The sequence below is a fragment of the Peromyscus leucopus genome, chromosome 6, assembly GCF_004664715.2.
Source record: "Peromyscus leucopus breed LL Stock chromosome 6, UCI_PerLeu_2.1, whole genome shotgun sequence".
Taxonomy (NCBI): Eukaryota; Metazoa; Chordata; class Mammalia; order Rodentia; family Cricetidae; genus Peromyscus; species Peromyscus leucopus.
In genome coordinates, this window is record NC_051068.1 from 83,289,470 (window position 1) to 83,360,426 (window position 70,957).

General features: G+C 45.6%; 2 protein-coding genes across 11 annotated transcripts; both read right to left on the minus strand.

Moving 5' to 3' along the window:
- Window positions 1-4,214: 4,214 nt before the first annotated feature.
- Fndc7 (fibronectin type III domain containing 7) lies at window positions 4,215-38,849 on the minus strand. Its single transcript, XM_028879309.2, has 13 exons — window positions 38,700-38,849; window positions 38,199-38,217; window positions 29,734-29,988; window positions 28,425-28,685; window positions 23,660-23,917; window positions 19,070-19,324; window positions 17,376-17,633; window positions 15,742-15,996; window positions 14,731-14,985; window positions 11,160-11,420; window positions 7,638-7,667; window positions 4,679-4,740; window positions 4,215-4,595 (listed from the first exon to the last, which is right to left on the minus strand). Exons 1-12 carry the CDS (start codon window positions 38,760-38,762, stop codon window positions 4,697-4,699), a joined length of 2,214 nt encoding a protein of 737 aa, XP_028735142.1. The 5' UTR covers window positions 38,763-38,849; the 3' UTR covers window positions 4,215-4,595; window positions 4,679-4,696.
- A 16,759-nt stretch (window positions 38,850-55,608) lies between these two features.
- On the minus strand, window positions 55,609-65,014 carry Prpf38b (pre-mRNA processing factor 38B). Of its 10 annotated transcripts, none has more exons than XM_028879338.2 (8): window positions 64,439-65,011; window positions 61,141-61,209; window positions 60,786-60,937; window positions 60,645-60,705; window positions 58,979-59,032; window positions 58,825-58,895; window positions 58,019-58,242; window positions 55,609-57,585 (listed from the first exon to the last, which is right to left on the minus strand). In XM_028879338.2, exons 7-8 carry the CDS (start codon window positions 58,207-58,209, stop codon window positions 56,733-56,735), a joined length of 1,044 nt encoding a protein of 347 aa, XP_028735171.1. In that variant the 5' UTR covers window positions 58,210-58,242; window positions 58,825-58,895; window positions 58,979-59,032; window positions 60,645-60,705; window positions 60,786-60,937; window positions 61,141-61,209; window positions 64,439-65,011; the 3' UTR covers window positions 55,609-56,732. The 10 variants fall into 10 exon arrangements, with proteins under 10 accessions (XP_028735171.1, XP_028735173.1, XP_028735174.1 ...); XM_028879340.2 differs by lacking the exon at window positions 58,979-59,032 and adding an exon at window positions 63,584-63,636; XM_028879341.2 differs by lacking the exon at window positions 58,979-59,032 and adding an exon at window positions 63,584-63,636 and having other exon boundaries at window positions 61,131-61,209.
- Between the last annotated feature and the right edge of the window lie 5,943 nt (window positions 65,015-70,957).

The window sequence follows — 70,957 nt, forward strand, 5'->3', positions numbered from 1 at the left end:
GAAAAGTATCGGCTCAGGTCCCCCAAGAGCAAATTCTCAGCACAAAGGAGATTGATTTGGCCCGGAGGGACAGAGGGCAGGGACAAGAGACAAAGACAGGAGACAGAGGACGAGGGAGAAGGGGAAGGGAACCAGGGAAAGGGGGAGGGGTGAAGGATTTCCTCTGGACAGAGAGGAGACAGACCTGGCACATAGGGAAATGACAGTTTATAAAGGTACAAAGGCAAACACCCCCCCCCCCCCCCCGTGCTAGGATGAGGTGTTCAATTTTGATTGGGCATGTTAATTAGGTGAGCCAATGGGGGGCTTTTGATGGGTGGATTTCAGTACTTTGATAGCTGAACCTTGGTAGTCAGCCTCAAGAGGGGGCAGGGATTGGCTAAATAAGGGAATAGACCTTGGGGGCCACCTTCGGGAATGTAATCTGTTTTTAGCAAGGCAGAGGGAAGTGAGGAGAGGGGCAAGGCCTGCCAGAGCCACATCCCTTCAAACCTGGAGCTCGCCTATTTGGAATAGCCAGGCTGGTCAGCAAGCCTCAGTGGTCCTTCCCAGGACTGGGATTACAGGCACACAACACCATGGCCAACTTTTGCCCAGCTTTTCATCCAAACTCAGGTCCTGTGCTGACTCAGCCAATACTTAACCAACCGAGTTATCTCCTCAGCTCCTGAATATATACATCCAAACCCTTGCAAAACCCAGCAAGCTGAAAATCTTTGTTGCTGGTTTACAAATGAGAAAAGTGAGGTTGAGGAAGGTTAAGTCCAACATGTAAGATCGCAGGATGAGCTGGGATCTGAAGCTAGGTGCCTTCAAGATCACGGGCGCCCTTGTCTGCCCCCCCCCCCCCCCCCCCCCCCCCCCCCCCCGCTTCCTAGTTCTGCACAGCCTCCCCGAGCTGTTTCTCCAGGTCTCCTCTAGTTGGCTCTCCTACACAGATTAGAAGGCATGTTTGGATTCCTCGACTATGACACAGCAGAGTGAAGGCAGAGCGCACCAATGCTGGCCAGAGATGAAAAGCTGCGCAGGTCATAACGCAGTCAAACAGATAAAATAGCTTGAATTTCCGACACTAGAATTAGAGCAGGTCGCCCACCTTTTATCCCATTTCCCTTTATCAAGCGCTGGTCTTTCCCCCCAGCAACTGATGAATTTATCATAATAATCTAGCGAAAAACTTTCCATAAATAAAACACTGACCTGCCGGTGTCAGCAATTGCACTCCTGATTGTGACCCCCCACCCCACCCCCCGGAAGTGTTTGCACCGGGGAGATGTGTGAACGTGGGTGAGTGTCTTGACTTTGCTGGGTCTCTTTTCTCCATCTGTGGGAAGAGGATGAGGCTCTTACCAAGCTTGTGAGATTCTTATGGAAGTGAAATGAACACGCAGAAAGCTCTTAGCAGTGTGTGGTCTGTGCATTACACATACAAGCAAATGAAGCAAACACTAACTTTGCCCCCACATTGCCTTTTGTGGAATTCTGGCCAGCACATCTTAGCCTTAGACACAGCCAAGCGGATACGGCCGTTTTCTTGTGCTGATCTTTGAGAACAGAGATCCTGCCCTTCCATTCGGCGTAAGCTGTTTGTCTCTTCCAGTCATCCACAGGCCCCATTCTGAGGTACCATTCTGAGGGTACCTGTTGTCAACTAAGTGTATCGTATAGTCTCACATGGGTGCTAGCCTACACGGTCCAGAACATGCTTCCACTTCTCTTCCACCGAGGCTTCCCCACCAGGACATGGACCTCCTCTGAACGCCGTGGGTCTCACCAGTGTTCTCCCTCACAGGCCACAGTTCTCTGTTGTCTCAGCGTCCCTGGAATCTTACTTCAAAAAAGAACTCACCAAGGCAAGCACAGGAAGTTCCCCAAACTTCTGCATGTCAGAAGCGCTGGGTGAGCATAAGACAAACAAACCCAACAGCTATTTCCGGGCCTGGTCTCATACCTAATTAGTTCAGGTCTCCAGAATGACAGCTGAGCATCTACATCGGAGACTGCTGTTCTTTCACTGGGGTTCAGAAACGAAAGGAGGAAGGAGACTCACGGAATGGAACAAGGGAGGATAACGGGGGCTGACCATGAGCTAGGAATAATAATACACATGTAAAATTTTCATAATGGCCGGGCGTTGGTGGCGCACGCCTTTAATCCCAGCACTCGGGAGGCAGAGCCAGGCGGATCTCTGTGAGTTCGAGGCCAGCCTGGGCTACCAAGTGAGCTCCAGGGAAGGCGCAAAGCTACACAGAGAAACCCTGTCTCGAAAAACCAAAAAAAAAAAAAAAAAAAAAAAATTTTCATAACGACACTTACGTTGTTCATTAACAAAAATTAATTCATTAAAATACTGAATAAATTGCTTACTTGTTTTTGTTTTGAGATATTGTGGAGAGTGGACAGGGATGGTAGGAAAATGGGAAGTGAGTGTTGAGTTTGCAAAGTGTACAGATATGAAACTGTAAAATAAATAAATAAATAAATAAATAAATAAATAAATAAATAAATAATGGCCAGAGAGACAGCTCATTGGTTAAGAGCACTTGTTACTCCTGCGGAGGACCTAGGTTCAGTTCCCAGCACCCACATGGCAGCTCACAACCACCTGTAACTCCAGTTCCAAGGGATCTGATGCCCTCTTCTGGCCTCCACAAGCACACATGTGATACACAGACATACATTCAGGTAAAACATTCACACACAGAAAATAAAAATAAATATTTTAGAAATACATACTCTAAAGCTCTCTATCAGTGACACGTTTTGCATCTCTGATTTATTGAGATATTTCTGTATGTTTGCCAGGCTGGCCTTGAATTCATGATCCTCCTGCCTCAGACTCCTAAATTTTGAGATTACCAGCATGTGCCCTTATACATGGCCTTCTGGTTGATCTTATAGATTTAAAAAAAAACAAAAAACAAAAAACAAAACTCATCCTCTCTGTTTTTTTTTTTTTTTTTTTTTTTTTTTTTTTTTTTGGTTTTTCGAAACAGGGTTTCTCTGTGTAGCTTTGCGCCTTTCCTGGAGCTCACTTGGTAGCCCAGGCTGGCCTCGAACTCACAGAGATCCGCCTGGCTCTGCCTCCCGAGTGCTGGGATTAAAGGCGTGTGGCACCACCGCCCGGCTTCTGTTGGGTTTTGATTGGTTTCCTTGGAAGGGAGCTGCAGGAAGGGAAGCTTGCTCTCTCTTCCTGGCTGGCCTCATGTCTAACTTCACGCTCCAGTTCCTCTGGGCAGTGTTTTCGAGCTGCTTCCAAGCACACACATTCTTGACTCCATAGCTACGCTTTTTAAAACACGATTTCTTTTACAAGTGTGGGTATCTTTCCTGCACGGGTGTCTGTGCACCACTGGTGTGCCCGATGCTCTCAGAGGCCAGAAGAGGATATGGATCACCACCACCACCACCATCACCACCGCGGAACAAGAGAAGAAGAGTCACGCGTGGTTGTGAGCTACCATGTCGGGGCTGGGAATGGAACCCAGGTCCTCTGCAAGAGCAGCCTGTCCTCTTAACAACTGAGTCGTTGCTTCAGACCCTAGAGCCACTCCTCTGAGGACTGAGCCCCACGGCCGCGTGCGCACATGCGAGACAAATCTTATTCCCACCATTCTAAAATCGGGCTTCTGGCATTAGACAGACATTGTTCTAGGTACAACAGATTTATATTTATATAGCACTGCTTTTTCTCTCCAAAACATGGAAAGAAGCCATTACAATGTGAGGGGAGCGTACAGAACAGGCTACAAGACTGAGGAACCCCTGAAAAGCTGCGTGTGTGTCAGTCGGCCACGGTCTCAGACTCTGCCCTTGGCTGCCGCTCCACCCGACGACATCTTCGCTCACCCTGAGAGCGTGATGGCAACCTCTCCAAACACAGGCCTGCGGTTCTGCTTTTCCCAGAGGCTCTGGCAGATGTCTTCTCAATTGCTGCTCTGACTCAGCGAAGTCTGCAGGCCCGCAGCTCAGCTTCCCCGGGAACTTGTGCTGAGGGCGTTTGTTACCCCACGTTGCCCTGGCAACTGCTTCTAACCGACTCCAGCTAAAAAGTCCCAACTGAGGCGTGTCTTGGGGTGGATGCTGTCCTCCTGAGGGTGACCTGACTGCTGTGGGGGTACACGCCCATCCTTCCTGCGGGGAGGATGCTGTATGGCAAGCTGTTGAGACATTCATGAACGGGTCATGTTAAAGTCTATAATGGAGTGCTGGGCAAAAAGGTGCGTGCCTGTAATCCTAGCACTCTGGGAGGCTGCGGCAGTCTGAGCTACATGGGGTTGGGGTGGGCAACGTTCTGTGGTGCATCTCGATGTGAAGCCTCGGAACAAATTTCTGCTAAGCAGAGCTTTTATGCTTGCAGGCTCTGATGATGAGCTGACTCACTCTGGCAGCCTTCCAGGGGCCTTCCTGGATCATTCCTCCGTACCACAGCTCTCCACACTTCTCTGCGGCTGATGACACACTTGACCTTGCCCTGTCAATGCAGAGTACGAGTTACCCCTGTAAAGGCCAGCGGGGCCTTTCCTAGCCTACGGGCATTCTGTGTTCTAATAGCTTGTTTCCGTCGCTGCTCGGGAACAACCCAGGGAGGGACTCTGCAGAAGAAATGAGAAGAATTTTTAAAACGGAGGACAAATGTTAGCCGTGGAATCATACAGAATGAGTTCTCACTACTCACCTGGCGGAGAGTCTGCTTTTACCTGGGGCCCACCGTGTCGTTCCTCTTCCCTCTGTAAATCACTGAAGGGGCCGGGGAGAGGACACGTGTGAGACCGGTTAACCGTGCAGACTTCTGCTTAAGCACTCAGTTGATTAGTGTTGACGGTCAGATGGCTATTTCTGCAGCATTACACAGCAAGCATGGAGGAAAGCGAGCTACCAAACTGTTCAAAGTGACCAGGGGTTTCTGACTAACCAGCGCGTTTCACAAAACCAACCCTCCAAGTGCCTCTGAGCTCACATTGCTGACTGGATGAGGCACATTCCTTTCACTCCCAGCCCAGCTTGCTGGGTCCCTGGCAAGCGCCACCATTTCATCCATCCAGGCATTTGCAGAAGGGGAACATAAAACCTCAACTGCTAAGGAGGTTGTGGGGAGGAAAGTCCCCAAAGCTCCCCAGGTTGGGCAGGCGACACAGTGCACAGACTGTCCACCTGTCGCTTTCTCCTCCGACCAGGCATCAAGCTTCCTGCAACAAAGGAGCGCTCCTGAATGGCAGCCCTGGTCCTCAGACCTGAGGCCGCTTCACTCTGGTGGGCTTCTTAAAGCAAAGTTGCTGGGCTCAGCCTCAGAACTTCCTAGTTACTAGGCCATTGGCCAAATCTCAGAGACAGCATTTTTCTGTCCTTCCTTCTGTCCTTCCTCCCTCTCTCCCTCCCCCCTCCTTTCTTTCTTCCCTTCTTTCTCTCTTTCTCTCTTTCTTTCTTTCTTTCTTTTTCTTTCCTTCCTTCCTTCCTTCCTTCCTTCCTTCCTTCCTTCCTTCCTTTCTTTCTTTCTTTCTTTCTTTCTTTCTTTCTTTCTTTCTTTTTCTGTTTTTGTTTTCCAAGACACCGTTTCTCTGTGTAGCCTTGGCTATCCTGGAACCTGCTCCGTAAACCAGGCTAGCCTGGAACTCACAGAGATTTGCTTGCCTCTGCTTCCCGAGTGCTGGGATTAAAGGTGTGTGCATTTCTAAAAGCTTACCAGGAAACACTGGTGATGTTAGACTTGAAAGGGAAAAATCAGTAGCCATCTTGAGCGAGGACCCCCTGCCCCCCCCCCCCCCGCCACTTCTCTAAAGGTATTTGCTGACCAGCAGTTTTAGAACTGACCAGAAGCTGAACTCATGGGAAGATAAGGCTGGAACAATAAATCTATATATCCTGGACTTGGTAAAACAGGGTATGGGGAGTAATGGACTCAACTGACCAGAAATTGATCTTAAAAGAAAATAGGACTGGAACAATAAATCTGAATGTATATATCCTGGGCTCAGCAAAAGCAGGATATAGGGAGTAAAAAAACTATGTCTCTGTAGATACCCTGCATCCTGTTAGCCATCAGTAACCTCATGCTTATAGTTCAGCCAGTAACTTCAAAGAATCGCCTCACCCCAGCCCCCTCGTCCAATGCCAAGATATGTAACCCTCTGCATGTAAACCTTTCCTATACAAACTCCTTAAAGTGAGTGCTCAGGCTGCCCTCCTCCACCCGCTGTGTCTAGTGTTTGGAATAAGGACCAAGCCCTGGGCTTGCTTTGTTATTAAAAAAAACCTCTGTGTGCTTACATCAGGATATCGGCTCTGTGGTGGTCTTGCTTGGGGGTCTCGCCAGAGGGCACAACAGACTCACATTTTGAAGAACAATGTGTTAAAGTATTATAAGGTTAAAATGTAATTATGTTAGAAGTGGCACATTAAAATGTTAATATCTAGAACATAATAGAAATTTATGAGATGAACTTGATCCTGAATTAATAACTACCACTTACTAATTACTACAGGCCTCTCACTAATTGGTTACATTTCATTTGACCTTTATTATGTTTTATGAATCGACTATTACTTCAGTTTTCAGATGAGGAAAACTAGGCTTAGGGAATTTAACTAGTTTGGCTAAGGGTAAATGAGAGCAGCAGGTTTTGAATCCAAAACTGTCTTGTAGAAAGTCAATTCAGCCAGACATTGTGGTGTACACCTTTAATCCCAGGCCTTGGGAGGCAGAGGTAGGCAGAGTTCTGTGAATTCAAGCCCAGCCTGGTCTACATAGTGAGTTTCAGGCTAGAGGAGGCTACATAGTGACATCCTGTTCCACCCCCCACCTCTCCCAAATGTTAATTAGTGGGGTTGACAAGATTTACGCTAATCCAAGAATCAAGAAGGACCAAAAATCTTAAGCAAACAGAATCCCAGGGCTCATTTTAGCAGGTCAGAGGGCCCTTCCCAGCCAGGTTCTGTTCTGGCCAGTCCTGTATTCTTCCTAGATTTGCTTTCCATAGCCCTGCAGAGGCTGTCCAAGGACTTACTCCGAGAGGGGGAGGGGCCGATTCTCTCAACGCTGCGCTATTCAAAGCATGCTCAGCCCTCACCTCATAAGCGGCACGGAGCCTCTGCCCCTGCCGAGTCACCATGTGCCTTTGATGCGGCCCTGGGGAGCTGTGCACACAGTATGAAGGAGCCCTGCTTACAGCAGCAGCTCTCAGGCCTCGAAGAGCTTTTTAAAACCCTGCTGCCCGGCCTTCACCTTAGAACAATGCTGCCAGATGTTCCGGGCCCAGAGCCCCAGCACCAGGAAATTGGAAGCTCTCCAAGGAATTTTAATGTGCAGCATGGCTGGAATCATCTTCTAAAGTATGGATGAGAGGAGGAGGAAGAATCAAATGCCCTCTAAAAAATATTTGCATTTTTCTCTGGGACTCTAGCAGACTAAAAAGACTTCAGCATCTAAAGGAATTCATCTTGGTTTGTGCGGTGAGAAGGGAAGCACCCTAATAAGGGAAAGGCTATGGGGGAGCAGGGCACTCTTGCATCAAAGAAACACTTGGCATTCTTTGTAATTATTGAATAAGCTTTGATCATGATTTCATTAAGTAACTACAAAACACAGCATCACAAATTCTCTCCTATCTCTATCCATGGAGGAAAAAAAAATCACTTACCCATCCCAAGTGTACTTCCAGAGCAGGTGACTGTAAAAACAAAAACAAAACAAAACATAAGCACTGAAAGTACACTCATTGATGTATTTATTTATGGCACGCGTATGGGAGTTTGCATGGGTGTGGGGGCCTGAGGCTGATGCCAGGGGTCTTTCTCTGATGCTCTCCACTGTTGGCCTTTGAGACAGTGTCTGTTTCTCCCTGAACCTGAGGATCATTGATTTGGATAGGTTGGCTAATAAGCTTCAGGGATCTGCTCATCACCTCGCCTCCCCCAGCAAGCACTAGGACTACAAGCGTGTGCTACCTACCACACCTGGCTTTTTACTTAAGTTCTGGGGGTCCAAACTCGGGTCCTTAACATTGTGTGGCAGGCACTTTACCCACTGGGCCATCTTCCCCGCCCTATTGATGGAAACGCTACACATTTAAAAAAGAAGAAAAGGGTTGGGCGTGGTGGTGCACACTTGTACTTCGGCAGCTGTGGCCACTATGGGCAATTTAGCAAGCCATGGTTTCAAAACTAAAGTTTTAAGAAAAGGCCAGGGAAAAGCCCGGGGGTGGTGGTGAGGATGTTAGCTCTGCAGTATGGTGCTTGCCTAGCATGCACAATGCCCTGAGTCTAATCTCCAGAACGGCAAAAAAAACAAAAACCAAAAACAACCAACCCCCCCAAAAGGCAAAACAAAAACAAAAACAAACAACAAACAACAAACAAACAAACAAAAACCAAATAAATGGAAAGTAGGCCAAAGATAAAGAAGAAAAAAAACTCAAATAAGAGAAGGCAATGTTGAAGTAGGCGAGCATAGTGAATGGTTTGGTGGCTTGGGACGCTGCTAGGTTCGGGCTGTACACAGAGTCCCCTCTTCTGAGGATGCACTTGGCAGCCCAGCGCCTCTGCATTGCACAGGCCATGCACACATGTCCCTCTCCAAACAACGCATCTAGCAACCTCAGACCCACATTTGCACCGAGCTCCATGTCCACCCCTCTCTGACGGTGGGATAGGTTTCTCCTCTCCTAAGAACAACCACACATGGACAATTTCCACCAAAAAATATTCCAAGTGTATCCGGGTGGGAAGAATGGAAAGGATGACCTGGCCTGAACTGATTTGAGGCTCATGAGTAGTAAGGCAAACTATGTCCTCCAAGCGTGCTTTTAGGAGGGACTCTCCAGTTACCATTCCAAGTCTGTGCATAACTGCGCCTGTATACAGTTGAGTGACTTGCAGAGAATTGTGGTAGATACAGACTTGGGAGCTATTGAGTCTCAGTTTCCTTATTTATAAATCGGACACAGTAAAGTCTCCTGAATCTAGTTCTTAGGGTTATTTTGAGCATTCAACCAGATATAAATGTGAGGACACTTGTTAAGTTGTAAAATATCCAGCGAACATGACATGTTGTAATTGAGTGGTGAGCTCATCTTCCAAAGAGCTCATCTGTACCCCAAGAATCCACTCAGAAGGCTGTGCTATGGGCCAGATTATTTGCGGTGGGACAAGATTAAAAAAAAAAAAAAAACATTCAAAGCATGACATCTAAGGCTCTTGGGAGCACCCCTTCAGGAAGAGCTGGCCATGTGCTGTCCCCAGGAGCCATACTGGACTTCCTGTTACCTACGTTTAATTAGAAAATTAGACTGCTTATCAGTAAGGGTTCATGACTCATCTTTTCTTCTTCCTGTGTTCACCTGCCAAGTTCCAAGGCCTTGTTATTGCGTTTCTCTTCTTTTTCTTAGAAGTATATGAAAAATATATGATTGTGCCCTGGGTAGGGTAGCAGAGGGTACTGGGACACAGAACAAGGGAATTGCTAATGTCCCCTGCCAGCTCTGCTGAGATGGCCTGCCTGGCAGCCCTGGTTTGTGATCACAGCCTGTCTACCCACTCATATTTCCAGCCCTGATTTATGATTTATAAATTCCCTTTTCTTTGATCCTCAAACTTTTCCCTCATCCTCATTCTCAATCCGTGCAAATGAAACTTCAAGACTGTTTTTTTTTTTTTTTTTAAGTTGGTTTTTTGAGACAGGGTTTCTCTGTGTAACAGAGCCCTGCATGTCCTGGAACTTCCTTTTTAACCAGGCTGGCCTCAAACTCACAGAGAGCTGCCTGCCTCTGTATCTCAAGTGCTGGGATAAAAGGTGTGCATCATCGTTGTCCAGCAAAGTTCAAGTCTTTGAAGGTCCAACATGACAAGGTGTCAAGTGGCATCTCTAGACTGTGTTTAAAAATCTGTCCCCAGGTCTCCAATCACTGCAATTCACTTTCTATGAAGATACTAAGTATCTAGTCCACATTAAATAACAAAACACCACAATTGTAAAGAAGTCTGAATGCCTGCAGCTTGTAGACAATCCATACCCAACAGTTAAGTGGGATTGCCCTGCATCTTAATCCACAGGGCTGAGTGAAAGGTTGGCTTTAATATTTTTCGGGTTTATTAATTTTGTGTACGTGACAGTGTGTGCACACGGATGTACACAAACCGTTGTGTGTGGAGGTCCAAGGACAACTTGCAGGAGTCAGTTCTCTCCCTCTACCATGTGCTGGCTAGTTTTCTGTCAACTTGACACCAGCTGGAGTCATCTGAGGAGGGGGAACCTCAATTGAGAAAATGCCTCCATAACGGGCTGTAGGCAAGCCTGTGGGGCATTTTCTTGATTAGCGACGGATGTGGGAAGGTTCCAGGTCATTGTGAGTGGTACCACACCTTAGCTGGGTTCTGTAAGAAAGCTGGCTGAGCAAACCATGGGAGCAAGCCAGTGAGCAGTGTTCCTTTAAGGTCTCTGCATCAGCCCCTGCCCCAATTTCCCTCAGTAATGGAAATGCAAGCAAATAAAAAAGGTCTCCACAAGTTGCTTTTGGGCATGGTGTTAAATCACAGCAATAGAAACCCTAACGAAGACACACAATGCGGGCTCTAGGGATTGAACTCAGGTCATCGGGCTTGCCTGGCCAGGCAAGTGCTTTTACCCACTGTCATGGTTAGTTTTTATTATCAATGTGACATAGTTTAAGTCACCTGGGAAGCAGAAGCCTCAGTTGAGGAATTTTCTCCATCAGATTGGCCTGTGGACATGGCTGTGGGAAATTGTCTTTTTGGATGACTGACGTAGGAGGGCCCAGTACACTGTGGACAGTACAATCCGTAGGCAGGGGGACCTGGGCTGTTTGAGAAAGGGAGCTGAACCTGAGCCTGAGAGCAAGCCGGTAAGCAGCATTCCTCCATGTTTCCTGCCTCTGACTTCCCTTGATGATGGACTGTGACCCGTAAGCCAAACAAATCCTTTTCTCCCCCTTAGTTGCTTTTGATCGTGGTGTTTATCACAGTAACCGAAAGCAAACTAGAGTACCCACTGAGCCACCCTACCAGCCCCAGGGTTAGTCTGAATCTTCCTTGTGTGTTTTTCTTTTGGGCGCTGGGGCCTTGCCCATGCTGTGCCAAGTGCTGTACCACGGAGCTGCATTCAGCTCAAAGGTGGGTTTTAAACTAAGGCTCATAACTTGATTTACCTGAATATATCTTTTTTGGACAGAACGTAAGCTTCAGTCCTGTTTCAGCAACCGGTGAGACCATCACAGTGTATACGTCCCCACAGGGGATGTCGGTGACATCGCAGAAACTTAGGCCAGCACTTGGGGCACACGTGAAGATGCCTTTGGAACCATAGAGGTCAGTACTGTAATTGGCAGAGCCCCTGGAGGCTTGCCAGTAGATCCGGATGCCGTTAGGGCCCAGCCTATATAATTTGACCCCCAGCGGGCAGCAGGCACCTACAGGAGAAAAACAAGCCCAGAATTATTCATTTCATCATCACATGGGCACAGCCGTGTTTACAGTTACTGCAGAGGGGAAAGCGCAGCCAGAGTCCCGTGCACAGAATGATTAATCTCTGGTTAGAACACAGCAAGGTTTGAAGGGCCACATGTGTTCCTCCCATGCCGAGCTACACGATCAGAAGTCTCTCTGTGTGTGTGTATGTGTGTGTGTGTGTGTGTGTGTGTGTGTGTATGTGTGGGGGGGGGGGCGGCGCTAATATAGACCACTGGCAAATCAAAGGTCTACAGTTGGCAGAGAGATGCTGCCCTGCTCAAGACTCAAGCAATGAGTCCAATGCCCACGATCCTATCAAGACATGGCGAGCCGGGCGGTGGTGGCGCACGCCTTTAATCCCAGCACTTGGGAGGCAGAGCCAGGTGGATCTCTGTGAGTTCGAGGCCAGCCTGGTCTCCAAAGCGAGTTCCAGGAAAGGTGCAAAGCTACACAGAGAAACCCTGTCTCGAAAAACCAAAAAAAAAAAAAAAAGACATGGCACGATGCCCCGATTTCACTTGACTTTAGTGGGACTAAACTGAAATATGTCACTGTGTTCACCTAGCAGCCGGGAGCAGTAGCACCCCTTGGAAGAAGCCACTTCTGTGACGGGCTAGTGAGCAAGCTGCCTGGTCCCTGCTTCATCTCTGCTAACTGATTAGACGCTCTGTGTATCTCTGTGTAGCCCTGGCTGTCTTGGAGCTCCCGGTGTAGATCAGGCTGGGCTCTGCGTTAGAGATCTGCCTGCCTCTGCCTCCTGAGAGCATCACCACCACCTGGCTTTTTGTCAGAGCAACAAGAAAAGTAGCTAATATACCTGGCTTAATTGATCCTTTTTACTTATTGAAAACAATCGTATTGTTTTGTTCTGTTTGAGATAGGGTCTCATTTAGCACAGGCTGCCCTGTGACACCGGATGACCTTAATTCCCTGACCCTGTCACCCACCGGTCCTTCCCAAGTACAGAGATTACAGTCATGAGCCACCTTGCCTGGACTGATTCAACTTATTCTTTTTTTTTTTTAATGTTTTAGGGCTGGCAAAGTGACTCAGCTGGTAAATGTGCTTGCCGCCAAGGCTGACCAAGTGAATTCAGTCTCTGGCCCCCACGTGATGGAAGGAGAGAACCGGTTCACGTATGGCGTCCTGTGACTTCCATGAGCGTACCCTGACATGCTCGTGGGAGCACACACAAAACTAATTAATTAAAATTTAAAGTGTTAGGTGGACAAATAAGCAGACGACCATCTTCTCAGGACTGGAAATGAAGAGGAAAACGAGGCAACAATAACCGAAAGCAGTGCACTGGCACTCAGACAGGACATTATAAATGCTTCCACAGGGAGGCCGGGCAGGCATTACCTTTATTTCTTTCTTACCGAAAAGGAACTAGAATCATGGAAAATAAAGGCAACCAAGGTTGTAAGAAGCCATTTCTAATTTAGGCTCCCAGTTAAGACATTTTCTACTGACTCCAAGAAGCCAAAATGATATTTTAACCCCACTGCCCCGGGCTCAGCGAAGAGATAACTAATAACCACCACGCGATGCCTCCTCTAGCTTGGAGGCAGTCTCTGGAGTTTTTGTCGAAACGGCCCTCCCAGCAGCTGCCTCAGCAGGTTAGAATTACGGAAGGGGAAGTCTTTGCTGGCCAGGCTCTGCTTGCTGTCTCTTCCTGTTATTCCCCAACGACTTGGCATTTGTGGAAAGAAGGCTTTGCTCCCATTCAGCCTGTTGAAATGAGAAACTACAGAAGGCTGCAATAGTTCAGGAGAGGAAGAGAGAGAGAAAGAGAGAGAGAGAGAGAGAGAGAGAGAGAGAGAGAGAGAGAGAGAGCACAGGGTGACGACAATTCAAACCAGGTAGAATGTATACACCCTAACGCTTTCCGGAAATTCTGCCAGGTTGAGTTACCCTTCACTACAGATCTCTCCGTCATATGAAAAAAAACATCATCGCTTCAGGAGACACAGCCCAGCCTTTTTACCAGGGAAAGCAATGCCCCAACCACTGACAGAAACCTCTGAGCTTTGAAGTTCCAAGCCAAAGAGAACTGTAAACTCATAGAAAGTACTCGGCATGAATAGGGCTGAGGAGATGGCGGGGTGGGTGGGGTGTCTGCTGCACATGCATGAGGAGATGGCTGGGTGGGTGGGGTGTCTGCCACACATGCATGAGGAGATGGTGGGGGTGGGGTGTCTGCCGCACATGCATGAGGAGATGGCCAGGGTGGGTGGGGTGTCTGCCACACATGCATGGGGAGATGGCCAGGGTGGGGTGTCTGCCACACATGCATGGGTTTGATCTCCAGCACTCATGTGGAAAATGAGCGTAACAGCTCTGGGATGGCATGTACCTATAATCCTAGCCCTGGGGAGGCCGAGACAGGACCATCCCTGGTGCTTGGTATCCAGCCAATCCAGCCAAATTGGTGAGTTCCAGATTTGGTGAGAGAATTTATCTCAAAAAATAAGGTGATGAGTGACTGAGGATGGTTAGCAATATCAGCTGTGACTGAGGATGGTTAGCAACATCAGCTGTTCCCTACCACACACACGCTAAGAAAGTAATCTGAATTTGAGGAAATCTGGGTAGAGATGCAGCAGCTTTTTTTTTTTAATGATTTAATAATTTTTTATTTTGTGCATTGGTGTTTTGCCTGCATTTATGTCTGTATAGGGGTATCAAATCACTTTGAGCTGGATCACAGACAGTTGTAAGCTGCCCTGTGGGTGTTGGGAATTGAACCTGGGTCCTCTGGAAGAGCAGCTACGGCTCTTAACCGCTGAACCATCTCTCCAGCCCCACACCATCTTTTTAAAAGGGAAGGACAGACTGGGCCTAGACCAGAGATCATGGACTCCTTAGCGACTGTGGCGGTTTCAATGAGAATGGCCCCCGCAGCCTCATGTATTTGAATGCTTGGTCCCCAGTTGATGGAACTGTTTGGGAAGGATTAGGAGGTGTGGCCTGGTTGGAGGAGGTGTGTCACTGGGGTGGGCTTTCAGCTTTCAAAAGCCCATGCCAGGCCCAGTCTCTCTCTCTCTCTCTCTCTCTCTCTCTCTCTCTCTCTCTCTCTCTCCTCTCTCTCTCTCTCTCCTCTCTCTCTCCTCTCTCCTTGCTCCAGGTCAGCCAAGGCTACACAGAGAAACTATATCTTGAAAAACAAAACAAAACAAAATGAAAAACAAATGGAAAAATGTTGCCTTGGTCATACTGAACAGTAGTTCAGACATCATATCCAAGAGCTAGAGTTCAGAGTTCACTTACTGGAGGAATAACTTCGGTGGGCACAGTCCGAGGTCAGCCCAGTGGGGCTAACGGCCTTTAGTGCCACCGTGTAGTTGATGCCGCACGCAATGCATCCCAGAAGGCAGTGGTTCTGACGGGTGTGACACTTAGACTGTCCCATGTGTGACTCCAGCACCGCCACGTAGGTTTGAGCCGCTGTCCCAATAGTCCAGCTCACGTTGATTAGAGACTGAGAGACCTGAGCTGCGGTCAGACCAGCTGGACAGCACGGCTCTGAAATGGAAAAAAGGGAAGAGAACTTAGTTTCACTCCACGGAGTGCTTGTAGATGGCACCCAGTCACCGGGCTTTGAGGCTGCACTCGGGCTAGAGACCTTAAAAGAGGAGCAAGCTGAATCCAAGCCCTGGGAGCTCACGGTGGAAGCGGAGAATGTACGCCACAGTCCCCCGACCTCCACACACATCTGATACGTACACACACACACACACACACACACACACACACACACACACACCATCATACATGTGCACTCACACACAATAATAAATAGCTAATAAAAAGAACGGGACTTTGCTCACGTTTTACTCAAAATCCTAAGTTTCCCATGTTTTCTCTTTTGAGTGCCCAGCCAGTCAATGCTCTTAAACCACTGATACATCTCTCCAGCCCCAGAAACTAAACCCAGAAAGTGTTTTTAGAGAAAAAATTGAAAGGGCTCAACTAGAGACATGAATAATCAGATCATTTGGTTTCCTGTTATCTGTTTTGACAGTGGCTTGGGATAATATAAATTCTAGAGAAGGTTTCTGCGGGGTCAGCGTATTGCTCCTTAGATGGGAATGTTGGGCAAGACAAGAGAATTCTGAAGATATATTTACAAAATGTGTAAAATGACAAAGGTTTTTTTTTTGTTTTTTTCCCCCTCTAAGACTGGGACTCTTTGAAAGCCACCGAGTATTGTAGTACCGTATTTCCATCATCCTTGAGGCAGATTAAATAAAATCTCACCGAGTCCGGGTTGCTCCATACCTGTTTCCAGGGGCACGCTGTAGCTGGGCAGGCTCTTTCCTGCCTGAGTTTCGGCCACGGCCGTGACGGAGAACACGGAGCCGCAGGGCAGGCCCCCAATCATGCAAGTCTCCCCGGTACTGCTACACCGGAACAGCCCCTTCTGCCCCTGGGCAGTCACCGTGTAAGTAGCGCCTTCGTTGGTAGATCGCCAGTGCACATTAATCGTGGAGAATGCATCCTTTGAAATATTTTTTATCTCAGGACTGCAAGGAGCTAAGAAGTGTTAGATTATTAATTTGAACACCAGAGTCAAAAGTGCCACACGTGCCATTTGGTCTAAAATGGATTCCTCTCCCTCTCATCCCCCTAGCAAACAAACAAACAAACAAACAAACAAAAAACAAACAAACAAACAAACAAACAACCCCTCGGGGCTGGGAATATGGTTCAGTTGGTAGAGCACACTAAGCCTTGCCTAGAACACATTAAGCCCTGGGTTTTATTCCCAGCGCTGTAGCAACTAGGCTGGGAAGCACACCTTGAATCCCAGCATTTGGGAGGCAGAGGCAGGAGCATCAGAAGTTCAAGGTCATCCTTGGCTGCACGGGTGAGTCTGGCCAACTTGGGCTACATGAGACCCACTTCAAAAAAGAAAAGTACATTGAAATGGAGCCAGGTATGGTGGCTTGTGCCTGTAATCCTAGTACTTGCAAGCTGAAGCAGGAGGATTGCTGTGAGTTTAAGGTCATCCTAAGTTAAAGAGACACTGTCTAAATAAAATAAGTTATCTATTAAGAAAGATCACCTGGTGGGGGAAGGAATAAAAGGAGAAAATGACAGAATGGTAAAATATATTATGTATGTATGAAATTGTGGAAAAATATTCTTCTTCCTTCCTTCCTTCCTTCCTTCCTTCCTTCCTTCCTTCCTTTCTTTTTTCCGGAGCTGAGGCCCGAACCCAGGGCCTTGCGCTTAAGTGTCTACCACTGAGCTAAATCCCCAACCCCAAAAATATTCTTTCAAAAAACTAAAACTACAGTTTTCAATCATGCATGCACATGGGTCAGATTCACAGAACATTTTTGCAGAAAAATGTTGACATTGGCATAGGGTATTAGGTTCCTGCAGTTTTGTGCCAACTGGAAAATAAAACATTTTGAACTTCAAAATCCAAAATACCCAGGACAAACATCTGCACACCTCATGGAGAGAGCAGGCAGGCAGTCTCCAGTGGCAGCAGGAACAGCATGGCCGAGGTCAGAAATCTCTGCCCCCAACCCCCATCTCTCGGTGACCTCTTCTCTTACTGTCTTTCTTTCCACTTTCCCTTTTTAACTTTCTTCTCTGCCTCTCCTGAATTCAGTAATCCATGCGTGTCCCCGAGTGGGTTTGGACGCACGCATGCAGTGCCCACAGAGGCCAGAAGAGGGCATCAGATCACTGGATCTGGAGCTACACGAGGCTGTGAGCCTCCTGATATAGGTGCTGGCAACTGACCTTCTATCCTCTGTAGGAGGAGTAAGCAGCACTCTTAACAACGGAGCCACCTCTCCAGCCCCCTTTTGTGTGGGTCTTGCTGAACAGCCCTCGTGAGGCACATAGGGAGGGTGACGATCTAGACATCAGTGAATGACAGCGTAGTCGTACTGTACCCGTGGTGATGTAGTGGGAAGAGCAGGACAGGTTGCTGCCCCGGACCTCGCTGAAGGAATACACCGTGATGTTGTACTTGGTGTCACAATCCAAAGCAGAGAGGGTGCAAGCAGGAGCAGGGTCGTTGCACTCCACCACACTGTACCCAGCTATGGCCTTGGTTTCATAGAGCTCGGCACCACGCACAGGAGACCAGGCGATTTCCACTCTGTCACTGGACACCAACACCCAGCTGATGTCGTTAGGACAACAGGGAGCTGAAAGCGGGATCCCAGAGGGAACCAAGGTCAGTACAGGAGCAATGCCACCAGAGGGGGATACTGAGTCTGGCCACTGCCTTCCTAAATGATTTGATTGCAAGAGGACTGGTCAGCTCCAACCTCGACCTTATTCCCACCGCACCCGGGACCAAGTCCTCGGTATGACACCCCAGGGTACATCAGACCACGTCCCAGGTCTACGCCTGACCTTTGCTCTCACTTCTCTGTGTCTTGAAGAATTTTGGTCTCTGCTAGAAAACCCGATCTCTTCTGTCTGATCAAGCCATACTGAGCCTGAGTCCTCAGATGCTGTCAGTCTGCCTAGACTCTACACAGATAAAGATGGGGGATGCGTGTATAGAGATGAGGACTGTACTAGTAACTCTTAAAAGAGGCTCAAAGAACCCTGCTGACAAATATCGAGTTCGGCTTGAGATTTCTCTGGTGTTCTTCCCACCTACATTCCAGCCATTCTTGAACTCTGGTTGGAGGCCACTCCTGTGCTCTTGAGACCTTGTGGACAACCTCTTCTGAATTCCCAAAGCACTGATTATTCAGATCCCTCACCCTGGTAGAGTTTATCATAATCCACCCTTGGAACACTTTATAATTATAATATTCTATAAATAATTCATTTCAAGGCGCCCACTCCACCATTCTCTAAAGATCTAGTATCTCCGTGTGCTCGTAGCACTGGGATTAGAAACGATGACAGAAATAAATCTCGCACCATCCCTGCCCCATGTAAGCCCCAAGCCTAGAGGAGGAGGAGGAGGAGGAGGAGGAGGAGGAGGAGGAGGAGGAGGAAGACAGTGATGGTAACCAAGACAACAGATGCCGATAATGACGTAATAATAGTGCTGCCAGTAAAAATATTTGCCTTCTGCTTTATCACACACAAAGACCCTTTTCCCACCTGTGTTGTTATTATTGGCCCATTTTGCCGTGGAGGGAGGATGTTGATGGGGTGGGAACACACCCATCATTAGCCTACTGTGTGAGTGAGTTAGGGTCAAGGTCGGACGTAATCCCAGGTGTCCGACTCGAAAGCCCTCCACACCATGTAGCATCTGGGCCACTGCATCTGTCGTGTCCAGGGAAGGACTGTGATCCTGAAATGGAGGGAGACTGCATCCCCTTCAGAACCTCAAGCAGGCCTGAGGTTGGGGTGGGAACCTCGTTTTTCAGGGTAGGGTTGAGCGAATGCCTCCCCCCCCCCCACTCTCATTCCTAATCTTGCATTCTTGTTAGACTGGGTCTCCGAAACCGGCTCATCCCTACTCTGGAGAGAATGTAAAACAAGGGATTTAGGAGCTAGTCTTGGTCCTAGAATGACTCCCAGACGGTGAATCAGTAAGTACAAGAGGTTGTTCATCCTGCTGCTGAGTTTCCTGAACTCGGAACTCTCTTTCCCGGCATCACCCGTGACTTACCGGTGGTGTAATTGAACACGTCACCCAGGGGGCTCTGTCCTGCTTTGTTATAGGCGAATACGCTGATGAAGTATGTGAAGCCGCATTCGGACAGGAAGGTGCACTGAGGGAGGGAGGTATTGCAGTGTACTTCCAGGCCATCGTCACTCTTCACGAAAGCCACATAGTAATCGCCCAGCTCTACATTAGACCAAGCCACGGACAAGTGACCAGGGGGGTCTTCTTGGATTGTCACTCTCCCGGGTGCACAAGCCACTAGGAAGCAATAAAAAGAGAAGCAGTCATATGACTCTCGTAGGAGACTTTCTTTGCATCTTGGCAGTTATCTGAGATGTCAAGACAACCCAAATCAGCAACTCGGAGTTTTGTAACAGATTGAATTTGATGCAAAACATGTAGAGCCGTGTACCAGAAACATTAGAGGATATTTTTATAGAAACAAAGACTACATTAGACACCAATGAGCTCTCCAAATTCTTTCATTATAACAAATGTTATCTGAAATAATAGGCCATTGGAAGTGTTTATTTGTTTGAAACGGAGTCATATGTACCCTAGGCTTCACTAAAACTTACTAGACATCCAAGGATAACCTTGAACTTCTGATCCTCCGACCTGCATCTCCTAGGTGCTTGGATTACAGCCACACTAGCTTTTTATGTGCTTCTGGAGCTCAAACCCGGGGCTTTGTGCATGCTAGGCAAACACGTTAGCAACCAGCCTGTATCCCCAGCATAGACCACGGGAGTTTGAGAGTCAACTTAAGATGTGTGGATTTTGTCAGATGTGGTGGTGTATGCTTTTAATCCCAACATTTGGGAGGCAGAGTCAGGAGGATCTCTGGGAGTTTGAGGACAGCTTGGTCTACAGAGTGAGTTCCAGGACAGCTAGGACTACATAGAGAGACCCCATCTAAGGAAAAAAAAAAAAGTGTGGGTTTTCATTTTGGGGATATTTATGGAGAGATTTTTGACTTTATTCAGAGATGAAGTCTGTTTGATGTGAGCCAAACAGTAAATGCCTGTAAGTTATCTTTTTCAAAGCGAAAATACACCCATTATGTTTTTTTGCTAACACTTTCTTTTATTCTCACAATAATTACCATCATTTTATAACTGATAAAATGAAGCTCACACAGGATAAATAAGTTGCCCCAGATAATACAGCTAGAAAGGTAAGGTGTGGCAGTTTGAATAAGAACAGGCCCTAGATGTTCGTGTATTTGAATGCTTAGTCGTCAGCGAGTGGCACATTTGAGAAGGATCGGGAGGTGTGGCCTTGTTGGAAGAAGTGTGTCACTGTGGGTGGGCTTTGAGGTTTCGAAAGTCCATGTCAGGCCCAGTCTCTCTCTTCCTGTGGCCTGTGAATCAGGATGTAGTCTCAGGGACTGCCATAGTGCCATAAGTGCCACCAAGTTCCCTGCCATGATGATAAAGGACTAAGCCTCTGAAAGTGGAAGGAAGCCCCCAATTAAATGCCTCCCTGTTCAAGAGTTGCCATGGTGATGGCGTCTCTTCACAGGAGTAGAGCAGTGACTAGGACACAGGGGTGACTGACTCTTTCTGGGGGCTGCGTGAAAACCTTCATAGGGTGGGGAGTTCTAACTGCGGCCTTCTATGCACTCAGTGACCCAACCACATTCTTGAGCCCATTCCATCTCCAGAGAGCATCCTGAGCAGATAGGTAAAATGCTAGGTGCTCAGACAAGTACCAAATCAAACCAAGGAGATAGGTTCAGACGCCCTCCATTTGTATTTCATGCAATAGATGTTACACTATCTTTTCCACAGACATGGATCTCCTTGGCTAATGTTGCTTGGGTTTTTGTGTCAAGGCGATAGTTGTTTTTTTTTGTTGTTGTTGTTGTTTGTTTTTGTTTTTTCAAGACAGGGTTTCTCTGTGTAGCTTTGGCACCTGTCCTGGATCTCACTCTGTAGACCAGGCTGGCCTCAAACCCACAGAGATCCACCTGCCTCTGCCTCCCGAGTGCTGGGATTGAAGGTGTGCACCACCACTGCCTGGTCATAGTTCTTTTAGCTAAGATCAGCATGGACTGAAGTCTTCTGAAGGAATGATTTCAAATGAAGGTCATCCATTCAAACCATAAGCTTTCAAAAGTTTTGTCATCTCTACTTATAAGTCCTCCTGAAACAGAGTTCCCATTTCTGGGCCCTTGGGAACTATAGTCCTTTCTAAACATAGTCCTTTAATTAACAAGTCAAGGTTTTCTCATGGTCAGTACTGACTGTCATACCCACACTACAGTGGTAATTCCTGGACCAATAAGGGCAGGAATTGAAAGTTGGAAGGACTCTTTCAGTAGCACTTAACACTGACAACATGTTAAAAATCAATCGGGGAGCTTTTAAAAACCATTCTATTTAGACTCTATTCCCAGAAATCCCACTTTAATTGATCTTTGGTGGGACTTGAGTATTTAGATTTTAGGAGCATTCCCTACATACTTTTTGATGTGCATCTGAATTTAAGAACACAGGATGGTTCTCTCCTGCATTACATAACTGACTCAGAATGTCTATGTCTCTGAAGTGTTTATCCCTCCCTTCACCCTCAGCCACTCTGTCTTCAGAATCACTTTTATTGTACCTGCTACACGAACCTGTAATTGTCAAAAGCGAGGTCTAATCACCAAGCTTGTGTGGATGACCTCATTAACCATTCTAAGAAGCTGTGGGTCTGAGAGCTTGACTATGTTTTTCCCCTTGAAGAAGAGAGGACACCAGCTTGATGAGAGCTCCAATCCTCTGTTCAGAGTCCTTTTCACCTTACAAAGACATAGTTCTGACCATTGAACAGAGTGGACATGGTTACATTGTCTTCAGCCCAGAGGATCGCAATCAGGTGCGGGTGAGCGCAGATCTCGGCGGCACCTCTTATTATCGGTGTGCCCTGGGGTAAACAGCCTACATGGTCTCTGAGCTTCAGTTTTTGTATCTAAAAGGAAGAGAAAAGCCAGACCTGGTGGTGCCTGCCTGTGACCGCAGCACTTGTGAGATGGAAGCTGGAGGATCAGGAGTGCAAGGCCAGATCCAGCTACAGAAGTGAACTTGAAGCCTACCTGAGCTTTATTAGAGCCTGATTCAAACAAGCAAGCAAACAAACAAGCAAAAACAATAAAGGAGACAACTCACAAAACTATCCTGAGTTAAGTAGTGTAATTATGGTGCCTGAGACGTTGTAGATCTCACTAGATGTTTGTTCCAACTCCCCAGACAAATAGACACTTCTAAATGGAGCAGCAAACCTCCACGTATGTGTCTTTACATGTCTAACAAGGGTATAATTGGGGAAATACTGAAACACACTTAGAAGTAGAAATCTCCCATCTTTAGTTTTTAAAACAGCTTCTACCAAGCCTCAGTCATAAAACATGTCAAGACGTTAGGGGCTGTGGAGACAGCTCAATGGGTCAGAGTACTCTCTTCAGTCGTGAGGACCCAAGTTTCGATTCCTAGAATCTCACAAAAAGCCGACGGCTACGCATGCGTGTGATCCCTGCACCTGACGGGAGGATCTTCCAGACTCACTGGCCAAACCGGTACCTTCTGGTTCAGTGAGAGGTGGTTGAGTGCTTGCCAAGGCAAGAAAGCAGGAGTGACGGGAGTGACGGGAGTGACAGGGAGGATGCCTGCTGTCCTGCTCTGGCCTCCGTGGAGGCACACGTGGCTGCAAGCATCCTCATACTTACATGTGTGCACCACACACACCACACATGGATGAGCAGTTAGTTACCTGTACTGTGAAGAACTGTAAATAACAAAGTGTGTCTTAGAATTTTCAAAACTTTAAAAATGAAAACAGCAAGAAGTTCATGCAGGAGGCTCTCTTGAGCCCTGGAATTCAAGACCGGCTCGGATAACATGAGACCGTGTCTCAAAATGTGAAATAAAATAGCATATAATGAAATAAGAGAAAGATGAAAAAGAAAAAGAGCGAAAGACCAGGAATAGAGGCCACACTTGTGAATGAATGGTCAAAGGAGTGCTTTTTGCAATATATAATACATGCTTCTCCATTGATATTATTTACTCATCAAAACCCTCAGCTCAATACTTTCATTTAGACCAGGGTTAGCTTTCTTTTTTCTTTTCTTTACAAAATAGTCTATTATTATTATTGTCATTATTATTATTATTATTATTATTATTATTATTATATTGTGTGTATGTGTAATGTGGGGGGGAGGATGCAGCAGCAGGAATGTGGAGGGCAGACACAACTTGGTGGAGTTGGTCTCCTTCTACCTTTGTGTGGGTTCCTGGACTGAGCTCAGCTTCGTGCAGCGAGCACCTTTACCCACTAAGCCCTCCTGACCAGCCTCTCTTTTCTTTTTTGCAGGCAAGCTCTTGCTACATAGCCCCGGCTGGTTTAGTACTCAGTATGTAGCCCAGGCAATCCTCCTGCTTCAGCTTCCCAAATGTTGGGATTACAAATATATGTCTGTCTTAGACCAGGCTTTGTTCTTCACTGCCTCTGGAATAGTCTAGAAGCTTGCTGGGGATTTCTGTTCCCCTTATGGCAGCCACGCCGATCACCAGCCCTGCAGGGCTTTCACTCTTTCTCACATACCAGTCTTCAGGGTCACTGCAGAGGACGGCCTGCTGGACCCAGCGTCGTTACTGGCCGAGACAGAAATCAGGTACTCCGTTCCACACTGCAGGGAACCGAGGCTGCAGGAACTCAGAGCTGTGCTGCAGCTCCGCTGGGAAGAATCGCTGGACGCCATCACGGTGTAGTTGAACGCTCCTTCCGTTGGTGTCCATGAAACAGAAGCCTTCAGGGCCCCGCTGTCAAAGACGACTTGGATATCGGCAGGGGCACGAGGGCCTACGTTTTTGAGAAACAAGAACCCATGTAAGATTTAGCTTAGTAATGCCGAGGCCATCAGGAGATACGAGCCTAGTAGCTGGTTAACGTTAAGTTGTTAATTGGGACTTAGTGTACCTGGGATTGGTAACGTAATGGCCATTTCTGTGCAGACTCATTCTTAACTATGCAACCTGGGTCGTATTATTTAATCTTTCTCTTTGTAAAAATTGATATAAGAGCACTATTTAACACATAACTGACATTTAAAAGCATACTTTGAATGCATAAATATACTGACAAGTGGTGAAAAATCACATTGGGGAAGCCTGGGATGGTAGTATAATTCAGCCCTTGGGATGCTGAAGAAGGGACATTGGAAGTTCACGCCAACCTGTGCTACATAGTGAGACCCTGGGTCAAAAAGACCAAGCAACCAACCAAACAAGAAGAAAACGGGCATACACATGTGAAAGACCGAAAGGGTCATCTGAGTATGTTGTCACATGGTAGGTCAAATGTTTTCTCTATTATTGACCCACGAAGCTAAATGCATCCCTTCTTAGGCTGGGAAAGCAGCTCCGTAGTAAAGTGTTTGCCAAGCACGGGGGTAGAGAGTGGGGGCAAGGTTCAGTCTCAGCCCCCACCCCCCTTTTGTTTTTGACCTCTGATGACTTCTACTCTCAACAGCTTGTAGTTCACAGTCGCCTCTAGATAGGCAAGTGGCCCATTCTAAATCAAAGGATAAAAGTCTCAAATATAAGTTCACACGTGACGGTCGTCTTTCCCCCATTCTTATAAACATGCCTCGATGTCTTCACGGTTAGACTGTTTACAGACCTGGAGGACTGAGCCAGCCAGGCAGCTTAACTGCCAAGCCTGACCTGAGTTCAGAATCCCCGCAGTGGAAGGAGAGAACTGACCCCTTCAAGTTGTCCTCTGACCTCCACATGTGTGTCATGGCATGAATCACACACACACACACACACACACACACACACACACACACACACACACACATCGAAGTAAGAAAACTACTTGTTAAAAAGCTGGAGAGCAGGCGCTCATGAGGAAAGGTTGTTGGCCTCAGGTCTCCTGGGGAATCTGCACGGACTGGTTCCACGGAGCACATCCTCCTCACACATCTGAGGTACAGGGAAGGCTCTGCCTGAGGAGACAGTTAGACACTGACTCATTCTGTTGGAGGAAGGCGCCCTCCCTGTTTCCCTTACAGGCCATCTTGACAGGACCTTTCCCCCATACGTGGTCTGCTTGTCCCCAAAGAACCCTCAGCTTCTCCCTTGAGGTAGCGCGGGATCAAGGCTGAGAGGGGTTGCCTGGAGTGTCTGAAGACAACTAACTTTCCAACCCAAACATAGGTGACTTAGGGAAACAGGTGGGACATGGGGAGACTGTCAAGGGCTGACCTGGGTGCTCCAGAATGCACATGCTGACTCGCTGCCCCTAGCACTTCAGAAAGTGACCTTCTTTGGAAATAGGGTCGTGGGTGATATAAGTTAGTTAAATGAGGTCATTAGGATGGGACCTAATCCAACAAGATGATGTCCCTAGAAAGAGAAGAAATCGGGACACTGACGTATGCATATAGAGGAAACGCAAGGTGAACAAAAAGATGGCCACACACAGGCCAAGGGGAATATACCTTTCGGATATATCCTTCCTTAGTTCTCAGGAGGGACCAACCCTGCCAATGCCTAGATTTTGGGTAAGCTTAGCCTCCACAGCTGTGGAACAACTGATTTCTATTACTTAAGCCACCCAGCCTGTGGTATTTTCTGACAGCAGCCCTAGAAAGCTGACACAGAGACAAAATCCAGGCTCTAAAACAGGAGGAAACAGTGAGGTGCCCTGGTGCATGACAGCTGGGGGCAGACAGGGCAGGAGTCAAGGGCAGCCTTGCTACAGAGTGAGCCCCAAGGAAGCTGGGGAACTCGGTCTCAAATAAAAACCAACAACACCAAAGAAAAAACCCCGGGGAAACAAGCAAAAGGGAGAGAAGAAAGCAGGTGGTGGCATCTGATTCTCTTTTGACCCGGTCTCAGGGACCATCACATAAGAGTAGAAAGAGATCGAGAGAGAGAGGTTGGGGAGAAACCCACGTGGAACAGTGTCTCTGGACATGTCAAAACCACTGCATGAGCGAACTCCAATCGGCTATGGCTGCTCTCCGAGGCTGTCACAGATTGAGCTAGTCAGCATCCCAGCATTGAGGGGGAAGGCATTCAGGAGCCCTTGCCATTAAGTGAGGAGCCATTGACAGTTGATGGCTTCTGGAGGAGGGAGGGGCAATTTATTTAAGGGCGTGGCTCCTGGTAGGCTGACTAAGCTCCAATGACCTTACACCCAAGAGTATATGGGCAGCACAAATTAGTCTTGCTGGATTATATTTTTTAACTTTTGTTTTAAATTTATTTGTTTTTATTTCATATGCATTGGCGTTTTGCCTGAGTGTATGTCTGTATGAGGGCATTGGATGCCCTGGAACTGGAGTTACAGACAGTTGCGAGCTGCCATGTGGGTGCTGGGAATTGAACCTGGGTCCTTCGGAAGAGCAGCCAGTGCTCTTAACCACTGAGCCATTTCTACAGCCTCTGCTGGATTATTTCTTAAGGCGGGCGACTAGAGAGAGGGCTCAGTGATTAAGAGCACTGGCTGTTCTTCCAGAAGGTGGGGGTGCAGATTCCCAGCGTCTACATGGTGACTCACAGATGTCTGTAACTTCAGTTCCAGGGGATCTGACACTCTCTTCTAGCTTCCTCAGGCCACAGGAATGCACATGGTATACAGACATACAGGTAGGCAAAATGCCTATATACACTTTTTTAAAAAAAGACATGAAGCTGGGGATGAAGGATGAGGTGGGTGTGGGAGGAGTTATGGGGAGCTGTAGGGGTGAATATCAACGTATATGTTTAAAATTCTCAAAAACTAACCCAGCAGAGGTGGCGCACGCCTTTAATCCCAGCACTTGGGAGGCAGGTCTCGAGGCCAGCCTGGTCTACAAAGTGAGTTCCAGGACAGCCAAGACTGTTACACAGAGAAACCTTGTCTTAAAAACAACAACAAAACAAAACAAAAAATTCTCAAAAACTAATAAAAATATTATTAAAAAAGAAACCAGGTGGCTCTTTTGTTCCCTGCCCTGGTGTAGACGATCCTATCTGGGCACAGGGTACTGTGTACATTCTAGCAAAATCCTTTGTTACACGTGACCGTAACGTCCATTTCTGCATCTTTGGACAGGCTCAGTTCTTTGGGTACAGGAATTGCTTCTTTTCATCTTGTACTCCCAGCAGCTAAATGTTTCCAGGAAGATGAGGGGGAGGAAAGAGAAGGGAAGGGTGGGAAGGGGAGAGGAGAGGAAAGAGGAGAGGAGGGGCCAGGGCAGGCAAGCCACTAAAAGGCCCAGGAAGGCTGGTTTGGCACAAACATCCGAGGCATCAAGCCAACCCTGAAATCACCTTGGGGCTGCTCGCCATCCTTTCCCCATATGAGTACTATGTAAGGCAAACCCTCTCTTCTCCCTGAATTTCTGCTTAGCTCATAAGCTATGAGATTCCCATTCCAAACTTAGAGAAAGCTGAAGAGACTGATTGCAGTTTCTTCCCACCTTTCCTGGGTCCTCCCCTAAGATATCTACTCTGGTCAGGTTGGTGAAGGTCTGGCATTTATTACACACACACACACACACACACACACACACACACACACACACACCCTTGCTCCCTCTGATTCTTCAGATTCTAGCAGCTGAATTTGGACTTCCGGTTTTCATGCTTAGAGCACCATCCCTCCCCCACCCCCCACCCCCCTCCTCCCACCCCTCCCCCCCACCCCCCACCCCCCCCCCGGTGTTCCTGGGGTGGAAGGCTGAGAGAACACATTACACTCCCACTGGGCAGTTCACAGCTAGAGAAGGGGCGGTGGGCAGCCCCACGTCAGCTTCAGCCTTGTGCCAAAGTGTCGGGGAGCTATAACATCTGAAACAGAGTCTCACGTCACGCCCAGGGGCAGCAGGGACTCTCTCTGTGCCTGCGTCCCTGGGACAATGCTGGCTGCAGGTCGGCACACACTCACTAAATGTCTGTTGAATGAATGAATTCCTATTTGCCTCAGTTGCTTTTTGTTTAGGCTGTTGGCTTGAACACAGGAGGGAAAAAAGCAGGGAATGCTTGAGTTGGTCCAACAAGACCAGGAAGGCACAAGGAAGGACTGACTGACGACTGGTCAACCTCACCAGAGCCCTTTCCTTCTGGGATCTGGAATGTGCCCGCTGCAGTGGACTTGGCTACCAGAGCGGGAAGCGCTGGGCTCCACCTCTCTCAGAGAGCTTTTGAACTGCTGCCGAGGAATAGTCAAGGCACTATAAATAACTTCGTAGAAATTTAAACAGCTGTTGCCAGCTGCTCCGTACTCATCACTTATCGTTGCTCTCCACGGCTGCGATACACGGCCCCCTCATTAATCAAAAGGGAGATTGTTCAAGGTTGAGCTGAGGAGTCCTTACTGGTTCTCTGGTTGCAGGTGGAGTCATCCCCAGGGATTCCATTGGCATTCCACGCATAGGCCTTTATAGTGTAGAGAGTCCCGGCATCTAAACTGCTGAAGGTCAAGGAGGTGTTTGTGGTATTCTCCTTCCAGACTCTACCCAAGCCATTGGCTCGCATAACCGACACAGAGAAGCCGATGGCCATGTACACGGCATCCCACCTCACAAGGATGGAGTCTGGACTCGGAGAGCCAACTTCCAGAATTGGTGCAGCCAACACTGTTAGTAAAAACAAAAGGAAACCGTGAATGCGTATCATAAAACTCTGTAGAGAATAATTCAAGTTATCGAGGGATAAATATGTGCAAGTTGACAATCCATTTTATTCATATTATAATGGCGGACTTCCATTCAGTAATTGCTAATGGGAGCTGAGGACGTAGCCCGCCCGGTGGTAGAGTGCTTGCTTGTCTGACACCATGGAGGCCCCGGGTTCATTCTACAGTATGATTTTTAGGAAAGCCATTGAAGTGTACATTAATAACAAATGATGTGGCAGGAAATGTGGACAGTCAAGCAGGAAGGGGTGGTACACGCTTATAATCCCAGCACTCAGGAAGCTGAGGCAGGAGAACTGCTTGGAGTTCGGGCCCAGCTTAGGCTATCCTGTCTCAAAAAATCAGAGGTAGGAAGACACTAGAAAACACCAGGCCATACTTTCAACTTGCAGTTGGTGAGAAGTTCAAGTGTCCATAAAAATGAATAAGAAAAAATGATTGTTTGTACTATTTTCGTGTGCAAATTACTTTTATTTTTCAATGCTGAGGGTGAACTCAGAGCCTTGTAAATGTTAGGCCAGCACTCTCCCACCGAACTAGACACCAGTCCTTGCACATAGCTTTTCAGAAATATGCCCAGGTGTGACTTTATGAAGTGAATTGAATGCTAATAGCAAATCCCAAAACTTTTGTTTGTTACCGTATCTGCCATATGCTCAGTGCGCCACAAAATCTGTTCTATGTGTTCCCTGTTTGGCATGGGTAAAAACAGAAATCGCTTGTTCATGGATTTAAAAGCATTCTGCTTTTAAAGTTGCCCAGAAGTGGATTTTAATTCCAAAGTAGAGTACTAGGCATTGAAGTGTCAGTTTCTCCACAAATTACTGAGTCAAAATAACAAAAACAAACAAAAATTGGTGGCTTTTGCCTCTGGGCCTTGCATCGTGGAACTCATGTGTGCACAAACCACACAACACATTTGCAGTGCTGTTAAAATTGATCTAAGTCACCAGCAGACACTCAGACCGCATTAGCATCCCGCTCTCTACCTGTCTTCGCCAGCTTTGGAGACGAAGCCTCGCTTTGTCCAGAGGCACCGATGGATCGGATGGTGATTTGGTACAAGGTCGCAGCCTTCAGGCCTGTCACAGTGCCTGGGGAGCTGGCCACTGTGGTCTCAATGACTGTGTCCCCATCTTCAGCTGTGAGCAAGTAACTTGTGGCCCCTGGCACAGTTGTCCACTCTACAGTGATACTATTGCTGATTTTTGAATATGCCTGATCAATAGTTGGGGTTTCGGGTGCTGGAAGATATTTTTGAAGTTATACGTTAGCCAGGGTACCCTACAAGGATGACATCTTTCGTCACTTCCTCCCTAAACTACATTTTTCTGGTTCTTCCCATGAACATGAGCTTAAGCTTCCTTTTCCAGAGAAAGAGGGAAGCTGGGTGTGGTGATGCACATCTGTGGTCCAGATACATAAGAGGCGGAGGCAGAGGGATGAAATTAAGGCCAGTCTGGACAACTTCACAAGACTCTGTGTCAAAATGTAAAGTAATAATGATCACGATTATAATAGGTATCTGAATGTAGCTCAGTGGTAGAGCACTTGCCTAGTCCCTGGCCTCAACATCCAATATCACAAAAAAGAAAGAAAAGAAGAAAGGGGCTGATGCCAGGGCTCAGAAGGCAAGGAGGCTTGCCATCAAACCTGGCGATCTGAGTTTGATCCCTGGGATCCACATGTCATAAGGAGAGAACTGACATCTGAAGTCCTCTAACCTCTATACAGGCATTGTAACATGTAGGTGCATGCATCACACAGACACACACAGAGGCATGCATGCACACACCACACACACCCGCTCACACCACACACACAGAGACATGCATGCACCCCATACATACACACACAGAACGTAGAGACACACCACATACATTCACATACACACAGAGGCATGCATGTATACCACGCGTGCGCGTGTGCGCGCGCGCGCGCGCACACACACACACACAAATAAGTAAATGTAATAAAAATACAAATTTTTAAAAAAGTAGAAAGAGCTAAAGAAAGAGAGGGGGAAGCTAGACGGAAGAACTGTTTTCCAAGACAGCCAGAGCACAGCCATCACTTCCCAGCTGCCTGTGGGCCACTCGGACTTTCCATGCTTTTAAGTAAGCTAAGTAGGAGTGGGAAGAGACTGTGGGAAAGAGCTGGGAAGGGGGAGAAGATAACGGAGGGGCTTTATTCCGGAGGCTTCTCCTCTGGTGTTCTGTGAGTTTCCACGGCTGCTGTGTCATTGACGTCCTCCCTGCCCCCGCCAGGCAGCACCGCTCCCAGCTGGGCCCTCCATGGCCACCTCGCTGCCTGTGGTCACTTTCTCATGACTCCGCACATTTCCCAAGTGGGCTCTAATCTAACCCAGGAAGGAGGAGAACGGAGCTTTGTTACAGTCGCTCCATAGCGCTTTGTTACCATCAGAGCAGAACAACTTTCAGGTTCTTCTGTATACAAGAAACTCATTCTTCCTTCGCCTGCCAAAATATACGCCTCAGTGTAAGTAAGGCTTAGATACTGAAGCCCTCCGGGGCTGACTGCAGTTTGCGTGGGAATGTTCCTGTCATGAGCATACAGCAGAGCTCTCGGTTTACGATATAGGGTGGAACATACAGTGTGAGAATCAGATCTACCAATGGAGAAAATCCACAGACACACACACACACACACACACACACACACAGACACACACAGACACACACACACACAGACACACACACACACACACACACACACACACACACACACACTCTGTCCTGTATCTTGTAGGAGATCCAAGCAGAAGAGATCAATAAACATATGCTGTGTTTTTAATTCTGAAACTGGCTCTCCACCTTTTAGTGTTAATGGACTCCCATTTGTTGAGCACAGTCAAGGCATGCCAAAACTGAGGGGCGAGCCACACATGGCTCAAACAAACAAACAAACAAACAAACAAAACAACAACAAACCAAAGCCAGGTATGGCATGCATGCCTGTAATCTCAGCACTCGGGGGTGGGGTGGTGTGGTGGTGTCCTCCTCAACTTCATAGAGGGTTGGAAGAGGCCAGACTATTTGCAACCCTGTCTCAAAAACAACAGCCTGTGGGAGCCCGTTTTCAAGTTCCTCGTGGCTTTACCCAGCAGGTCTGCAGAGAGAGGATGACTGGACCACAGGTGTCTGAGATGGTCTGCACTTGGCTGTGCTGGGGGGAGGTCTTTTGCTCCACCCCTTGGCATCTCTATAAGTATCCTAGGGCAGAGACCATCAGGGCCTGTTGGAATAGGTTCCAGGCCCTCTCGAGGCTATCCTGTATTTTCTATCTGTTTATCTCTGCAATCTAAATCCTTCTATCTAATAATTCCTGCTGCTCGCACTCAAGAAGACTCTGGGGAACTGTGGGGTTGGTGGGTAAACGCCCCGCAACAACCAAAGAAATCCAAAACCATCGATGGCCAAACCAACCTTCCCAAACCAACCAAATAAAAAGATTACAGGGCAAGAAGACAGAATAAAAGCCAAGTGGTTTGCCAGCATCAACTCTGCCTGGATTTCCCTTCAACCAAACCCCTGGGTGCACAACACAGACAACCTTCTCTTTCTGTCCCAGTAGTCAAGAGAGTGCGTGTTGGCAGCCACTCAGAAATAATCAGGCTGCCAAAGGAACAAAGTCTTCACTGTCCTTTGGCCAGATACTTCTGGAACACCATCCAGGAGTATCTCTTTGTCACAGAAAGAAAATCATGCTGGTCATATGTGCTGGGGAAAGGCGGGGGCCTGGTGGCCTTTTGCCAGTGAAGCTGATTCTGCAGGAAGAGTGGATGCCCCTTCTGTCCCCTCAGAACCAAGAGCCCCCAGGAGGGCCTCCCTCTCCAGTCCCCCTATCTCTGGTCTGCAAGCCTTCCCACCCCACCCTCGGAGCGTCATTTCCCTGTGGTCTGTGCCTCCTTTCTTCTTATTCTCTGGTGTCTCTCAACGCCTTCTGTTTCCTCTGTCCCACAGTTTATTTCAGCTCCTGTGCTAGACAGAACTGCTCATCGGAATGGACAAACTTCTGGGAAGCTGCAGACACAGAAGGCCTGGTGACCTTCATGGAGAAGAGCTAAAAGGCGGGCGTGCACAGACTATCTCCCACAGGCCGCCATACTGCCTGAGCACGCTGCATGTTCCCATCCCGCTGAGCAGAGAAGGGGCACACAGGCAGCTGTATCAGCAGAGTGGAAATCAGGGTGGAGAAATAGCAAAGCATCTGGATTCAGGTGTTCTGGGTTTGAGGCCTGGCTCTGCTTTTTATTTTTGTGTATGAGTGACATGTAAGCTATTCTCGTGTAAGTTTCCTTTGAGGAAACCGGGTAACTACACTTGAGGAATTACTTTGAAATGTGTAAAATACCTGTAACTTATGATTACTGTAAAGATTAAACAAAAGTATATGTAAAGGTATTTTGAACCTGTCTCATTCCCTTCCCCGTGTGTGTGTGTGTGTGTGTGTGTGTGTGTGTGTGTGTGTGTGTGTACCAAGGTAAGCAAGCATGGATGGGTTTTGAAAAGCCAGATCATACAGTATAGCCATGAGGGTCCAGTGACAGTGAGACTCTGGGGTAAACATAGGCAGGAGACAGACAGAGACACACAGAGAGACAGAGACATAGAGGGAGACAGAGACAGAGAGATAGAGATAGAGACACACAGAGAAACACAGACAGAGGCACACAGAGAGATAGACAGACAGAAACACAGAGAGAGACAGACAGAGACACAGAGACAGAGACAGAGAGAGACAGAGACACAGAGAGATAGACAGAGACACAGAGAGACAGATGAGACATGGAGATAGAGACATAGAGAGAGAGACAGAGACAGAGACAAAAATAGAGAGAAACAGAGATAGAGACACAGAGAGAGAGAGTATGCCTGATTCACAGTTGGCTCTCAGCAGATTTTCTAGTGCCAGCCACAAAAGCAAATTAACGGAGCCCTCTAGACCAGTGGTGCTCAACCTCCTGATGCTGCGACCCTTTAACACAGTTCCTCACGTGGTGGAGACCCCCAGCCATAAAATTATTTTTGTTGCTACTTCATAACAATAATTATGCTATTGTTATGAATCATAATGTAAATATCTGTGTTTTCTGAAGGTCTTAGGCAACTCCTGTGAGTCATTCGATGCCCCCAAAAGGGGCTGCAGCCTTCAGGTTGAGAGCCGCTGCTCTAGAAGATAAGACGCCGCATCCCAGTGTTCATGGGGGAATGGCATGGGCAGATGCTCTGGATGGGAGCGTTTGAGTGTATCAGAGCCGGTGAGCCTGATGTAAGGAGCAAGTGGGACCCTCTGCTGTAGTGCAAAGGAGTCCTGGTGTGGCAGAACGAGACCAGGTGGGACCAGACTTTGAGGACATTTTTTTCCGTGAGAGGGATGGACTGGGAGACAAATGGTGCCATGACAGGTTTCAACAGACCTTCCAAGAACTGAAGAAGCAAAGCCGCTCTTGAGAGGCTGGGGGGTGTGGCTCAGTTGGTAGAATTCTTGCCTAGCATGCACAAAGCTTTGATTCCATCCCCAGCACCTCATAATCCCAGTGGGGGCCTATAATCCTAGTACTTAGGAGGAAGGAGATCACAAGTTCAAGGTCATCCTTGACTGCACCGGGAGTTTTAGGCCAGCCTGAGGGACATAAGACCTTGTCATAAAGTAAAATAAATGCAGGGCTTTGGGGAGAAGATAGAGCCTGGGAAGGGATAACTGAGAGGGATAAAGCTGATTCCAAGGAAGCAGACACATCTATTGGCACTGTTTCTCCTCTGAGACCAGGTAGCATCTATTAATAAGAGGCTTGGAGATTCTGCTTGACAGGGCTAAGCTTTGTCCCCCTCCACCCGTGGTGCTAGAGACTGAGCGAAAGTTCTCACACGTGCTAAGCATGCTTCTGTAACTGAGCTTACCACCCCCAAGCTAAAGGATGATTAAATTATAGTATTATCATTTAGTAATAACATGGGTGTGGTGATATTTTGTTGTACTATAATAAAATTTGCCTGAAGATCAGAGAACAGAGCCAGCCACTAGATTAAACACAGAGGCTAGGCAGTGGTGGCACACACCTTAATCCTAGCGTTCGGGAGGCAGAGATCTGTCTGGATCTCTGTGAGTTCAAGGCCACACTGGGCTACATGAGATTGATCCAGCCTAGAAGAGAAACAGAGCCAGGCAGTGGTGGCACACACCTTTAATCCCAGTATTTGGGAAGCACACACACCATTAATCCCAGCATTAGGAAGACTGAGATAGGAAGTGAAATGGCTGGGTGGAGAAAGGCATGTAAGGTTGAGGAGACAGGAACTAGTGTAGTTGAAGTTTTCCTGTGTCCCACCTGGCCGGTGACAAATCTCTCTCACCCACCAGTCCTGCAGTCACTTGGACCCAAGTAAACACACAGAGGCTTATATTAATTAAAACTATATGGCCTCATGGCTCAGGCTTCTTGCTAGCTAGATCTTACATCTTAAATTAACCCATTTCTATAAATCTATACCTTGCCACGCAGCTCGTGACTTACCAGTATCTTTACATCTTGCTTCTCATGGTGGCAACATCTGGCAGCATCTCCTGACTCAGCCTTCCACTTCCCAGAATTCTCCTCTCTGTTTATCCCACCTATACTATACTTCCTGCCTGGCTACTGGACAATCAGCATTTTATTTATCAACCAAATCAGAGCTACACATTCACAGTATCCTGAAAAACATCCTCAGAAATTAGAGAGCCTTTTGGCTGAGAACTCAGAGATATTCAGTCAAAAGATTCGTGGAGTTGGCGAGGTAAGAAGTAGCTGTGGCTTGTTCCTTTGTCTCTCTGATCTTTCAGCATTTACCCAAATATCTGGCTCCAGGTTTTTATCATAAGACCATTTAGGATTTGTGCAACACATGGAGTTTTTGTTTTGTTTGTTTTCCTTTGCTTTTTGTTTGTTTTCTCTCTTTCTCTTTTCTTTTTTTTGGTTTTCGAGACAGGGTTTCTCTGTGTAGCCCTGGCTGTTGCTGTCCTGGAACTTGCTCTGTAGACCAGATAGCCTCCACTCAGAAATCTACCTACCTCTGCCTCCCGAGTGCTGGGATTAAAGGTGTGCACCACCAGGAGCAGCTTTAATATTGTTATTTTATCATTATTAAAATCTGGGGAAGAATGATAAGAAATTATAAATCCTATCTGCCCCACTCTCTCAATCTGAGAGAGAGAGAGAGAGAGAGAGAGAGAGAGAGAGAGAGAGAGAGAGAGAGAGAGAACTGAGAAGTAGGGGTGTCAAGTGTCAGGCACTCCTTGGGCTGATGAAAGGGAAGACTTTATTCCCTAGATGTGCATATAACCACACTGATGCATCCAAAATGAAACCCTTTGATTTTCAGCATCTGTGAGTTTGACCAACTCAGAGAATCTAAATCAGCTCAAAGTCCTCAAAGCCCAGACACAGATCAGTGGCAATGCCAAAGCCCAAAGAGAAGTGCACACATGCACGATGGAGCCTTTTCCACAGTACAAATCAGATACAGTTCATCTATTGAAAAGCCAAGATGAATTCGTTAACAGCATCACTGGCATCAAATCTAGCCCTCCTGATTTCTCTCCAATGGGATGGATCATGTTGTGACTAAAAGGAGACCATCTGAAGATCTCAATGAGTCCTGGGTTTACCAGGATTTTGTAAGACACAATGAAGTCTGATTTTGCTACACAAAGGGCCGCTCTTTATTTTTTTAATCACTTATCAACCAAGCAGAGTAGTGTGTGCATGCGGTGCCTGCTCCTTAGGTGACTGAGGCAGGATTGCATAAGCCTGGGAAATCAAAGCCAGGCTGGTCAACATAGGGACTCATCTCAAATGAAATAAATAAAACCAATAGTAAAAAAATTAAAAAATCGTTAGGAATGTGGTTAATCAGTCTTTCTCATAGCTTCCTGGACAATCATGAAGTCTCTCAAGAGTAATATAATGATGATGGGCTGGAGAGGTGTCTCAGTGGTTAAGAGTACTGGCTGCTCTTCCAGAGGACCCAGGCTCAACCCCCAGCAACCACATGGTGGTTCACAGCTATCTGTAACTCCAGTCCCAGAGGATCCAATATCCTCTTCAGGCTTCTTTGGGCACCATGTATGTGTGTAGTACATGGACACACATGCAAACAACACACCCATACACATAAACAAATTTTAAAATTTTTCAAATAATAATATAATGAGTAAGAATAAAGCAGAAAGTTAGTTTTAAAAGCCAACTAAATAGCTGGATGTGGTGGCACACGCCTTTAATCACAGCACTCAGGAGGCAGAGGGAGGCAGATCTCTGAGTTCGAGGCCAGCCTGGTCTACAGAGTGAGTTCCAGGACAGCCAAGACTACACAAAGAAACCCTGTCTGGAAAACAAAACAAAACAAAAACTACACTGTATATGTATTGGTTTTATGAAACATTAAAATGTAGCCATATATTCAATGTAAAATTTCCTAATTCTACATTTTTTTATGATGTTGGCAAAACAATAAAAACTGTTCCAGTGTGTGTTGAATCACTATGAGAGTTTATCTCTAAGAGAGCTGATTTTTATGGGTTTTTTTTGCCGATAATTTAAAACCTATTCAACATAAATTGCTATCCTGTGGACTTAGATTTATAGATGTATGAAGCAGAAAGTATTTCTAAAAAAATTACTGTGGCCTCCAGTCATTTATTCAAGAAAAAAATGTTGATTGAAATCTTTTTTAAATAAGGAAATTTCTTTTCAGTTCTGAATCATTATATTACTGGATTGATCTCAAGATAAGGCTAGATGTACAAAGCTCTCTCTCTCTCTCTCTCTCTCTCTCTCTCTCTCTCTCTCTCTCTCCTCCCTCCCTCCCTCCCTCCCTTCTTCTCCCTCCCCCCCTCTGGTTTGCTTTTTTGAGACAGGATCTCCTGCACCCCAGACTTGCCCCACAATTTTTATGTAGCCAAAGGCAACCTTTACCCTCCCACCTCTGGCTTCCAAGTTCTGGGACTATAGGTGTGCACCACCACACCTGAAACAAAGTTTTTTGTTTGTGTTTTTTCTTCGTAGAGAATCTCGAAAGTGTAATGTAGCATTTCTGTTTGTTTGTGTTTGTTTGTTTTCTAATGTCTCAGAAGACAAGTAGGAACATTATATAGGTAGATCATTGTGATGCGATTTTACTTTTTGACTGGACTGATGATCACTGTGGTAGTTTGTCCACAGCTAACTGGATGGGAAACGTGGTGCTGTATTATAGTTCTCTCTAGGAAGACCTTACCAATTATGCGCTCTCCAGCACCTTTTAGAGTGGTGTTAGCCCCCAGGGTGCATGCTCAGCAAATGTTGATACCCGCCCTCTATGATAGTCTTTATAGACGAGAGTAGAGCAATCAACAGTGGGAGTTAAAATCAAATATAAGAAGGGAAAACTTGCATGTCAGAAATTGTTACCTGTTTTGGATGAAATAACCTGAAAAGGAAAATTTAGAAAGTTAGAAGAATAAGGAAAAAAACAGCATTTGGGGAAACAAAACCAACACATCAACCAGAACACAATAATCACGATGTTTCTGTGCACAGTGAGTAGCTTTCCGTTCTTGTGAGTGCTTTTCTGTTCAACTCATTTATTTATCATAAAGCAACACTGAAAATGACTCCGAGCCTGGGCACTATCAGATTGTGTTACTATTTCATTTTCGTCTTGAATCTGCCTGTTGAACTGAGTCAGAAGCTGTTGACAGATTTTCTTTCCCCAGAAGTCTTTGTTCTTGAAACATGATGATATTCTTGTCTCCCTTCCTTAGTACATCTCAAACACAAAAACATACCATCTTAGTATGATTTTAAGGTATTTCTAGTTACATTTCCCTACTCCTCAGCCCTTCATAAAGAGAGAAAGATGGGTATCTTTTCCCCCTAACTAGTTGTAGTTGATTGGAAAGGCAGACTCACCGTGGTCAGACAGAGGAGAGTGAATCCTATCACAGACAAAGACTTCTTGGGTCTTCCAGCCATCCTGTTAGACGAAGTACTCACATAGCACAAACCGGTGATCTGGGTCCTCTTTGGCTCCCAGGGTCACAGCACAGCACCGAAGGCGAAGGTCGCAGAGTGCAGGGCTGGGAACAGACTCTGGAAGTCGCCTCTCCTTTGGCGCAGTGCTTACCTGTAATGAGGGACACTGGGGACTGGCAGGAACAGGTACTGCAAAGACTGAAAAAAAAAAAAAAAAAGAGTCGGAGAAAGCCACGCCAGGCAGGCCAAAGAAGCTCCTGTAACCTTTTAATAAATTTTACTCCTGGCATAGTAGACCTTTAATCCCAGCACTTGGGAGACACAGGTAGGCAGATCTCTGTGAGTTCAAGGCCAGCCTGGTCTACATTGTGAGTTCTAGGACAATCAGAACCCTGTCTCAAAAAAAACAAAAACAGGGGTTGGGGATTTAGCTCAGTGGTAGAGCGCATGCCTAGCAAGCGCAAGGCCCTGGGTTTGGACCTCAGCTCCAGAAAAAAACAAAAAACAAAACAAAACAAAACAACAACAACAACAACAAAAAATTTACAAAGCTGTACAGAAAACTATTGATAAGGTAGAATGATTTTAAACTTGGGGATTCCTGTCTTATTTTCGCCTTTAGTTGATGCTTATGTATTATCTAGACTTTGTGTATTTTAGTCAGCTTTTTGCCGTTGTGGCCAAAAGACCCGAATAACCAATTTAAGAGAGAGAAGGTTGGTTTTGGCTTGTGGTCCCAGAGGGGTCAGGTTAGCTCCACCTGCTAGAGAAAGACATCTGACATCCTTAGTGGCATGGTGAGTGCGAGGCCAGCCTGGACTGTGTGAGACACTGTCTTAAAACAAACAAAGAAGACTTGGGTCTGGAGAGATGGGTCAGCCTGGCAGTGGTGGCGCACACCTTTCATCCCAGCACTCGGGAGGCAGAGGCAGGTAGATCTCTGTGAGTTCGAGGCCAGCCTAGGCTACAGAGTGAGTTCCAGGAAAGGCACAAAGCTACACAGAGAAACCCTGTCTTGAAAAACAAACAATCAGAACTGGCTGCTCTTGCAAAGGATCCAGGTCCAATTACCAGCAACCACATGGTAGCTCACAACCACCTATAACTCTGATCTCAGGGCATTGTTTGCCCTTTTCTGGTCTCTGTGGGCACCAGGTTCACATGTGGAACAAAGACACACCTGGAGGCAAATACAAATTGAGTTGATTTTCTTCTTTCACCTTTACATGGGTTCTAGAGATCCAACTCTGGCTGCCAGGCTTAGCGGCAAGTACCTCTAACTGCTGAGCCATCTCGACAGCCCTCAATTGTTCTCTTACTGGGTTTTGAGAATAATTCACACACCTGTGCATATGTATACGTGCATGCACACGCGCACATACACACACATACACACACATACACACACACACACACACTTTTTAAAAAAGAAAATCTTTACCTAACTCAAGGTCATAAATATTTTCTTCTACACAGTTTCTCATTTCTGATATATTTTTAGGTTTTGAGTCTACTTTTACTAATGGATTAATAATTTGGGGAGAAGTCAGTCAATCCTACTATGTTTCTCAGGCTGAGTCCATTTATTTATGCATTTTTAAGTCTTTACAATTTGTATTTCTTTTTTTTTTTTTTTCTTTCTGACACAGGGTTTCTCTGCGTAGCTTTGCGCCTTTCCTGGAACTCGCTCTGTAGTCCAGGCTGGCCTCAAACTCACAGAGATCCATCTGCCTCTGCCTCCTGAGTGCTGAGATTAAAGGCATATGCTACTGCCACCCGGCACCTTTAAGTAGTCCTTAACCCACAGTTTTGTAAGTAACCCCAATTAAAAGCATTGCTTCATCAAGCTAGACTTGGGTGGAATTGTTTATCTACTTCACCTGGGGTGAACTGTGTTTGTAATATTTGTTCATCTCCCCAGGAAAAAGTCACGGCAACACTTATATTGGTAGGCATGTGAAATGGTTTGGCCACCTTGGAAAACAATTTGACTGTTTCTTAAAAAGTTGAACATGCCGGGCGGTGGTGGCGCAAGCCTTTAATCCCAGCACTTGGGAGGCAGAGCCAGGTGGATCTCTGTGAGTTCGAGGCCAGCCTGGGCTACCAAGTGAGTCCCAGGAATGGCGCAAAGCTACACAGAGAAACCCTGTCTCAAAAAAACCAAAACCAAAAAAAAAAAAAAAAGTTGAACAATATCAGTTGGATGTGGTGATTCATGCCTGTGATCCTAATATTCAGGAAGCTGAGGCAGGAGGATTGTGATTTTGAGCCAACCTGGAGGTAGTGTAGCATTTCACTCCTAGATGTTTACCTCCCCCCCGGCCCCCCCCCTGCCAAAAAAGGAAAGCGTATCTTCATACAAAACATACACAAATATTCAGAATAGCATTGTTTTTTATTTATCTTTAAAATGTATGTTAACCTTCCTTTTTATTTTATGTGTGTGGATGTTTTGGCTGCATGCAAGTACATACGTGTGTGCAGTGATGGCAGAGCCCCAAAGAGGGCGACAGAGCTCCTGGGACTGAAGGACTGAAGTTACAGACAACTTTGAGCTGCCTTGTTGGGAATCAAACCCAGGTCCTTTAGGAGAGCAGCCAGTGCCCTTAACCACTGAGCCATCTCTCCAGCCCCAGTACTATCGTTTTCCGTAACCCTTAAGCTATAAGCAAATCAAATGTTCACCAACCAAGACACATGGTGAGCACATGGAATATTTCAGGAAGACAAGAACGAGGGGCTGGAGAGACAGCTTGCACTCACAGGTCAGCTCCCAATCACCTGCAGCTCCAGTTCCAGGGCCTCTAACGCTCTCGTGGCCTCCCAAAGTGACAGGTATGCGCACGGTGCACAGACATACATGGAGGCAAACACGTATACACACAAAATAAAGTAAAGAGTGAGACCAGTTGCTGTGCTGCACATCTGTAATCCCAGCACTCAAGAGGTACAGGCAGGAGGCTGGCAGGATGGTTCAGTGGGTAAAGCCTGTGTAAACCTAGAGACCTGAGGTGTCTTCTTACACACACATACACAACAACAACAACTACTACTACTAAATACATAAATAAAACAAAAGAAGTGCAGGCAAGAGGATTATGTATGAATGGAAGGCCATCCACAGCTACGTGGTTAGCTGGAGGCCAGCCTGGGCTACATGAGAACCTGACTTCAAAGAGGAAAGTACTTTATAAACAACTGAATGAAAGAAACCAAGAAAAAGGACTGGAGAGAGAGAGAGAGAAAGAAGGGAGATGAAGAAAGAACGGAAAAGAAGGTAGCTGGCTGGCTTTATACACTTAGGTAAATTTCTGTAAAACATGCAAACTATTCTAAAAACAGAAAGCAAATCAATGGTTGCCTAGAAACATGAAGGGTAGGAAGAAGGAAGGACGAAGCAGAGGAGGCCCCTCAGGGGTGGAGGCTTTGCTCATCATCTGAAGGGTGCTGATGGTTCATAGGTTATGCACACGTGTCAAACATTGTTTATGCTTCACGGGTAACTTTCAAACAGAAATGTACTGCATTCGTTACTTTTCCTGTTGCTGTGATTATACACACACACACACACCACCACCACCACCACCAACAACAACAACAACAACAACAACAACAACAACAAAATGGACTAAAGCAACTTAAGGGAGAAAGCGCTTACTCTGGCTCACAGTTCTGGGTACAGTCCATCATGGTGGGGACATCCTGGGGACAGAGCTTGAAGCAGCTTGTCACGTGTCCACGGTCAGGAAGCAGAGAATAATGGAGGCTGGTGTGCGTCTCACGGTCTCCTTTTTATTCAGTCCAGGACTGCAGCCCCTGGGGTGGCGTTGCTCACAGCTAGGTGGGCCTTCTGGTGTGAATGAAGCGAATCTGGAAAACCCCTCAGGTATCAGGGAGCTTGTGTTCCAGGTGATTCTAGATCCGGTCAAGCCGACAATCAATATTAACTATCACAGTCAGTTTTACCTAAATAAAATAAGTTTGGGGCTAGCAAGATGCCGGAGTAGGGTACGGGCTCTTCTCAAGCCTGAGGACCTGAGTTCAATCTCAGAATCTACATAGTAGAAGGACTGATGCCTCCAGGTTGTCCTCTGACCTCCACATGCTCGCCATGGGACTTATACACACACACACACCACCACCACCACCACCACAACTACCACCACCACCACACAACCACACACACTTAAAAAAAAAAAGACATGTAAAAAGATCAGTCTAGCTAGGCATGGTGGTACACCCTATACTCCCAGTACTTGGGAAATGAGGGTAGGAAGAACAACTAACTACTCAAGATCACCTTTGGCTACATAGTGAATTTAAGGTCAACCACATGAGACCTGTCTCAAAGCAAAGCCTGTCCAACTGCAACATCCCAAGCTCCTGCTGCTAACCCTGCCATGAGCTGATGACTAGGAATCGAGGTAGTTTCAACTGTGTGGTCAATAAATACATGTGGAGGAACTACTCCACACCAAGAACTGTTCTGGATACCAGGCTAGAGACCTAAGGGAATGGCAGCCCTGCTCTCATTGAGCACACGCTTTAGCAGAGGAAGATAAAAATCAACAGCTATGCTGATAAAATGTACCCTGTGTGCAAACCATTAAAAGGAAAAATTGACCAGAGTAATGGGCCAGGACTGAAGGATATAGTGCTAGTTTATACAAATTCAGGAAGAATTCTGGGAGGACAAGGGCTTGGTTAGGACACTTGGTGTGGGCACTCAGTGACTGGGAGTATTCGTGGCTATGAGCTTTGGCAGTCTTTCTCTGACCTGCTGTTAACTGATTTCCTTATTCAAAGCCACATGCACACCCACAAACGCATTCAGTGACTGATGCATGGAAGATAAGCAGTGCCAGGCTTCGGTGGTGGTGCACGCCTTTAATCCCAGCACTTGGGAGGCAGAGCCAGGCGGATCTCTGTGAGTTTGAAGCCAGCCTGGTCTACAGAGTGAGATCCAGGACAGGCACCAAAACTACACAGAGAAACTTTGTTTCGAAAAACAAAAATAAAAAACAAAACAAAAAACAAAAAGAAAGAAGGAAAGGAAGGAAGGAAAGAAGGAAGAAAGAAAGAAAGGAAGGAAGGAAGGAAGGAAGGAAGGAAGGAAGAAAGAAAGAAAGAAAGAAAGAAAGAAAGAAAGAAAGAAAGAAAGAAAGAAAGAAAGAAAGAAAGAAAGAAAGAAAGAAAGAAAGAGAAAGATTAGCAGTGTCCCTTGCCTGAATCCAGGACAGCTCGGTGAGGGATTCCGGGTAACCGGGTAACACACCATGTCATCCACCAGGGCTGGGGGTATTGCAAGAGATGCAACCTAAGTGCATGCATATCCAGAATTCCAGAGGTGGGAAGCTCAAATTCTGGGAGCGATGGTCAAAAAGGCCAATTCTGCATCCATCCTTGGTTCAAGGCCCATTTGCTTAACCTGTTTGGGATTCAGCACCAAATCGTGCTCACTGCCTTAGGGTACAACACTGCATCCTGAAGGATTAAACCCTATTCTCCCATCATATTCTCTGTCCAGATGTACTTTTCCTGCCTCTTTGTTGACAGGTTACAACTGATTTGGTACTTAATGATATAACACCAGTCAGCATTATTGTCTTGTTTTCAGTCAATTGCCTACAGCCTCAGAGTAGACTGAGAGCTGTGTTTAATTTGCCTCTGGGTATCACTAAGTAACTAGGAAGAGACATGCTAGAAAAGGCATCAGCGAGGAGTCAAAGATGTTTGCCAGGAAGTGATTTATGACAGTGGGCAGCGGAGACTAAGGGAGACAAACAAGGAAACGAGGCTTGCACTCACTCACTGCGATGAAGGCAGAGGTGGGGCTACCATGGAGAATAAAAAGCTGGCAGGGCAATAGACTGGAAGACCCAGGCAATCAGGTATGTGTTAGATGGGATATTAGAGAGAATAAGTAGGAGATACAGAAGTTGGTGGTCAGCCAAAGGACTCCAAGTCAGCATGTCAGAGAGAACCCACACATCAGTGTTTAGTGGAGCTGGTTTCGCAATAGCTAAACTGTAGAACCAACCCGCGTGTCCAAAAAACGGAGGAACGGATGAAGGAAGCGTGGTCTATGTGGACAATGGGATTTTTTTTTCAGCCATAAAGAAAAGTGACGTTATGGGTTTTTGCAGGCTGTGAATCAACTGGATATAACCACAATAAGCGAACTTTAAGCCGGCCTCGGAAAGATAGACATCCTGTTTTCCCCCTCACTTACGGTTCCTGCATTTTGTATTGAAAACTCAAGCCTGTGTGTATAGTTGATGTGAAAGAAGAAGCAGAACGGCCTAGCGGAACAAAGGGGACCGACAGGAGATGAGGGTGGGGAGAGAAGCAGGGGCACGCGAGTGTGGGAGGAAGAGGAACACACAATGTGTACTTGCTTGAAACTTCCACAGAGACCCGGGCCGTTAGGGGATAGGTCCCAACGGGAGTGGTGGGGCAGGTTTTAGCTGTTGATAAGGGACAGTTAGTCCTGGGATGGTACCGCAGTGCAACTGAGATTAGGTGGCGGCCAAGAGAGCACTGGAGATCAAGGAGCCTGAGTCTTGCGATGGTTGTTGGATAGACATCGAAACCACTGCCCGTTATAGCAGCAGGACGGGGTGCAATTGAGTAGCAGAGTGCTGGCAGCACAAAGACCAACAGCCAAGTAAATTAACACATGGAAGAATGATGTGAAGGTATGGGAGTGTATGCCTGGAATCCTAGCAGTTAGAAGGTAGAGAATCACCTCCAAGTTCAGGGGCTAGCCTGGTCTACATAGTGAGTTCTAGGACAATTAGGGCTACACTGTAAGATTCTAGTCCAAACAAAGAAATACACAAAACAAAAAGCCAAAGGCCGATAGATGGCTGTGGTTCAGACCTGGAGACCAGCACCCAGAAAACAGACACAAGAAGATCTTGAGTTTTTGGATAGCCTGGGCTAGACATTGTCTCCCCCTACCCCCAACACACACACACACACACACACACACACACACACACACACACACACACACACAAAGACCTATGGCAAGAACAGGGAGGAAGAGGCATGGAGCCACATGCCAGCCAGCTATCTATTACTGTGATATAATTTCTGATATGCTCTCAGAGGATTGAGTCCATGGTCTCTGTCCCATTGCCTTTGGGTGAACCTCTAGAGACAGAACAGTATGGTAGACAGGGCAGGTGGAGGAAAGCCCCTCACCTCGGGGCAGACGAGAAGCAGAGACTGATGAGAAAAGATGGAAGTCCTGATGTTCCCTTCATGGGCACACCCTTGATGACTTAACATCCATCTATAAGTTTCATAACTTCCTAAAAGACCACAAGTTGGGGACAAAACCCCAGGGTTCTCTGGGAGGTTTTTTAAGATCTAAATGATATGCTGGGTGTAGTGGCACACAGCTATAATTCCAGCACTTGAAAAGGAGTGGATGGGGGAGGATCAGGAGTTCAAAGCCAGCCTCAGCTACACAGCAAGTTTTAGGCCAGCCTAAGGTATATGAGACCCTGTCTCAAAAATCAAACTAAAACAAGACAAAAAAGATCCAAGCCCCAGCAAGACATCTGTAATAATTTCTAAGCACTGTTAAAACCCTAGGGGGGTACTTCCAAGGACAATGAATGATAAGAATAATTGAGGAACGCTAGTTTTAAAGGAAGTAAAGCAGGAGGTTTAGGACAGAGTGAGAAATTGTGGCTTGGAAAACTTTCACTGCCTTGGGGGGACGCACAGCTTCCATCCACGCAGGGCTCAAAGGGAATCCACAAAGTCAGCATGTACTAAGACTTTTCTCTCTGAGGGGGTGAAGGGAAAAAGACACACATTCTCTTGATGGTTTCCTTCTTTATTCTTCTGTATTCTTCGTTCTGTGTTCTATATTCTTTTTTTTAATCTCTGTCCAGAAATGTCCCTTCTGTCTCTCTAGATGTTTTTCTTCTCCTAACTCTCTTCATGTTCTCCTCCCAATTCTCTCATTCTTGATGTTTTCCTTCTAGCCCATTTTAACTCTGTCTTTATTCTTTCCCTTACAGCTTATATACCCCAGCGAAATCTTTCAGGTAATAAAAAAATTACACTGTGGTTACATTCTGTTTTTCAAGTGAATAAAAACGAACAGTAAAAAACAGCATGTTTTCCATATCCCTTGCATGATTAAACATTTTCTGTATTACAGTTCAAAAACAAATTATCCCAAGATAATTTCCATACATTCATACCCAAGCAACTTGTTTATAGATTAACTGAATGGGCAAGCAAGGTATTCTTCTCAGTCAGGTCTTTTACTGGTAGGCTTAATTTTGCAGTTATAAAGAAAGGGCCAATTACTTTAATAGTTATCTTGAAAGGTAATCTTATAAAGAACCTTAAAGGAATCACAAATCTAAACTTTTATATATGGAAAAGAATCAGTCAGCTCTACTTTAAATCTTTGGGGTACATACCCACTCATCAGTAGTTTCTTATATCAGGAGATTGAGGACAGAAATGGGTACAAGGAATTAATCATCACCTTTGGTCATCAAACAATCCTAGCAAGAAAGGTATGTCAGCTAATGATAACTGGGCTGCTTTGTTCTTGTCCCCTGACCTTAAAGAGTTCCACATTCAACTATATGCCTTTCTAAAACTTTAGATTATCCTCTTAGGTCTTTCTTCCTTCCTTCCTTCCTTCCTTCCTTCCTTCCTTCCTTCCTTCCTTCCTTCCTTCCTTTCTTTCTTTCTTTCTTTCTTTCTTCTTTTGTTTTTTGTTTTTGTTTTTCAAGACAGGGTTTCTCTGTGTAGCTTTGCACCTTTCCTGGAACTCACTCTATAGCCCAGACTGGCCTCGAACTCACAGAGATCTACCTGCCTCTGCCTCCCGAGTGTTGGGATTAAAGGCGTGCGCCACCACCGCCCGGCTTCTTGGGTTTTTTACTTCAAAGTTACTTGACAAAAACATCTTAGTCTAACTTTGTTATTTTCAAAGCTTTGTTTCAGCTGTGATGCACTCTGAAACCTGTGAACACATCTCCCAACATTAAGGTTAAAAGAATTTAAGCTAGCTGGGCTAACTGGGACTCAATTATTTTTCTTAATCATTAACCTAAGCCACAGTCTATACAGTTCCTCAATAGAAACTCATGTATTGTAGCAGTGTGACACTTCTTTATTTATATTTTTATCATCAAAACTCTATTTAAACTACATTATTATTATCATTTAGATAGTACAGCTTAGGAAGAAATCATGTTTATAGTAATTCACAGGAAAAAATGCCCAGTAGAATAGGATGTTTCCATGAGATAAACATACTACATTACAGGTAGTGGGGGTCTCCCCACACCCATTCACACCATGCCAGATACTAGAGAAAGACGGCAGCAGCAAACATGTAAAGGCACAGCAGAAGCAAAAAACATTCCGGGGTCTGGGATCTCCGGGGCTTGCCTATCCAAGATTGACCCATCAGCGAGTTTCCTCCTGGTGGGCTGACACCTTGAACTTCACTTGCCACCTGCTGCTCCTCTGACATGGCCACCAGCAAAAAACAATGATTTTTAAAGAAATGAATTGTATAGTATATGTATAGTATATAGCTTTGAATTACCAAAATTACCAGTTGTTTGAATTCTATTTTCAGAAATGGGATTCGGCAAAGTAGAAAGTACATAAATTTAGACAGTAAAGGAACAGGGTCAGCTACAAGAGTGAGCCTACTGGGCTGGGGATGTGGCTAAGTTAATAGAGTGCTTGCCCAGAATGTCTGATCCCTAGCACTGCATAAAACCTGGAGGAAGGGGTCAGAAGATAAAAGGATGAAGATCAGAAATTCAAGGTCATCTTCAACTATTTAGTGAGTTCAAGGCCAAACTGAGCTACATGGATATTGTCTCAAACAACAAAACCAACAGTAACAGTAGGAAAACAACAACAATAACAACAAAAAATGGGCTGACTAAGCATTAGTGTGCAATAGGGTAACACTTGGAACATTGGAAGTAACCAGTTGAAGATTTAACTCGGTGGTGCTTAATGCAGCAAGGGTGAGGTCCTGAGTTTGATAACCAACACCTACACACATACACCCAGCAGTGGTACCAAGATCTGGAGGGTATCTGAATATTAGAAGAGAATGACAAGCATCTGAAATGAAAGATTGAAATTGAGGATGCTGTATACTCATTTTGGCTTTTTCTGCCCCTTATCTCTCTGCCCGTAGATTAGAGCAGCTTTCAGACCTCATCACAGAAGACTCTTTCCAGTGAGTGCTGGTTAATGCAGAAACGAGAACTAATCAAAGTGAAGAGAATCGGTGTATGAAGTGTGCTCAGCACACACGGGACGTCTCTATTACACATCCCCACCCAAGGCTCGGGGAGTGTCATGTCAGAAGGGGCAGAGCGAGTATAAGAACTAGAGGCTGGCGAAGACTGGAATAGCAGTGCCTTCTGGACATGGCAGGACCACAGCCTCATGAACTCACAACAGCTGTGCTTGCTGGCACGCGGCCAGAACAAGATCAAACCGGTCAACATTCCAGCAGGGAGATTGGGAGCCACAGGAGCCTCATCCCTAACCGAGAAGCTGTGGGCAACTGATGGCTTCTGGGAGTGGGAGAGTCGGTTTCCGTTAAGGGTGTGGCGCCTGGCAAATGGACCGTGGTCTACTGAAGGGTTACATATCCCGGAGTACAGTGAGCAGCACAAACTGGAATGGATAGAGTGTTTCCAAGAAAAAGAGGAGCCAGGTGGTGGTGGGGGGAAGGCAGGTGTGACTGCAGCTAATCTCCGCAGTCTGGAGAAAAGAAGGTAGCAAGTTGAGGGACTCCACTTAATAGTCTGCTTGAAAATGAGTTTGGAGGCAGAGTCCAAATTTGAAATAGCCATTGTAGGGGATATATGAGAATTGTTTAGGGAGCGGGGTGTGGTGGTGTATGCCTTTAATCCCAGCACTCTGGAGGTAGAGGCAGGTAGATCTTTGTGAGTTCAAGACCAGCCTTTTCTACATATCTAATTCTAGAACAGTCAGGACAACATAGAAAGACCCTATTTAATAATTAAAAAAAAAAAAAAAAAGATTCAGTAGCCTGGTGCTGTAGCACACGCCTTTAATCCCAGCACTCTGGAGGCAGAGGCAGGTGAATCTCTGTGAGTTCAAGACCAGCCTAATCTATGTGGCAAGCTCCAAGCCTGGGCTACATAGTGAGACCTTGTCTTAAAATCAAGTAAACAAACAAAACACAAAATCCAACCAAACAAAACAGAATTATTTGGGGGCCAGAGATATAGCTCAGTGACAGAGCACCTGTTTAGAATACACAAGGACCTGGGTGTGGTGATATTGTATTCCCCAATATATCGTGCACCCTAATAAATTTATCTGGGTTCTGAGAACAGAACAGTCACTAGACAGACATAGAGGCCAGAAAATGGTGGCACTCACACCTTTAATCCTAGCCTTCTGGAGGCAGAGATCCACCTGGATCTCTGTGAGTTCAAAGCCACACTGGAAACAGCCAGGCCTGGTGACTCACTCCTTTAATCCCAGGAAGTAATGGCAGAAAGGTATATAAGGCATGAAAACCAGGAACTAGAGCTGGTTAAGCTTTTAGGCTTTTGAGCAGCAGTTCAGCTGAGACCCATTTGCATGAGGACTCAGAAGCTTCCAGTCTGAGGAAACAGGATCAGCTGAAAAGTTGGTGAGGTGAGGTTAGTTGTGGCTTGTTCTGTTTCTCTGATCTTTCAGCATTCACCCTAATACCTGTCTCTGGGTTTGTTTTTATTAATAAGACCTTTTAAGATTCGTGTTACACCTGAGTCTACTCCCCTGGACACACACACACCAATTGTTTACAAGGGTGAAAGGTGAAGCAGACTTGACTGCACAGGAAACAGTAAGAAACTACATTTCAGTGGCTCCAAGTCACACTCCTGCTTTCCACCAATCCTCTTCTACCTGTGGGCAGAGAATTTCTACCAAGGAAAAGGAATTGCACCTAAAACATTTTTGGTTGGCTGGTCAAATCAAGTATGACTCCCCCCGCCCCCAGACTGGTGCTGAGGCTCAGTAGAATTTCTAGGTAAGGAAATGCTAGGCAGAACCTCCCTGATCAAGGTTCAATGCTGATAAGGATAAAAAGAAACCAGGGTTGGCTCCTGGTTCCAAGGGACAGAAACTCAGACTTTTCTAAGGAAAGCAGAGAAATTACCAGGGTATTCATTGTCCAAACTCAAAGAAAACAAAATAAAAACCAGACAGCCTGGAGAGCCAGTGGGAAACAAGGCGGATTCAAGGTCCAGTGACTTAGGTTTGGGATCTCTTTCATGTGCCCATCCTTGTGTGTGCGAGTCTGGTCCGGTCTTCTAAGGTCAGCTCTGTTCTTGTCGTTGAGGATTCTACCCAGGGCCTTGCACATGCCAGGCCAGCACTCATTGCTGAGGGACACCCGCCACACCTTATGTTGTTGTTAGTCAAAATGCTCGCAGGGAGCCAGTCTGATTCACTTGCATAATTATTAGCAAACTTGCTCAGCTGAGCCCTTCCTTATACTAGAGTGTATCAGAGGTCACAAGCAGTGATAAGAGGTGGCATCAATATGGCCAGTATCATCATAATACCCTGGATCCAGTCAGGACACAGAAAACACACTTCAATAAGGAAGGTTTGATGCAAGGAATGATTAACCAGTAAGGAGAGTATGAATTCCTAAGGATAAAGATATCTACAAAATAGAGAAATGGTGCATATAGAAAAACAATGCAACATTTAGGGATGAGGCACAGATTCCAAGGAAGGAAAAAAATGGTACCCATGCAAGCCTGTGAATCACCGTTGGAGAGGATGTAACTGTGGCCCTGTTTGCTGAGATGTTGACGGCTGGAGCAGGAGAACTGGAGTGTCAAAGCTAGACCACGGGGTCCTAGTGTGGAGGGGACATGGACACAAGCTCCCACCCCCAACCAAAAACTGTCTCCAACCAACAACTGTTTGCAAAGGAAAGATCAGTTTTCTTCAGTGGAGTTTCACCGGGTATATAAACCACACTGAAGGGAGGGGGCTGTGCCCAGCAGTAGATGGCCAACACAAAACAAACTCAATGCAGGTTATTTTGTCTCCTATTGCTTTGTTTGTGCATTAAAAAAACAAAAACAAAACTAAAACAACAAAGAAAAACTTCCACGCAACCTAAGTCAGAAGCTCATTTTTTAGTAAAAGGGGGACCTGTAGGGCCCTGGCCCCTGTTTTGGGTAACTGTTGCCTTGCTTCCTGACTTTGACCTTGATATCCTTCCTATGCTAATTCCCTGCCAGGTTCCACCCTCCTGAATGCTTAAGGGAAGTTCCTTGTCTGTGTATCCTGCATATTGGGCATTAACAGCTTAGATGCAAGATTGTAAAACATTGGTAGCGAGCTTCTGCCCTCTGGGGTTCTCCCATTGTGCTGTAAGCCTGTATTTAAGACCTCCTCCCTCCTTCAATAAACAGCATTCGGCATTAAATATATATATATAAAAATCTTACTGGTCTTTTGCTTGTGTATTATGGCTTCCAATTCTGTGTCTTTATGTTTTGTTCCCTGTGTGTTTGTGTGTGTGTGTGTGTGTGTGTGTCTTCCTTGCCTGTTTAATATGAGAGAAAGAAGCCAGGCAGTGGTGGCACATGCCTTTAATCCCAGCACTCGGGAGGCAGAGCCAAGCGGATCTCTTTGAGTTTGAGGCCAGCCTGGGCTACCAAGTGAGTTCCAGGAAAGGTGCAAAGCTATACAGAGAAACCGCCTGGGGGAGCAGGGGGTGGGGAAGGCATGGAGTTGGATAGGTGGGGAGAACATGGGAGATGAGGGAGGGGAAACCATGATCAGAATATATTGTATGAATTTTCAATTAAAAACATGCATATTACAAAATAGCTAAGATTTGAGGTGTCTTAGGAATGAAGAAATAGAAAACTCCATCCTTTCATGATGTATTAAAATGTCACATTGGATTACCCCTCCCACAAAAGTTAGGCCACCCTACACTGGAGTACTGTCGAAACTCATGGGGAAGTTGTCTGGTGGAACAAGGCTTGCTGGGGTTCCTATGGAATTGATAGAAACTCTGCTCACTTCCTTGAGAAGCCACTACAATTTGATGGCCAAGTCCCTGGGGTGTCCTAAAGCTAAGCCCCTAGTAGTGCAGTTACTACTAGGAACCAGGTCCTCACTTGTGCAGTGTCCCTCCAGCATCCCTATGACAGCTGGGAGAGAACAATGTGTGGAATGGCCAGCTCCAGATAGATCACAAGGAAGGGCTGGGAAGGCTGGATTTGGAGCCAACACAGAAAACGAGATATACATAAACTAGCAGAGGTTCCCACACACAGCTTGACAAAACTTGGCATGGAAGGGGATGGGGGTGGCCGGATAAGAGTGTCTGGGGAAAATGTTCAGAACAGTAGTAAGACTGACTGCCTTACTGGGAACGCTGGGCTATCTAGGAACTGGTGATGCCAAGGTTTCTAAGAGGGGATCAGAGGAGAGGACTGCTCTTTCATTGGCTTAACAAGCATCATTCACTTTTACATCCTGTTTAGGCTGTTAGGGTGACCATGAAGAGACTAGAGATGGCTCAGTGGCTGAGTGTATAGTGTGCTTCTGGCCTGCTTCCTAACTCCAGCTCCAGGGGGTGGGACCTCTCTGGTCTCAAAGGGCACCTGCAATTACCCCCACCCCCCACACAATAAATAATAAATCTTTAAAAAAAAATTAGGACTGGTGGGCTACACTTGAAAATCAAATCTACCAGTTTCCTTAGGAATTTTAATCAAGACAAGACTGTGGCAGCTGTTTGCCTTGAACAAGCCTAACTGGAAAGAGCGCTCACTCAGCACATTTCACTGTGTACCAGGAGGCTCGCCCTCCTGAGTAGACTGGATTTGAAGTTAGCTGTAACAAACACTGTTGTGTTCATGTTGTTCCTTCTAGTAACAAGTAATGTCACTTCAGAGGTATTTGAAAATCCTATAGGATCTTATAGGAAGGAATGACAAGATGCTTTCAAAGGGAGCCAAGACTTATAAGACGTGTTTCCTCGTGAATAGCTCTAGTTAGAAGGTTCAACCACTAAAGCCGAGGATGCAGCAGTCATACAATCTGTGCTTAGTGTGTGCTAGGCATTGCACTGGATCCCCAGAATGGGGGTGGGCAGACAAAACCACCATAAAGCAACAGAGAGCCTCAATCATAAAGATTACTGAGCAGCATAAATACTAATGTTTTATACTAAAATTTAAGAACAAGAATACACTGAGTCATCTACAAGACCTAACAGAGACATAAACCAGATGCAAAGAGAACATGGAAGATTTCTAAGTTCACAGAAAAAGACAAAGGGTGCTTATACTATTTTTTTTTTTTCTTTGCTTTTTCAAGACATTACTGGCTGTTCTGGAACTTGCTCTATAGAGTAGGCTGGCCTCCTCTACCTCTCCGTGCTGGGATTAAAGGCCTGTGCCTCTCTTTATGCCCAGCTCTATTAGGCTCTATTAAAGCACTCTTCCAACTTCCCCAGGTCCCAAGAAATGATTAATGAATCTTCTAGAGCCAACTTATCTCCCCAGTCATAGGAAGTCACTGTCCAAGTAAAGCAGGTATCCATGTGACAATGGGATTACATGTCCTCAACCTACCAAAGGCATCCTTTGAAAACATTTCCTGAGACTCAGCTGTTGAGTACTTTCATCTCATTTTAAGGCACTCTAAAAGCTTTCCCCATTCTGCCTACAATACACCAACACATACTTCAAATATAGTAGTGTCTTAATTAAGGTATGCCCAAAAGCTGGGACACAGCTCAGCAAGAGAGCACTTGCCTACCAGGTAGCCCAGGGTTAGACTCCCCATCACTGCAAAATAAAACAAATTCAATTCAATGTAATCCTGACCTATTACTCAATACTCTTCCAATCTCCTTCAAAAATTTTTTTGGGCAGTAAGTAACAGCATACATGTGGTCAGCATCCACGGAACTACCTTGCTGACCCTTTAATTTCCAGTTGCTTAACTTGAAACAGTACTAGATTTTTTTGTAGTAGAGCATTTCCTTCCTTTAATGTGATTTTTTTTCCCCCTTAAAAGTTGGGACTGCCGGGCGGTGGTGGCGGCGCACGCCTTTAATCCTAGCACTCGGGAGGCAGAGCCAGGCGGATCTCTGTGAGTTCAAGGCCAGCCTGGGCTACCAAGTGAGTTCCAGGAAAGGTGCAAAGCTACACAGAAAAACCCTGTCTCGAAAAACCAAAAAAAAAAAAAAAAAAAAAGTTGGTACTAAAGTCTCCTGCTCCACTGAACACTTGTAAGATAACTTCTGAGTGCTCTTCAATTGGCCAATATTAGCCAGTGGGTTAAGACAATCCCTAACAGAAGGCCATTATGCTGCAACCAACATTCTCTTTTGATCTCTATTTTCTGTTCTAAAAAAGACCTTAGAAATGTTCAGAACATACTTGGTGTTAATACAATCCAAGTATGTCAACAATCACCTTTGATGTGGACAAAGTGAAAAATCCACTGAAACATAACCCCCTCCCCATCCCAATAAACCCTGCCATTAAGAATTCTAGCAAGCAATCTACAAGGATTAAAAAAGTGTACAGGGGCACACGTGCACACCACCAGATGGCGTTGAAGTCAGAGGGCTCTCCTTCCTTCCCAGGATGAACTCAGGTCTGGCTTGGTGGCAAGCACCTTTACAGGCTGAGCAATGCATGGTTTTAAGTCACTTTTGCTCAAGATATCCTCTACACAAAACTGCAGACATTTTACCAGTTTCCACAATATTTTTTCTTAAATGTTAACAAATAGGGGGGGAAGCCAACACCCAGGATAAAGGATTTAATCCAGTATTTATTCCATACTCATGATGGTTTTCTGAAATCAGAATACAAGTCATAAGAACAATCTATCAAATAATTTGCTGATAGTCTTAAATAACGCAGCACTGCATTAGTTAATACTTCTGTCCTAGATTAAGTTTAAAAACTCAAACAGCAGTCTTCATTATCAATAAAAAAAGTTTTGAATTTTTAAAAAAGGATACTCTATCAAGCTGTTTCATAATTTAAGTATTCTCCATTTATAAAAATGCTTTGGAAGCTTGAGGCTTGAATGCTTCTTTACTCATGTGCCCGCCCTCTCCCATCACTGGTCAGTATAGGGTTGCTGCAATGCCAGGCTTTACACATTTTTTTTTTTTAATATAGTACTTTTAAAATCTGAGAAAGAATTCAAGGAGGGAAAAAGCACATGTCAATGTAGTTTAAAAAAAAAAACTAAGTGAATAAATTTTAGGCATACTAACAGTGTCCCTTTGAGGTAGAATGCTAAAAGGACTTTTGATCAAATCACAGCCTAATTTAAACCTCTCATAAATTTTCTAACATTAACTGTGGAGAATATTAAGTATAACATATTAACAAGAGCTTCCAAGGTAATATACAGTGGACAAGAATGTTAACCCTACAACTGTTGCCTTCATGTATATTGAAAGCACATAATTCTCCTAAAACAAACATCCAAGATCCATTCCCAAAGTCTTTAGCATTCTATTATGAAAAGCACAGCCATGCTAACTTCAGTACACAACCATAATCCCACACCTACCAAACAAAAATAGAATTAGTGGCAGTTTATTGCCTTATACAAATTTAACCAACATGGCAACCATGCCAAAGGAATTAAAACATTTTCAGGACATATGTACAGACTGTACACTTTAAAAACAAACAAAAATGCAAGAACAATCTGTGCATCAGGTGTCAACTCAACCGGGTGAAAACATCAATGCAATAAATGGGATTACAAAGGCACTTCCCTACACAAAAGAAATGAAAACACAGCCTACAGGGAGCTCAAAGAGTGCATAACTACTGCACAATCTCAACTTGGGGGAGAAAAGCAGAATTTAATCAACATTTATAGGATTCAATGTGATCCAATTTTACAAAATCTTCACACAGTCTCATCTTTGTTTTTGTGTTCTTTCTCTTGGCTCTCTGGCTCTCCACTCTGGCTCCTCTGGTTATCCTGTCTGTCTGACTGGTCCTTGCCGTCCCCATGCTCTCTCTTGTGGGAGCGGTCTTGGCTTCTGCTGCGCTTTCTAGACTTCTCTTTGCTAGGGCTGTGTTCTCGTTTTCTCAGCTTTTCCACACTGCCAGTTCTTCCCTGACTGCCACTTCTACTTCTCTTGTTGGACTTCTCTTTGCTTTCGTTTTTATGTTTGCTCGACTTGTCTTTGCTCCTGCTCCTGCTCCGCTTCCCTGCATTTCTGCTTCTGCTTCTACTTCTATGTTTTCTCTCCCTGCTTCGACTTCGGCTGTGTTTCTTCTTGGAATCCTTCTTGTTGTCTCTGTGTCGCCTGTCCTCCTTGTCTTCTTTGTGCTTCTTCTCCTCCCCCTCCCCCCTACTCCTCTGCTCCTTGGACCGCTCTCTGGACCTCTCCCTGTCCCTTTCTCGATCAGCGCCTCTCTCCTTATCGTACTCTCGATCTCGCCTCCGACCTCTCTCATTTTCTTTCTCTCTTTCCCGATCCCTGTCTCTTCTATCCCCTTTCCTATCACGACTCCGACTACGAGTTCTGTGCCTTTCCCTGCTCCGGCTGTGCCTGCGGTCTAACCCCCGGTCGATACTTCGCGATCTTCGCCTCTCCTTCTCTCTCTCTTTGGCTTCCCGCTCTAGTCGCTGGCGTTCTTTCTCTCTCTCTAATTCTCTGTCGAAACTAGAAGATCCATGGCCCTCCCGGTGATGACTTCTACTTCTTGATCTTCTTGGAGACCTCCGTGGACTCAGTGATCTCCTTGGAGACCTGAGAGAAGAGGAAAGGAAGAAACTGGAATAAATAAAACACAAGAAGGGCCAGGGTACTTGTAGCTCAGTAGAACACTTGCCTGGCACACTCTCAGGCCATTGGGACCGACGGGAGTCCAAACACTCCCTAGTACTCTGCACACACAAACCAACCAAATCTACTCTAAAAACTCTGGATAGGTGTAGCTTGTGGCAGAGTGCTTGCTTAGCATGTACGCGTATGTCAATGCTCAGCACCAAAGGGGCACAAAAAATAACTCAACTGTTCTCACTAGAGATGTACAATTTTACTAAAAATGTGGTGGGAGAAACAAACCCACTATTTTTTGAAGGGGGATAACTAAAACAAACATCGATCCTAAGAACTTGTCACTCCCCAAGAATCGCCAACTTTGCAGAGGCCCATTTTAAAATAGTGACTGCTACATCACCTGGACCGCCTTCGCTCAACATGTCGGTCTAGTTCTTCAACACCTTCCTTGCCATCTTTCTTTATTTTTCTAGGCCGGGTTTTAATCTGCTGATCAATATTCTTCTGAACTGGAACTGGGATTCTCGGAAACAAAGTAGAAAACCACTCCAGTTTTGTGAGAAAGGAGCGAAGCATCTCTCCAATGGTCATTACACAGCCTCCGCCAGCTTTCACATCCAGGTCCTATGAGACATAAAAGATACCCTACTGGTTAAACAAAAAACACATTATCTCAACACATACGTGAACACTAAAAAAAAATTTTTTTTTTTAAACCATCTTTGGAATCAAGTATAAAAAACTAACAGAAAAATTTCCATTTTTGTATCCTAATCTGGTAATGAATGAAGACTATTTGGGCTAATTGTATACATGCAGGTGAGAACAAACCCTGCAGCCTCTTGGGCATAAAGGGAACTGACTCACTCATTAACAAAAGTATGAAAAAGCCCCTTACATTGTTAAACTATGTGGAACAAGTATTTAAATCTGTACTCCACATACCTACACTGGAGGACCATTTGCACACATCAGACCTAGCACCGAAACCTGGCTATGTAGGAACTACTTTCAGATAATGCCTGTCTAAAGGTTATCTTTTAACAGCTGCGATCTAAAATGGAGCCCTGCTAAAACTGGAAGCAATAGCAAACCAACTGCCATGAAGCAGTGAGGTTTCTAAAGTTATGTACAAAAGAAATAAATGAACAAAGAATTGGAAACGCATAATCCATGATGACCATTGTCTCTGAAAAGGGTCATTACCGCATGAAGGCCTTCTTGCTATGCCCTCTCACAGCTCAGGACATGTTAGTCAGCTATTGTCAGTCCCAAACCTATAGTGCAAGCACACAAGGAAAGTGAGATTTGTTATCTAAACAGGAAAACAAGAGCTAAAGGTAAAACTGCTTGCACTCACACACATTTAAGTGTTCAGATATACAGTATTTCCAAATATAATCGCTGCAGATATCTAAAGAAGAAAACATATGTTAGCTCAAATAGAGGACCTCAGGCTTGTAAATACAATAAAGAGCAGATAAATCAGAAGCATTCAGAAACCGAATACAACAATTTTAAAAAGTGCTTTAATCTTTCTTTAAAAAAAAATCTTATGTAAATAGAAGAAAAAGTTGACAATCATGATTTTTACCTAACTTTCTGGATCTTTTGAATTAAATAGACAGCTCGGTAAACAGGCCCAAACCAGGGAAGGAAAATAACCACTGCTGGGCTCGACAGGCATGCTTGTAACCCCAGCAGCAGGGAATGGGACAGGGTCTGCAGTAGTGGATAGAGGCCTTCCTCTCTCAGCTAGTCTGAGGCTAATCCAAGTTACGTAAGACCTTGTCTCAAAAAAGTTTTTTCTCTATGTCTACATCAATGAGATTTTTTTTAAGGAAGGCATCTAACAAAAATGAAATTTTCATTAGAAGCATGAATTCATCAAAAAACAACAAAATTCTTTTAAGACAAGGCCTCACCCTTGGTGGCCTGGAATTTACTGCAGACCAGTCTAGTCTGAACTCAGCAATCTACTTGCCTCTGCCTAAATGCTGGGATTAAAGGTGTGCCACACTAAGCATCAAACAAATTTTAAGTAGCTGTTAACTTTACCATATAAACTTTGAAACATAAATAGTGATAAAAAGTAGATATACCAATAACCATTGCTCACAGCTGAATGTATGTTGATACTCTAGTCTTCAATATCTAAGTAAATTAATACAGGTATGATTTTAATCTGACTCTAGCCTTGCTCATTATGTCCTAGGGCTTGAGATGGTGACCAGATTTAGACTAAAGTGCTAATCTAATTTAAGGAAAAGAAATGGTTGGGTTTTTTTTTTGGGGGGAGGGGAGGGTTGGGGACGGCAGTGTTGGGGATCAAGCCCAGAGCCATGCACATATGAGTAGAGATGAGTAGTAAGTTTTTAAATTTTAAGCCTGGTCTCTACTGTATGGTATACTGTGTGAGAAAGCTAGACTCAGGCAGGCAAGGTGGTAAATGCCTGTTGGTAATCCTAGCTAATCAGGAGGCCAAAGCGGGGAGATTACAGGTTTACAGTTGTCCTGAGTATCTGGCTCAAAAGGAAAATGGAAAAGAAGTATAATTATTTCCTCACCTTGGAAAAAAAGTGTAATTGTCAGGCCATTTAAGCCAATCCTAACTCTTTCTAAGTCTGTACTCATAAGCAAATATGAATGGTGCTGTTTGAGAAGTCACAGTAAACAACCAAAGGTCCAGGGGACTTAACATGCCTACAGGTACGGCAGCACATGTCTTCTACCACCTTAGAAAGTCACTATCAGCTGTCCAAGTTAGGATCAACACAATACAGTCTAATTGGGAAGAGAAAAGGTTATTATTCAAGTTATTAAAACATACTAACTCTTAAAACATATTCAAATAACTTAAAATTTTAACCTAACATGGAAAAGTCATCAAGTCTTAGCTAGAGGACAATAATCCCAAAAGTAGAACTGAAATAAATTTACAAAAATTCTGAGGACAGTAAACTTCAACAAATAAAAGATCAAGAGCAGAATAGCCCAAAGAAAGCTGATTCCCCTTGCTGACATACCTCCTCATCATCAAGGAAGGGCTCAAACCAGTCCCACAGGTCTGTAGGGGGTTGTGTATACCTAAGATCATGAAAAACCTGTTAGTTTATGGGAATTAAAATAAAATGTTTATTTAAAAATGAAGATAAATGCACATGTACCTTATATACATAAATCCAAGGGCTCTGATATATGTAGAGTCTGTATGTGTTATGAGACCCATCACTTGTTTTCGAGTTAACTTCAGAGTAAATAATTTGTATAACAGGCAAAAAGCTGTAGAAACAATGCCTCCTGTTCCAACACCACGAACCTTTAAAGGAAAACAGAGTTAATAAAAAATAATAAACAGATCCTTAATGCCTACTGATTGGTGCTGTTTTAGGTATCAATAACCATGATCTAGAATTAAAAATAGGGCATAAAACTAATACCTCTCCTAACCTAATTCATTAGAAACTTGTATTTTGCATTTTCAAAAAAAACTGGAAAAAAAATGCACGTACTTCTACTTACCCCTCCGCACATCCCCGTCTGGCCGGCTGTTTTCCTGCTTCCTTTCTCCCATGGCTCCACATGTGTGACCTGAAAATAAAAAAGAGGAAGACAACAAACATTCGTACTCTTCAGAGTCTGAGTTCACAAGCTCAGCTCACAAGAGCAATTCTGCCCAAGTGTCGTGTGGCTGTAGGGTGTCATCCACACCACCCTGCACTCACACTAAGTACAGAAATCACCTTCGGGAAAACTGCTCAGACAGAACACTACCGAACTGTGAGACTTAACAAAACAAACCCCTGGCATGTTTCAGAGCAGACAGCTCATTAAACTAGCTTTTATAGACAGGTCATATCTATGTGGAGGCCACGAAATTTCTATAATTTCCTACATTTGCAAAAATTATTTGGTACTATTTTATCTTTTATATAATTAAAAAAAGTTCTCATTATAAGGAAAAAAGCTTTTGCAGTCTTATGGTGAATTTAAATCCATATAATAAAGTGAAGTTTTCTAGGGCTTCTGATGTTGCTCAGAAGGTAAGGTGCTTGCTTAAGGCCTGGGGTTGTGGGCTAGGGAGGTGGGTGTGAGATGGGGTCTCACTCTGTAGCCTTGGCAGGCCTGGATCTCACTACTTAGATCAGGTTGGCTCAGAACTTTAGAGAACCTCCTGCCTCTGCCTCTCAAGTTTTTGGATTACTACCACACTTAGCTTGGGACGTTTTATTTCTAGTTTTTTATCTGGATCAAGTTCATTCTTAGTTAAAGATTAAAATCACAAAGCCACAAGATCCTTCATCCTAGATACAAACCCAGAGTATAAACTGTCAAAAGCTAAGCGTGACATTATTAATATATATACCAAATATAATCAATAGTACAGCACCACCTTTGCTAAAGGGAACACCCTACAAAAACAGCTTTACCTAAAAACTAACAAAAGCACCAGACAGCAGTGGCGCACACCTTTAATCCCAGCCCTGGGGAGGGAGCGGTAGGTGGATCTCTGAGAGTTCGAGGCCAGCCTGGTCTACAGAGCGAGTTCCAAGATGACCAGAACTACACATGAGAAACCTTGTCTTGAAAAACCAAAAAAGTGCAAAAAGTTAAGGCTGAAAGAGACAAGCCAAAAATATTAGATCTGTTTTTGCTTCTTAAAACAAATAAACCCTGCTCTTTATTCTCAAAGTTTTTCTTTCTGCCCATACATGGTAACATTTCATTTCAGTGGTTTTATACAAAACAAAAAACAAACAAAAAAACCCTACATTTAAATCGAAGCACACAAAAAACCCCCACATTAAATTCAAGCTGTTCTGTCCAGCTCCTGCAGTTCTTTCCAGTTCCCAACATACAGTGTAAGTCATGCCCCACACAGCTCCCAGTGCTGGGGGCTGAACCTAGGGCCTTGTAAGTACAGTACCAGTTTGAATTGAATCACAATCCGTTTCTATTCCTCGGAGTACCCAAAGGAGTGGATACAATGCAAAACTGGAAGCCTATAGATTTCAAAGATTATTTGATCCAAAGAAATTCATAATAAGTTTAGGTCATGTTTTATGATTTTATTTTTAATTACGTGTATGTGTGAGTCTGATCCTCTGGAATTGAGGTTACAGGAGGTTGTGACCTGCCCAATGTGGATATTGGGAACTGAACTTAGGTCCTCTGCAAAGGCAATAATATGTTCTTAATCCACGGGGCATCTCTTCAACACCTGAAACTTGCGTTTTAAAAATGAATTTAAACATCCTTTCTGGTGGAAAAAGTGGTTTCAAAATACAATATTTGAAATGAACTTGAAATATTAGCCTATATTTTAAAGCAACCTGTCACAAAAGCGCAGGGACCCAGTTTTCAAAGTTAACTGCATAAACTTATTGTTCATCATACTATATCCACATTGAAAAGGTCTTACCTTTTAAATGCTAGTTTTAAAAATATCTACTCCACAGTATCAGTTACACCTACTTAACAAGCTTTTGTAAAAGAACACCAAGAGTACTCCTATACTCTATCCAGTTAAAAGGTTTTGCTATAAAAAGCAATTAGTATCTCAAAAATCTCTCATTTACCTAAGCATGTAACTGGGAGAAACGTAGGTAAATAAAATACATAGAGAATTTCTTTTTGTCAACATCTCCACATGTATATTTAGACGACAGAAAAATTTTGTCTGTCTCAAATTTCTAAGTATCAAGACAAGAAAATTAGATGCATTTTATTTTACATGCTCTAGCGAAAATGCTTAAAAGACATTAAGACTATTAATACTCATTAAAATATAAATTAACTTCGGAGGCCTGGAAGGTATTTTCTGAACTACCTAATTTGCAAGAAGTGGAGAATCTAGTTAGGAAGACCAAAATCAATGGCCCAAAAACAAACAAAAAACTAATTAGCCATTCATTTAACCAGGGAAATGCATTTATGGCGATTGAGCATGATTAATAGTGCATACCTCTACCTGCGACCCTGGGCTGCTCCGAGCCTCGCTGCAAGACTGAGTCAATCCTGCTAACGAAACAAGAACTGAGACAAGAGTGCAGTGAGGAGGCGCCAGGTGAGCTCCCCAGCACAGCCAAGCCAGCACCGACCCTGCCGCAGAAGCCCAGGGCCCAGATAATTCTAATTATGCCCAACGCACAGGTGGCTGAGACCTCCGACTCCTGACTTCCTGTTGGGAAAATTTCCAGGCCTTCTGTACACCTACCTCTCTGCACTGGCACACCACGCCACCCTCAACCCTCCCGGCCCGCCCGACACACTCACACTAACCAACTTCTGTCTGGATTGGAGAGTTAACGAAGAACACGAGGCCGACATTCAAGTAATTACTTCAGTAATTCCGCTGGCCCGAGGGGCCGCAGAAGCACCCCCGAGTGAGTGCTTAGTCGACACGGGTTTAAAGAAAAAAAAAAAAAGGGGAGTCATTTTTAAAATGGTCAACTTGGACGGGCTTCTGGTATTACTTTCCTTCTCTCCCTTAGCCCTCTTGCCCAACAGCTCCCCGGGGAGGCTGGGGTAGGTTAAAGATCGATTGTGGCGGGCTCGCCCGGCTCTTAAAAAACACACACACACATACACACACACAACCTGAAAAGGAAAAAAAAAAAAAAACAGGGCGGCCCTACCCCGACCCGACCCGTCCCACACCAGCCGTGCGCCGCGCTTCTCCCTCGGCCAACTTTCTCCCCTCCTCCCCCAAATCCTCAGGTCTCGGCGGGGAGGAGGGAGGGGGGGCGCTCCCACCGATTTCCGACAAAACCCGCTCTTGGCGAACTTACCCCCGTGCCGAGGCCCAGAGGATGCGTACCTTAAAGAAGATCTCGTCCACCACCGCGTGGTAGGTCTTGAGCTCGTAGAGCTGCACTTTGAAGTAAGGCGACGACAGGATGTTGGTGAGGATCATGGGGTTGAGGTTCATGGTCTTCTCGTTGCCCCACAGCGGCAGCACGTTGCCCTGCTTGCCCGACACCGCCGGCCTGGTGACGCCGCCGCCGCCGCCGCACGGCTGCTGCTGCTGCTGGGCCACGGCCGCGGCCGCCTGGTGCTGCGGCTGCGAGTTGCCGGTCAGCGCGGGGCTGTTGTTGGCCATGTTGCCGCGGCAGGAAGGAGGGCGGGCGGGCAGGAGGAGGAGGGGGCCAAGCTCGATCGCGCTCTTCGGGACAACGGTCCCGGACCTACTCCATGGAAGGCCGTCGGGGCAGGGAGCCCGCCGCGCTTGTGCCCCAGCCGAGCGAGGGGACTGCCACTGAGACGCCGACACACGGACCCCGGGCCTCGGGGCGGACACCAGACGCCGGCGGCGGCGGCGAGAACTCTCCGGGCGCAAGGCAGAGCGGGCGGCCGAGGAGCGCGGTCTCTTCCGCCAACTGCCCCTGGGAACAAGATGGCGGGCCCAGCGGAAGTGACGCCACACGCCCGGGCGTTCGCGCTAAGCCCGTGGCCAATCAGAGCCGCCCGGGTGGGCAGGCGGTTCCTCTTCCGGCTTGCGCGAGGTCGCTGCGTGCTGGGTCCGCTGCGGCGGTCCGTGGGCTACGCCGGTCGGTTTCTCCTGGGAGTTTGGCCCTCGGGGCAGGGTGTGTAGACCCAATCGCTGTGTTTTTCAGAGTTTTTTTTTTTTTTTTCCCGGTAGTTTGATTTTTCTAGAAGCAGGGAGGAGGGTCTCGTGACCCTTACGTACTTGGCGAGTGCGTGACTCTTGACTCGTAGGGAGCATCCGAGGTCTCGAGAGTTAGTTTTGTTAAGGTTCTCCAGAAAGGACTAGAGTCAGAGAATCCCACTTCTCTGTATGACTCCAATAAAGAGTCATTGAGGCTTTCTTAGAGGTGTGTCCGACTGGAAGTCATAGACAGCCCCAATTTATCCACCTAAGATTGGGATAACATTTTAACTGGGCTGTGAGCATTAAAGAAAGTACTCTCAGCTGGGCGTGGTGGCGCCCGCGTTAATCCCAGCGCTGGGGGACAAGGGGCAGGCGATCTCTGAGTCCGAAGGCACCTGGTCTACATAGTTCCAGGCCAGCCAAGGCTCCATAGAGAGACCCAGTCTCAAAAGAACAAAAACCAGAAAAAGCTGCTTTCATAAAATCAAATCTATCTTTTATACTTTTTAGATAGGGTCACACTATAGTGGAGACTAGGAAGTAACCCAAGCTGGCCTCAAACTCAGGAAACTCAGCCTTCGGAATAGTGGGATTTCAGTTGTGAGCCACCACATGTAGTGAGATCGTTATATGGTACAGCTGCAGTGGGCTAAGCACCAGGTAAGGGAGTGGAGAGTGGTGGGGATGGTGAAAAGGTGTAAAGGAATCACGAGGGTCAGTTCCCAAAGGCTACCGACAACTTCAGATTAATGCAGTTTGAGAGTTAAGGCGATAGAGCTTGACGTATCTTAGATGGAAAAGGGGTGGGCATTTCATTGGCAGAGAATAGTCTAAGCATAGAAGCCAAAATTAGGCTTATTAGATGATAAGCAGTCCAGTTGGCAAGAGGCCAGGAGATAGGCTCCTAGGGGGAGTGGTGGTAATAAAATGCCTGTAATGTCAGAATGGAACATTAAGAATTTAATTACACTTAAACCAGATGTTACCCGACATCCTTACAGCACGTGTGTCATATTTAAATCAGGCTAGGCTTGATTTTGGTGGCCACATCTGTAATGCCAGCATTCGGGAATCTGAGGCAGGACAGTCAAGAGGCCAAGACTAGTCCGGGCTAGATAATAACAACCTGACTTAGGAAAAAAAAAAAAAAAAAAAAAAAAGGTCAGGCTGTTTGTTGGTGGTGTAGTTCAGTAATAGAATACATGCTTAGTACATGCAAAGTCAGTTTAATACCAACATATATGCACACTCAGGTATGCACACATTGGGGCTGGGGATGTACCTCAGAGGTAGAACCTTTGTTTAGCAAGCAAAAGTTTTAGCCCCACCACTGGAAAAAGAAAATAGTTCACATATATAATTGTATCTATGAATGTCTATTTAATGTCTACTTTGTATTACTAGTGCCAATATTTCTGGCTTCAGTCCATTTTTCAGAGATTGCCAGAATAATTCCATCAGGGCACCTCTGCTCCTGGCTGCCATCAGGTGAGCAGCGTCCTGAGCGAGTGCAATCCAAATCACCAAAATCCAATGACATTTTTCACCCTATTTAATTTCTGACCATGTTTCATCTTATCATTTATTCTTTTCTGGAAGCTTTTGGGTTAGGAAGTTGCGAGGTGGAAGATCTTAGTTTCAGCAGCACATACACAGAGAGGCAGGAATGGAAGACAGGATGCTGGGGGAATGAGCAATGAGTAGAAACCAATTGCTCCCGAAACTGAATCCTCCGAGGGAAATCCAGTCAGTTCCGTATGCAGTCTTGACTTGCAAGTCAGCATTTTGCAAGTGACTAAATGACATATGTCACTTTGGGTTCTATGAGGGGAGTGATAATAAGAGAGTACACCACTAAGACCTCGATTCCTCTGCACCAAGGAGGAGTTCCAGCAGGGTATATGTGGTAAAGATGAACTTTCTGAATTTTTTGCCAGTTGGCAGCTTCGTCTTCTTCCTGTTCTTCTTTTGGTTTTCTAAGACAGGGTTTCTCTGTGTAGGTCTGGCTGTCCTGGAACTCAAATCTGTAGCCCACGCTGGCCTCAAACTCATGAGATCTGCCTGCAACTGCCTCCTGAGTGCTGATTTAAAGGCATGTGCCACCACCACCCGGCACCAGCTGGCTTCTTTTATATGTCAATTCATTATCATTATATATTTTGAGACAAGGTTTTTCTGTGTAGTCCAGTTGTCCTAGAACTTGATGTGTAGGCCAGGCTGATCTTGAACTCACAACAGATCTACCTTCCTCTGCTGGCATTAAAGGTGTGTGCTACCGAGGGCCAGTGTTAATCCTCTTTTTAAAAGATGTTACCAGCTGGCTGGTGGGGACACAGGCCTTTAATCCCAGCACTTGGGAGGCAGAGGCAGGTGGATCTCTGAGTTCAAGTCCAGCCTAGTCTACAGTGAGTTCCAGGACGGCCAGAGCTATACAGAGAAACTCTGTCATGAAGAAAAACAAAACAAAAGGAGATGTTCTTATTTTTATCTTTTTAAGTTTATATGTATGTGTTGAGTGTATGCCACATATGTGTGGGTGCCCTCAGAGGCCAGAAGAGGATTCAGTTCTCCTGAAGCTGGAGTATATGGGTGCTGGGAATTGAACTGGAGTCCTCCGGAAGAGTAGCAAGTACTTTTAATTGCCGAGCCATTTCACAAGCCCCCTCATGAGCTCCCTTCTAAGTTCATCTTGATGTCACTTTCTGTAGTCTATTCTGCACCCTGAGGCACAACATGATCAGGGAGCCTGTCACAGAGGTGCTTATTCACTTGAAGTCATGCAGAAAGCAAAGAGAGACAGGAAAGGGTAAAGACAAGAGAAAATTCTCAAAAACATGGGACCTTGCTCCTCCAACCAGCCCACCTCTGAACATTTCTGTTTCTAATAGTCCATTCAATTTATGAGTCCTTCAGTGGGTTCAGGTGTGTCCAAACTGCAGCCCACAGGCGACCTGTGGCCCAACACTAATTCATAAACTTATTTAAAATATAAGGTTATTTCTCAGTTCTAAAAAGAGTTCATTTGCTTGGATTTGCAGCATGAACTTTGTGTCAGTAGTTAGGGGAAAGAGACAGCTGTGAACTCCTGTGCTCTTTACCCTGCCTGAGCAGTTCCCCTGAAGCTTTATATGGACCTTGACGAATCAGGCCAAACATCATGACCTTGACGCTGGAAAGACTTTCAGGGCTAGCTGATGTAGTGAAGCCAAGTTGGGAGTTTTATTAAAGATATTTTAATGTAGGTTTAAGCATGACAAAAAAAAAAAAGGCACTCCAGAAGAAGTCAAACACATCAGAGTACATGTTTGGGCCTCTCAAAACAGTCACAGAAAGCAAGACACATCTAAATGCAGCATGGACTTCTCAGAGAGTGAGCAGTTCATACTACCCATAGATGCCATTTTGATGGCTTTCAACCCAAAGGTTACTTAAATCGTTTTTACTCCCCTCTTTTTTTTTGATAAGAGATATACATGAAGTGGCTCTGGGCATGCCTCGGATGAAATTATAATCTGATAAGGTAAAACCAAGAGCTACTAGGATTGCACAGAGGTTTAAGGCGTATCATTTCCCTGTAAATAGGGTTTCTGGTGGGAGCCCTAGAAAACTGCAGGCTTGTGAGTGGGAAAGCAGGTGGCCATAAGCAATTGTTAATTGTGCAGGAATTCTTGTTCAGCTGCTAATGAGAGCTGTCAATCAGATGCTCGAGTTCAGGGGCTTTCCCCCTTCTTATCCTCTCCCCATTTTGTCTGCCTAAAGCAAGAAATCAGTGGAGTCGCCTTTCTAGCCTGCCTTATTTGTAGATTTCAATGTTGTGTTCTGGTCAAAAAGCTGGACATGCCTGGATCCACTAATACCCTCCGAACCCTCCTGGTGATTGAATGCATCACCTAAGGAACATGACTTCTAATGCATGAACTTCTTATAGCAAGGTTCTTGAACCTTCCCCCAACCACTACTTTTCTTCCTCAGAAGTTTTGATGTGTCCTGGATTTATATATTGATAAAATACAGACAATGGGGACATGTCTCAGTTCAGGTTTTCCTTTCTAAGAGTGGTAATCATGTCTTTTCACAGCAGGAAAGCCCTAACTAAGACACATGTTAAGGAATGGTGGTAGGAAAAGAATTAAGCTTTTGCTTTCTGCTCTTTGTAATTAAACCATTTTGTTTCTCTTTTATATTTGGGGGGTGGGGTGGGGCAGGGTCTCCATATATAGCCCAGGTTGGTCTCAAAATTGTTATGCAACCATGAATGACCCTGAACCCCTGATCTTCCTGCCTCTACCTCCTGGGTGCCTGGCTAGTTTATTTTTTCCTCCCTCCGTCTCTCCTTCTTTCCCTCCTTTTCTCTCCTTTTTTTCTTTGTTGTTGTTGGCTTGTGGTGGTGGTGGTGGTGGTGGTGGTGGTGGTGGTGGTGGTGGTGGTTGTAAACTTTGAGGAGCATTTTATTAGAGTTGGAGAGAAAAACAGTAGAGAAGAGAAACTGAGAATCCCCCAGCTGCTGGGAGGAGGGAGCCAGAGAGAAAAAGCCATGCCCTTTGTGTTAGACACAGGCCAGCAAGCAGCTGCAAAAAGGGGGTGTGGGGAGAGGGTGAGGGTAATAGGGATGAGGGGAGTCTTCAGAGAAACAGTGAGAAGGTACACAGTGTCAAGGAAAGCATGCTTAGGCCTTGCCTGGTATCTGGAAAAAGAAGAAAAAAAAAAAAAGCTATGTTGCTTTTTAAGTTAGAACTCAGAAAAAGCAGGCTATAAGATCTGCAAGGAAAAAAAAAAAAAAAGATCTGCAAGCAGCTTCCCCTGTTTCTTTTTTCTCATGACATTTCACATTTTAATTATTCTAAATTCAGCCTCATTTATTTTGGGGGTTCTTATTTTGTGGTGGACAGGATCTTATTGTATAGCTTTCTGGCCTCAAACTTGCCCTGTAGACCAGGCTGCTCAAGAACTCACAGACCCTCTTGCCTCTGCCTCCTGAGTGCTGGGATCAAAGGCGTGCGCCATCATCCCCATCAAAGATACAGTTTTTACTTTATTTCCTTGTTTTTTTGAGACAAGGTCTCTCTGTGTATCCCTTGCTGGCCTGGAACTCACAGAAATCCGCCTAGCCCTGCCTTCAGAGGCATGTGCCACCAACCCTGGCTCTGATTTTTTTTTCTAAGATAACTTTAATTCCCATGAGGATTATGGATTTGTTGTTGTTGTTGTTTCCAGATAGACTTTCTATGCTAGTTGCCCACACTGGCCTCAGACTCCCTGGCTGAAGAGATCTGAATGCTAAGGTTACAAATGAGAGCTTCTGTGCCCAGCTGGGAATCTAAATTCTGATACAACACAATGTTTGGCCAAAGTCATTTTTGTAAGGCTTCCCATCAAGGAGCAGGGCCAAGGCTACAGATGGAGTGATCTGCTCAGCAGATGGGTCATGAATTTGTTGATACCAGATTTATTTTAAGCTTCTAGTAAGAAATAAAGAATATTGTGAGGTTGGAGCTCAACTATTTGCCAAATTATTCAAGGGGAATAACCACCTGTGTGTGCTAATAGACACAGGCTGCACAGTGATTATCACACCAGGGGCCAGGTGAACTTAGGTGATAGGCTCCACATCCCTCTTGCCCTCTTGCTCATTATTGTTTCTGCTGTAAGTCAAAGCCAGGGACTGGGCAGTCCTGGGGAGTGCCTTCTCAGGATGGCCTGTGTACAGCTATGACCCCTTTTAAGTGA

Excerpts from the sequence above, each read along its gene's own strand:
- Fndc7 (XM_028879309.2), bottom strand. The coding sequence starts at position 38,762 with ATGGCTGGAAGACCCAAGAAGTCTTTGTCTGTGATAGGATTCACTCTC. Across the intron at positions 15,997-17,375 it reads TTCCCACTACATCACCACGG|CTCCTTGCAGTCCTGAGATA; the intron begins GTACAGTACGAC and ends AACACTTCTTAG. Across the intron at positions 14,986-15,741 it reads CAGCGTGCCCCTGGAAACAG|AGCCGTGCTGTCCAGCTGGT; the intron begins GTATGGAGCAAC and ends TTTCCATTTCAG.
- Prpf38b (XM_028879331.2), bottom strand. The coding sequence starts at position 64,720 with ATGGCCAACAACAGCCCCGCGCTGACCGGCAACTCGCAGCCGCAGCAC. Across the intron at positions 60,938-61,140 it reads AGACGGGGATGTGCGGAGGG|GTTCGTGGTGTTGGAACAGG; the intron begins GTAAGTAGAAGT and ends TTTCCTTTAAAG. Across the intron at positions 57,586-58,018 it reads GTTGAGCGAAGGCGGTCCAG|GTCTCCAAGGAGATCACTGA; the intron begins GTGATGTAGCAG and ends CTCTTCTCTCAG.